This window comes from Primulina huaijiensis, chromosome 1, assembly GCF_012295235.1.
Source record: "Primulina huaijiensis isolate GDHJ02 chromosome 1, ASM1229523v2, whole genome shotgun sequence".
NCBI lineage: Eukaryota > Viridiplantae > Streptophyta > Magnoliopsida > Lamiales > Gesneriaceae > Primulina > Primulina huaijiensis.
The window spans coordinates 2989357-3058014 of NC_133306.1; the positions used below are offsets into that span (position 1 = coordinate 2989357).

The following is a 68658-nucleotide window of genomic DNA, read 5'->3' on the forward strand; positions in this document are numbered from 1 at the left end:
TATCGAAAGATCTTTTTCTGGTGAAAAGTATTCTGTTGAAGTATAAAAAAAAAAAACGAGAGTTATTACTAAACAAGGAATAATAATTCATATATAATTGTATTTTTTTTAAAGATGTGGCTTCACATGATTGGGTGATTAAAAATTAAGCTTTAATTAGATACAACTTTTTGGTGATCTTTTACTTTATTTTTATTTTTTTGGCAAATCTTTAAAAAGAGTCAACCTAAATCATGTAAATGAAAATTACCCACTTTTCCTTGTTGGAGTCGAATTATGTGTGGAATGGTCCAAGCTTAGGCCAAATATTCTCACCTTTTTCCTATCCTAACCTTTCTAAACAATTTTTTTTTTTTTTTGTTTGGGGTGAAGTATTTATATCATGTAAGACATTGTCAGATATTTATATCCATATTTACAAAGAAAAATAATGAATGAGTCCATATTTACAAAGAAAAATAATATTTTTTTCATGAATCGGTCGGGTTGGATACTTGTCTCACAAAATTAACTCGTGGGACAGTCTCAGAAGAGTTTTTGTGTTATATAAAATAATTTTTTATCTTGCATCTATTATACATAATAAATTAGGATGTATATATATACACACACATGTGCACAAGGACACTGATATGTATAAATGTCATCGATGAATTTACGAGCCAACCCCAAGAAAACTATATAAAAAAAAAAACTCCACGTCGAAAAACCTTCTGACGCCCTACTAACGTTATTTGTTCTTTTAAGTGTGTAGATTCTTCCGCTTGATCTCCAACGTGCCCGAGAAGAAATCCAGCAACACCTTAGGATGACATAGCCTTAAAAGGGCGATGTTCAAACGAGGAAAAGCTTACGGTGGATACCTAGGCACCCAGAGACAAGAAAGGACGTAGTAATCGACGAAATGTTTCGGAGAGTTGAAAATAAGCATAGATCTAGAGACTCTCTAATAGGGCAACCTTTCGAACTGCTGCTGAATCCATGGACAATGCGAACTGAACTTGTGAGGCAACTTATCAATTAATTAAAACTCAATCTCATTTTATGTACACCGTATAAAATACGATTGAAGAATTTTTTTCGAATTTAGGGACAATGAAACAAATCAAATATAATTTATTGAAGGAGCAGCTTAAATTTGGAATATATTTATTGATTTGAGCACATTATAATAAATAGTGGTAGATTGAAATAATAAATTTGGAGTATTTATTAATTATAAGTACGAGTGCGGGTGTAATATTAAATGGTAGATTAAATTTCACAAATTCAATAATAATGATAATAATAATAATAATTAATAAATAGTTGGAAGCAACTGTCCCAGTAGAATAGGGTTGGGGGTCCACCATGCAGATTTCAGTGCCAACAAGAAAAACAAACAAATTGTGCAATGGGAAAATGCAATAACGATAGATGCTAATCGCCATCGGTACTAGCATGAATAAGTAGCTAAAATATAGTCATTTTTATATTTTTTTTTTTACCATATAATATAATCAAATAGTTTAAATAATCGGATGATTACCATTATTATAATTTATAAACAATGTCAATTCCATGGATTTTTGGTATGTGAGTGAACCTTTCAAATCAATTAATGTGTCAAGAAGACTTTCATACCCTTATCGAAGTTTGAAAAATAATGAGAGTTGAAAATCAAGTGAGATATTACATGAGCAATAAGTTGGATATATATATATTCCATCATATATATTATTAAGCAAGGAAGATTGCATCGGAAAAGGGATAGGTAGAATACTTATTTTATGTTATATTTGAAATATTTTTCTTTTATGATATAGTCAAATGTTAATCTTTAGATCATCAACATATATGTTAATTTTCATAAAATGTGCGAGACTCGCATGATGTAGTGATGTTGAAATTGAGAGAGAAACACTCCTGATGTATCATAGCTTAACATGCAAAATAAGATAGAGTACTTTACATTTCATATAAACTTGTTAATGATTATAAAAGGAAAAGCTTTAATTTTGGTTGTATATATTTGTTTATTTATGATCTTGGTTTTATATAGTATCAAATAGTTTTGTATTTTTTAATTTTGGCAAGTTAATGCTTTTCACCGAGAATGGTGATGTCGGCACAATGCATCATCGCCACATTAGTGACACATCAACGACACGTCAGAAAATGACTAATTTTTTTAAAAAAAATCAAGATAACATAATAAAATTGAATTTTAGCAATATAATAATCAAATTCACAAAAATATAACATTATAGGACACAAAATTGGAATTTTTCCATCATCAAAATCGCATGTTTAATATTTGAAAAAAAAATAAACTTGTGAATATTTGAAGTGTTTTAATTAGGTGAATATGGAAAAAAAATGTTATATATAAGCTACGATATATTATTATGATTTTCATTATTTATTTATATTATAAAGCATGAGAGTATCATGAGTAATAACTTTTGGTATTTTGGTGTCATATTTTCTTAAGTACAAAAAATACCACTATCACATTAAAAAAACTCAATTTTATTAATAAAAATATAAAAAAATGATTTTCACTAAATTTGTAATTTATCTATAAATAACATAAAGGCTCTCTAGCTCGCGCCTCTGCCGGGGTGCAAATCAAGGGCCTGATTTGGACTGGAAAAAGCTTGACTTGTGTGCAAGTGTACGAGCGCACACTAGAAAACGCTTGACTTGTGCGCAAGAGAACCTATTTGCGTCGAATATCGGACCAATCAAAGAAAAAATCGCATAGCTAGGCTATGCCCCCTTTTCCTATTTTTAAAATTTTTCCGAAAAAGACCTTTCACATGCCTGACTGCCCTACTGTTGGTGCTTCATATGGCTGCCTATTGATGGCAACCTTTGGCGTTTCATATTGATGCAACCAACTTATATAAATAGAAGATGTGCCAAGCTCGAAAACACACCATAAACGTCCACTTTGTCCCACGTGCTAGCTGCTTTGTGGTTCTGCATGATCTGCTGGTAAAGTTCAGATATTAATTTTGTTCGTCAGTGTGGTGATTTGTGCTACATTACTACAGGTCTGTCCGTTGTGTCTTAGAAAACAGTCGCATGACTCAATCTTCGAAGAACATACCGGAGAGAACGAATCTGTCTTAAAAAAAACTATACTTGTTACAGGTCTCGGTTTGATTTACTTTTCTTGTTGTTCTTACTCCATGAATGAATAATAATACTAAATGAAATCAAAAGTTCCCTTAAAATTATTAATCAAATCTTACTCCAAATCTCAGGGGAGACAAGTTTCATGATCACTCTAAACTCTAGGATAAAAGTAGGATTATATATATACCTCTTTAATCAACCTTAGCCACTTTACCTAGCGAACAAACACTGGTTAATTAAAAAAATCGCATTTAGAAGTACTCTAAAATTGAATTTTGACAGGGGCCAAAACGTAATTCTTTTTTTCTTAATTAATATACCTTTCGATGATGCTATGCTTATCCCAAATACACAAAAATAATTAAATAAAAGAGCAGCAGTACTACTACACTTGGTACCATTAAAGGAAGAAAATAGTGTGGAAAATGAATAAAAAGAGAGGAACTAAAGCACTTTGATTGGACCATATCATGTCTCCTCCATTTACCCATGATTTGATTACCCACTTGATCATGAAATTCTTGCTCATCTTCTACTTGTTTGCAAGAAATAATTCTTGAGCCCAAATCAAGTGTATCGATATGATGCCAAATGCTCTAGTTGGAGGTCAGGGATCGTCTTCGTCCACGTCGTCGTCAGCATCAGTTTCAGCTTCAGCGTCAGCTTCGGCGCCTACCGATCATCAGCCGCCTCAGCTGAGCCGATACGAGTCTCAGAAACGTCGTGATTGGAACACCTTCGGGCAGTACCTGAGAAACCTTCGTCCCCCCTTGGCCCTGTCCCAGTGCAACTACAATCATGTCCTTGATTTCATGAGATACCTCGATCAGTTCGGGAAGACTAAGGTTCACACACAAGGGTGCATGTTTTTCGGGCAGCCCGATCCTGCGGGGCCCTGTACTTGTCCCCTCAAGCAGGCCTGGGGAAGCCTCGACGCTCTCATTGGTAGGCTACGCGCCGCCTATGAGGAGAACGGCGGCGCGTCGGAGACAAACCCTTTTGCGAATGGGGCTATACGTATTTATCTTAGGGAACTGAGGGATTCTCAAGCAAAGGCAAGAGGGATACCCTACAAGAAGAAGAAAAAGAAGAGGAAAGTTAGTGAAGGAATGAGCTCAAATTTTCATCAGATTTAATCGTCTTGAACATTTGAACATTATCACGACTAATTTCCGTGGTAAGTTTATTTAATTACGATACATATAATATAAATTAAACTGCTTAATTAATCTTTAATTTCGATCATACGTATAACATGTAATTTTCCGACCTTGCAGATTAATGATATATGCAGTATGTATGTATGTATGTATATATACTCTCCGATCAATTATTTATTTATCTTTTAATACATAAAATAATATGCTTATCAATCTCGATAATTGAATGGAGGCATCTCGTGTAGAGCCCTAGATGATTCTATTTCATCAAGAATTAACCCTGACCCAAGTTTTCTTGAACCCTAATCTGCATAGACCTTTTTCTTCTTCACAGTGATCATATATACCGCACCATTGTTTCAAAAGACGAAAACGATACAGGGACTATAACGGATCAAGAAACACACGCTCCCCCTGTCTAGTTCAACAATATATATACGGTGAACACTCACTGTGGATATTTATGTGAGCATCGGTTGAAGTGACATCCAACTATTGGAAGTTCACGACCTTATCACAGTTGTGCTTACAAAGATGTCCACATTGAGTGTTCATTATATCAAATCAAATATATTAAATATATAAATAAATCTCTGNGATTATAGTGACTCGAGCAGATGCAATCGCCCCATAAAATTTGTATATCTTCGAATTTTATTCATAATTGAAAAATAAATCTTTTGTACATGTATATATCTTGATTTAGCAGCAACAGCATTCATATCTGGTACATTATCTTAATTTTTCTCATTTATTGAATATTTTCTATCATTTTCAATAAGGATTAGTATAGTAATTGATGTCTTTTTCTTACCAAAAGCAACGTTATTTGTCATTTGGTCTCTTCTCTACAAGATCAGGATCAGATTTTGTGACGATTCCATTAGTGTGGACATGTTTATAAATTTTAAGTTGTTTATCTACAAATCAAGTATTTCTCTGCATTTCTCCGTATAGAATTAATTTTCATCTTTTATAATTACTTATTAGTGTTTGTATAAATAAATCATTTTGAAATTAAATTAGTTAGAACTTATAATTTCATATTTGGGAGTGAAGCTAGGTTATTTGTCTAGTTGTCGGCCGATTTGATTAGTACAAATGTTCTATTTCTGAAGAATTTTTGTTTTTATTCTTCACGTGTATTTATTTGTATCGAGTAGGGTTGTGAATGAAAATTTTAAAATAACATTAAAATAAATATTATATTTCATCATATTTCAGCACAAACAAACTCGTGTTTTAGAGTTAAATAATTTTGTGAAAGATGTCTAGATTTTATATTAATATTGAGAACTTTTAAAATGATATTTCATCGTTTAAAAAAAATAATTAGAATATTTATTTAAGTAGGATAATATTAGTAACATTTCTTATTTATAGTGTTTGATGATAATTTTTTGAACTAGTATTTACACGATCATTTAAACTTGGACAAGGTTTAAACATTTTTTTTTATAATTAAAGTTGAGTAATATAGAGATAGTTATATATATTAGTGAATTTACCATAATAAAATTTTTTTTTTCGGATTTCAAATTGTGCATAAAATTATGAAGAATTCCTGATAACTTATCTTTGTCCACCAAAAATAACAACCCCGTGACCTCAAAATTCAAACCCTTACACCCACAATTATGTCGGATATATAAAAAAATGTTTAACAAACTTTTAAGCTCCACAATTATGTGAGGGACATTGTTCTCAATTTTTATATATTAGAGGAGTGAACCAAATTGAAGATCTATCTCATAAAATCGATATATGATACCGTCTCACAAGAGTTTTTGTGTTAGTTGAAATGTTGAATAGCTGGATAACACACGCACATACAATATATATTAAAATATTAACATTTTATTTAAAAAAACACAAAAATTCATATGAGACGGTCTTACAAATCAATTTTATGAGATGATTCATCAATCCGACCCAACTCATGAAAAAAATATTATTTTTTATTCAAGAGTATTATTTTTTACTTATGTATGAGTCGTGTCACGATATCTCATGGATATAGAACCGTGAAATCGTCTCATATACACAGACGTATATTCTAGTTGTTTGGATAAATTCACCGTAATTTTAAGCGCTTTCATTACACATTATAATGGGTTTTAAATATATTTAATATCGATGTAATTTTTTAAACTTAAATTTCAAATTCTCAACCCTAATCAAATCGTTAGAATCAAATTCTCTCATTCAAACAAGATAAAAGAAAAAAAGATTAATAGAAAGAATCGAATCAAGAGGAAGAAAAGAAAAAAGAAGGGAACTAGAAATTAAACAGTATTTCCCTTGAGCAATAATAATAATAAAAAATTTAAATAAGCAAGGATGAAATTTGATAGTGGATTGTAAAATGAAAGATCATGGAGACCCCATTTGGAATTTTAGCTTTATGGATTCTGAAAACTTTTATTGCAATAATGATGGCATTTAGTATATTTGGAAATTTATTGTATATCTCTTTTTGCATCTTTCCCGGCCAAGACATCAATTGACACAAGCCAAAATGTTACATCTGTATTTATTTAATTAATTAATTATATTTTTAAAAAGCTAATCATTACTATTGCCTGCAATTTTTATAAAATATTAAATACTCGAATTTATGATTGGTACCAGACAAAAGACTGTTTGAGAGAAATTATTGATCTGAATATGACATTTCATCCTGTGATGGAAACTTAGATTAGAGTCGAGCCACAGTTTAAAAAAACCTAAGTCTAATTATTATATACTTTCAATTTCAAACTTGGTAATTATAATTGTCTAATAGACTATTATTTTTGAGTAGTTCTTTTATGAGACAGTCTCACGAATCTTTATCTGTGAGACGAATCCACCCTATCGATATTCACAATAAAAGATAATACTCGTAGCATAAAAAATAATATTTTTTTATGAATGACCCAAATAAGAGATTTATCTCACAAAATACGATCCGTGAGACCGTCTCACAAAAATTTTTGCCATTATTTTTAGCTGACCACGCTACATATTATTAGAAATGATATCATTTTGACAAGTTAGTCTATTTTCCATGGGGAAAAATTATTCTCGTATTCATGTGAAATCTTTATATTTTAACGAAAATTGAAATCATTTGTTGACGATTCAATAACTAAAAATTCAGTATATCATAGAGATAGAAACACTCGAAAAATCCATTTTTGATATTGATATGTGAGTTTTCCTAGCTTTTGCAAGATCAATGATCAAGCAAAATTTAATGTCAACCTAGTCACTCTTTTTGTCCGATTCTTGAATGTGCTATTATCTTTTGCCCAAAAGCAACCGGCACTTGTAATCCAAGAAAAGCGAGGCGCACGAAATTGTAAGAGTAGGGGTTGTTTTTCATATTGGTAGAGCTTAAGTGGATTATCTCATGAAAATGGAGATAACCCCACATACATGCACCATTCGGATAAAATAAATTCAGCTCTGGTATAAACATTTTTCAAACGTCGATGGGTAGGCGTAGTCGTGATTTTTAATAGAAGAAATGGGTATCTTTTAAAATTATGTTTCCGGAGATGAACGAAATTAAATATGCTGAATTTCACTAGTGGTTATCATTTGCATTGGAAGGACTGAAACCATATCCCTCTGCAAAATAAATATGGATATCAAGGCTTACAATTACTAAGAGTAGGGGGAAAATGACCAAATGAACACCTTTGCTACATGGCAAAAATTAAACTATCTGCATCATGAATCGAGTTGAGTTCGTCACCTCGTACCTGGGAATGGACAGCCTGTACATACAACAAAACTCCACCTTGCGCGACAAATAATATCCATTCTCAAGCTACCAAATTGGGTTCCCCAAATGCATGGCTCTCGACTTGGGCATCGAAGTTCAAACTTTTTGCAACATCGAAGAAATGAGCCACTGCTTCCTCGGGGGTACCAACAAGAACACCGTGGCCAAGATTGAGAATATGGCCCCTCGTCCCTGCACACTTTACAACCCTGACATGCCATACAAATCTTATCAGCTTTGCATGGAGGCAAAGAAGTTCAATAAAATCGAGCTCAATTTGTTGCATAAACACCCTTCAGTCAATACAGATGCTGATGCATTTTTAGGCTGGGTTAAATGTCTCGGTAATGCTAAGGATGGGGGTTGATATATGAAAACATTCAACTTTAAAAAAACTTCTTATCGAGTTAGGCCTTTTAAAGAGCTTTTAAAACAAAACTAGAAGCATTTTTATGTTTGAGTTTGTGAGTTAAAAAAAAAACTACTTCTAATTTTAAAATAGCGCTTAAGCTGAAGCAGTCAAAATTACATTTTTTTGGCCGCAAGATTTCAGTTTTTACAGTCGATATTCCGATCCCAAAAGGTCGAACCAAACATCAACATTCAATCAGAAAGTGATTTTACAATAATAAAGTTTTTTTAAAAATGAATGCCAAATCAGCTGATGTTCTTTTGACAAACCTTTCAATTTCATCAGTCAAGGCAGGAAGAGGAGAAAATAGGTAGGCCGGGTCAACATTTCCTTGTATACTGACATCACTTCCTAGTCGTCTCCTTCCATCAGACATGTCTATGGTCCAGTCAAGCCCAATCACATCAACTCCAGTATTTTTCATTCGTTCAAGAAGCCCGCCATTTCCATTGATATAGAGCACAAGTGGGGTTTGTGGGCAGTTTTTCTTTACTATGCTTACGATCTGCACAAATAGAGGTATTCAGAAAGGGGATGGGGAAGAAATTTGATGCATGCATCAAAAGCTGAAATGTGATCACACTAAACAAAAGAGACACCAGAAAAATGGCAGAGAGCTGAACTATTTTTAAGGAAGAGGTATACTACATCTTCAAAAAGTTTTGAAAAACCTTTTTTAACTTGTCTTGTTTTAACCTATGGCAGTAGATGAAGTAAATGTTACCAGATAAGAATCTACATAGTTTTACAGTTCTGTACAAATCTGATAACATTTATTAAAATGAATAATAGGTATAAAAAACTTCAAAATGGGACAATAAGACAAGAATTCCAGCAATGCTGAGCCCTAAAACCGGGCAATTCTCAAACTCAGAAATACATTAATATGAAGCTCAAGAAGATGAATCATTAGTCTCTTCGGAATCCAACGTTCATGATATAAAAAGAAACAAAGAGAAAATAAAGAAAAAACATGGAAAAGACACGAAAAAGAAGTCACCTCATCAATATAAGGTTTAGACCATTTTTCCCACATATCAGGAGGCAGTTGGCCGCCCCAAGAATCAAATATTTGTATGCAATGAGCTCCAGACTTCACTTGGAATATGATATATTCGGTTATTGCCTTTGCCAAATGAGATAGAAGAGCTCTTAGCAAATGTGGTGCCGTATGGCACATACTCTTTATAGTTGTATATGTGCGAGTTGTCCCCCCTTCTACTATATAAGTAGCAATTGTCCAGGGAGCTCCAACAAAACCCAAAACTGCAGCTTGTTCCCCCACCTAGAATCCAAAATAATAACCATAGCGAGAATGATACTAACACGTAAAATTAACTTTTCAAAAAGAAATAGGATCCATATTCTTTAGAACTAGTAAGAAGCTGCCAGCATAAACTAACAAGTAAATGGAGGATGATCACTATCACACCTGTTTACGCAGTATCCTAAGAGATTCTCCGACAAATTGTAGTTTCTCCAAGTCAATTGGGTGTAATGCTTTCAAACCCTCTTCAGAGCGAATGGGACTGTGTATTACTGGACCCCGGATCTCTTCTATATCAAATGGAACTCCAAATGCTGGTAGAGGAGTAAGTATGTCGGAGAAAATAATAACTCCATCAGGCCGGAAAGCTTCCCAAGGCTGCAAAGAAATTTGCACAATGAGATCAGTTGTCTCCGATCTCTCTCTGAAGGATGGGTATTTCTCTGCTAGCTTTCTATAAACAGCCATATACCTTCCTGCTTGACGCATCATCCATGCAGGAGGTCGACTAACTAGATCTCCTCTTGCAGCCTTGACCAAAAGAGGATCTGCACTCCGTATGGAAAAATTTAAAGTAAGACCAGTGATTCCATGTATTACAACATTGAAAACAGAGGCAAGTTCAAAATAATGCTGACCCATAAACAAACTCGATCCCAAAAAAAACGATTCAGGCAGCTACTCAGCTACCATTTCCCATAAAAAACAGGTGCACAAGCAAGTACAAAAATTAGTCACAGAAAAATAAAGACCACCTGAAGAGGATGGATAAAAAAATATTATGCCACCACTCAAAAATCTTAAATATGAGATCATTCAAACATTCTCAAATCTCAATTCGATGAGATGGCAAACTAGTTTCAGGCTATCAGTGTCATTGCACCTCATTCGTTCTTAGCAACGTCGGTATTTTGAAAGGTGGGAAAGTTCCATCATTCACACTCAACAAAAATGCACGAGTTCATTCCAAAACGGTAAAAACATCACCTTGCAATGAATATGTAAGTAATTTGAGTACAAATTTATCGCAATTACTCGGGCATATGCATACAACCAGATCATAAATAGCCAAACCATATATCTGTATTTCTGGGGATCAAATTCTCAGCCTTTAGAAACAATTCACATTTGTGTATTCCATCTCAATTCTCAAACAATAAAACGGTGACATAATAATTCAGAGTCAGTCGACAAAAAATTATGCTCCGACAAACAAAGAAGGTCCGGAAAACCAAAAAGGTGTTGCAAATTGGAAGACATAAATGACTCGGGCTAAATGATAATTAAGACACCTGACGAAGTAACGGATGCACGAGGGGAATTGAGTTTATGGGGTTGCTTGGCCTTCTTGTGGGAGAACACAACTGCACTGGCATTGTTACTGGGAACCAAATTCAAATCCGTAAACAAGGTCGACGATTTCCAGCTCAGAGCCAGGTTGCAATAATTGCAGTGGGCACTGCACAATCACAAACAAACTCGTAAATTGGCCGAATTTTACCGATCGAAAATGAACCAAATCTTTTGCTAGAGAGAGAGAGAGAGAGAGAGAGAGAGAGAGAGAGGTTGCCTGCTTAAAGTGGAGAAGCCCATGAAAATCGGTGATTCCTTGTTTCTCACTGAGTTTGTTTTTCCTTATCGCTTCCCTCTCTCCGTGAAGCAACGAGTACTGTTTATTTTGATCCTCACGTTTGACCCCATCATCAAAAGTTACCCTCGGATTTTTTTTATTGTTTTATTTTTATTTTCTTTATAATTATCATTGACAATTAGTTTTTGGTTTAATTTCAGCGATCCAACAATTTTGAGAGATGGGATGAATGTTTTGGATTTGGATCATATTGTGTTGTGTATTTTTTTGCACAAGATGATCATATGATGATTCTCACAAAATGTCAGATAAATTTGAAAAATTTTCAGACGAAACGAGATGATCAGCACGATCATCTCATATAAAAACAGCACATCATTAAGTTGTTTTAGTCACAACTGAAGATCTAAATCCAAATCCGAATGTTTTACATCATAAGATAAAGGATGAAATAATAAATAAAAACCAAATAATATTTCATGAAATAGTGTTTTAAAGAAGTGTTATAAATTTTTTTGTTTAAACGGAAAAGTGAAAAACTTTTAAATCTTAAGCGTTTTAAATTGAATTTTTGTGTATAAAAAAACTAATAAAAAATATTGTAAAAAGAATATATATAATTCATCCCAGAATCCAGTTTGTTAGTGTAATCCGAATACAGTTCGAGGATGCAACTTCAAACCCCAATGTTCGCTCAGACCTTAAACCCTCCTCTTCCCCCCTTTCACCTCTCTCGCGGTAGAATTATCAACCCTTTTTTCGAAACTATAGCCCCGATTCGATCGTACCCCAAGACCCCCAAACGCCATATAGTCTGCTCCCTGACGCCTAACCGACGATTTCACGGCCTAAATGCCAGTGTTCGGCCGGACTTCCGCTCATTTGCTGGTCGGAGCAAAGGGAAGCAAGGAGGCTCCTCTTCAGGTCGTATAGAGGGAAACGCGGAGCTTCGTAGAGAAGCCAAACGCAATGCACGCCGGAGAAGCAAGAAGCTGGCGGAGAACCTATTCTACAGGTTGAATAATCCCCACAAGAATTACCCTGATAATTTTTCGGAAGAGGAGCTACAAATGATTGGTCTAGGATATGATAGAATGGTGAGGTTTATGGAAAAGGATGACCCAAATTTGAAGCACCCGTATGACTGGTATAAATATGGTCAATTCGGACCCTACTCTTGGCGTGGGGTGGTATTAGGCGACCCAATTCGTGGTAGATTTTCGGATGAACGTGTGTGCATGATTGGCGAGGTTAGGGATCAAGAGGAGTGGGAAAAGATTGAGCAATATGATATGGCCGTTGATTTTCAGAAAAGTTTGGATGCTATGGACAAGAACAAGAGATTTAGGTATTATTGGGTTTTTGTAAGGCATCCAAAATGGACGATCTCGGATTTGCCTTGGCAGCAATGGACATTGGTCTGTGAAGTGGTGCTTGAAGCCGGGGATCAGAGATTGGATAAGTGGACTTTGATGGGGAGGCTTGGGAACAATGCGAGGACCATGATCACTCAATGTGCAGCCTGGATGAGACCGGACATAATATATGTGAAAAGGCCAGTATACCAGTGTAGGTTTGAGCCTCAAGAAGAATTTTTCGGGGCATTACAACCGCTGCTTGATCCAGAAACTGAGGAGGATTTCATGTTCGAGCTGGAGAATGATGATGGAACGATGGAGCTGTGTACGTACTTTGGTGGTTTGTGCAAGATGGTGAAGGTGAACCCCAAGGCTTTCGTGGATGATGTGGTGAATGCATATCAGAAGTTGAGTGATGAGAAGAAGTCAAAATGTTTGGAATTTTTGTTGAGCAATCACCCTGTGTTGTTGTTACATCCATATACCAAGGAGTGGAAGGCAAAGTTGGAGGAACTTGAGTTGGGGTGTGATGCACCTGACGAAACTGATGATCGTGGTGGCAACCTTGGTGAGAATGATTTCGTAGTGGATTGGATTGAGGATGATGATCGTGATGGAGATGAAGTGAGTGAGGATGAAGAGGAGCCAGATGATTTAATTCTAGACACGGAAGGAGATGGAGATGAGGAGGTATTGGGATTCCAGGAGGATGAGGATACTGGTCCAGAAGAGGATGCCTCGTATTGGGACGAGGAGTTTAAGAAGGCCATGCGTAGCAATGAGGGTATGGAAAAACTTGTAAAGAGAAGTATAGAGACTTCTAACAAGTTTTATGAACAGCAACTGAAGGCAATTGAGCAACGGAAGGAGAAGGTGGAAACCGTTGGGGACGGAGATGAAATAGAAATGAGAGGAAAGAGGGCTAAGGTCAGCCCCGAAGAATGGAAGCGTCTTGGCTATGGTCCATACAGAAGGAGGATCAAGAAGAGTAAGATTCCACCTAGCTTGTTCCTACGTGCAGCAGTTCGGCCATTCACTTACAGGAATCTTGTAAAGGAGATTGTTTTGACGAGGCATGCTATTGTGGAAGGTGATATTGCAACGAGGAAATGAACCCTTCCTTGCTGTGTTGGCACATTTTGATAGATTGTGAGCAAGCTACTCGGATTTGATCAGGATTTAGTTGATCTCAAGGAATTCTCACAGGTAACAAAGTGGAGCCTGTACAAATCAAGTTCTAATGGCTAATGTTGGATGATCTACTCAAACTCAAGTCGTATTTATTTATTTAAGTTAGTGTAGAATTCCTTTTCGCGACTTGAAATATTTGGTTGATGTCTGAAAATAATGAAAATAATTGCAGGGAAGTGCAAAGTGATGATGAAGCATAGTAAATTCTAGTTATATAATCATTAATCACTTATTTGGAGTCTAATTGTGAACCATTTTGAAACTGCTGAAGCTGGAAGTGAAAAACGGAATCTTGGATTCATGGGTTTATTCTGTATTTTTCTGAGGTATTCATTTTGGTACTGCTTTTAGAATCAATGTCCTGAGTTTGTGGATCACAGCTAATTTGATGCTAACGAAGAATTTTTACTGTCTAATTAATGTTTATCTTATGCCAAGTGTTTCAGATATTATTGCTGTGATTTCTGCTGTGGTATGCAACTTTATATTCATTTTTACTGTCAATTGGGCTAGTTTGTGTGACATTCTTCTTTTTCCTAAGTTGCAACTTTGTCGACACGATACTTTCTGAATCGTTTTAACAATCCAATATGATGCTGCATCAATCTTATTTTGTTGTTCATAATTATATCCCTTCTGTCGCGAACACAGGGATAAATAAGGCCGATTGGAGCAGCAGCACCTCGTCGGATGCCCGGGAAGCATGATGAAGACTGAAATTATTTTCTTCTGTTAAAATTAGTCTGTGTGTTGTTGAAAGTTAATCATCTGCATTTGAACTTTCACCTTTCCTATAATTTGTGGTATATAATCAAGTCGTCTGATTTTTCTCCCACAGTGCTGGCAGCTGTGTCCCTGCATTTCATTTCCTGTGAAAATTCTATATATATGATACCTCTCGATTTTCTGCCTATTTTGAAGACGCTAATGGACTGGAATACTTTTTTTCCTTAGCACTTCTGCAATATCATTCCATTGTTTGGCTAGAAAAAAATAAAAAAATTCTATACATATTACAAATACACTAATAAACCAAGGAATAGATTCTAAATATTCCATTGTTTGGTTACAAGAAAAGGCACCATTTGCTGATCATCTGTTCCAAAATGAAGAGCGTTCTTTTCAAGTACTTCGGTATTGTTATAGCATGATCGAGATATACACTCCAAATTATCTTAAACATACCTCTATCTGTCTAGCTAGCTAATCCTTATAATAATAAAATAATAGACCCCTTTAGTAATTATCAGAATAAATAATTGATCTACAATAGAAAAATAAATAAATTACTCAATTATTATATAACAAAATATATATTTATAAATCTATATACGGTATATCACATATATATAATTGTTGTGAAAAAGTAAAAATTTACGGTAAAAAGTAAAAATCTCAAACTCTCAAAATTATCACACTACACACTTTATAATATTTTTCTCTCAACTCAACTGTGTTTTTCTTCACAAATGATAGATCTATTTATAGAATTTTTTTTACAAATAATCCAAAAATAAATTACATCATTATCTTCATCATCACACACAAATTTCAATATTCAACACCTAATTTTACCTAATTTTCAACATTCAAATATTCAATATTAAAATATTAATTTTCAACAATAATATAATATTTAGCTTATGATATTCTTCTATACGCAGTCATGGTATATGTGTCAAATTGGACTAATTTATATATTAATGAGAGCAGCGGCAATTTACGGAAGACGCGTATAAAATTATCGAAAACGTGTCCATGCAACCCATGCTTCCAACACATACGTTCTCATTTTAAAATCAGATTACAATTTTTTTTCGCAAATCTTGTAATTTGTGAAAGTTTATTGTATTTTAGATTTTTCGTTTATCATATTTTTTTTGAAATAATTAAATTTATCGGATATTGTTCATTTGACATTAATATTATTTTACATGACTCAAATAATAAAGATAAAATTTATATTGCACACATTAAAATATACATAAAAAATAAAAGTAAAAGACAAAATTTTTCCTTCCATTATTAAGTTAAGAGTCGTTATTAAGTATTAAAAGTCGTATTGCTTTATTTTTCCCAATCTTTTTATCATATTAATTTGAATAATATAAATTTTATTTTATCTACATATGCCACATAAAATAAAATAAGTACTAAATAAACGAATTCAATTGATTTAGTAATTTTCGGAAAAAAAACTAAAAGAAAAAAAATTATAAGTTACGAAACCAAAATTTAACAAATTACAATACTAAAATCCAAAACAAACTAATTTATATTACTAAAATTACATTTTTTTTTCCTTATTTTAACATATTTCATGCATTAAAGCTATATGAGACCTAACGAATATTTTTTCCCTTGAAAAAACACACCATAATTAATTCACTTAAGAATAAGTTTTATTAAACGATCTCATATATATATGTTTATAAAAAAACATCAACCCATTTATATTTAAAATAAAAACTTTTAACATACAATATAATATTTTCTTATATATCAAGTCGGATCAACGATCTATCTTATAAAATTGACTCATAAGATCATTCACGTAGATATATGTGATCATGCAATGAGCAGTAATATTCTCTCTTCGAGAACTTTTCTAGAACAATTTTTTCTCTATTTAAAAAGAGCATTGCACCATTACATGATAAGTAAGATTAAGATATTAAGTTAAATAATGTTATTGCCTCATATATGACCGACGATCTTGTTCTAATCCCCACCCACGAATCCCAAAGTGGAGTTCGGCGGCGGCAATAAAGAACTCCGCCGCCTGCTTCGGCGTCAGCAGCTCCACCACGTTCTTGATAGTTTTCAGCCGTAGCTCATCCGCTTTTACCAAGATTCCGGCCAGCTTTTCAAGTTTCCGGTCAATGTCGTCGTACGTTCCGGCCAAATAATTCGCACCCTCCTAAACAATTGAAGAATAACTAGTTTAGAAACTGAGACTAAAAGAAACTACACATATAACGAAAAAATTCTACATGAACACAATCGGAAGATGGGGCAAAAAGGTTTGAAATTTTTAAGATAGCAACAACAATTGCATTTCGACATCCAAGATTAAAACTCGAATCATTTGTACTTCAAAAAAAAGTAGAGATTACATTAGAACTATTTTGCATGATAAAGACTGAAACTCATGAGTTTAATGAATTAATATCTTGCATGCCTGCCACTCGGAGAGCTCGTCAGTTATATTTTTCTCTTCTTGCACAGTCTCACATTGAAGCTCACTGACACGGCGGAATTGTCCTGGAGAAAGATCACCTAGGTCACCGGTACCGCGGCCACGGAGAATATCCAGCACATGGGACTCAAAAAGAATGCTAGACTCGGAGTAGATGAGGTGGAATGCGGTGGTGGGCCGCCACCCACCTATCCAATGGAGCGACCTCTCTAGGACGGAGATCCACGGAGCAGAAAAGAGCGATAAAACGTCGTTCTTGGCGGATGATGACTTGACTCGGTAGTATTCTTCGTAGTGAAACATTAATTTTTGAACCAGATTCCGTAGCTGGTGATGGTATTCCTCTGCGGTGAGCGTCGGCGGCGCTTGGCGAAGCTGCAGCTGTAGCTGCCAAAGCTGCTCGATCCATGTGTTGTAGAAGCCGTGGAAACTCATCGTGCTCGACTATAGCCACCGGTTTGTTCGTCAGATATATAGAGTCGGGAGTGGTCGTGGCGGCGGGAGGGGTGAATCTAAACGGATGGAGAGGGCTAAGTTTGGTGACTCAGTGGCGCGTGCCTTATACCTGGAAGAAAGCCATTTGCCATTTCCTGCTTCCTTGGCAACTCAGCAATATATTTTTGACCTTCTCATTTTACAATTATATGTATGTTGTTTTTTTTATTACAATCGAGGCGGTCTCTTGTTTAACGTGAATTCGAACCTCTTCTAAAAGGTGGGATATATAGATTTTTATTTATTTAAAAAAAATATTCATCATATTTTTCAATTATTTTGTAAGAGATAAAAAATAAATATGTCATTGATTTTGAGTTTGAATTTAATATAAAAGAATTATTTAAAAAATCTGAAGATAAAAAAAAGAATCAGATATTTTGATAATAAAAAAAAAAACAGTGGACGCTAGAGCACCAAGACTGTTGTCAATTACAAAAATGGAAACATTTTGGTCATATTTATGTTGTTTTGTTTTATTTTTTATTTTATTTTCAAAGTTGAATTGTGTAATATATAGTTAATGTTGGTAATCTTAAGATATCACGTATGTAAATCTATAGTTTTAATAAAATTAGGTTAAAATGGATCCTTAGGGGAATCGAAAACATATTATTTATATTTTACTCCAAACACAAAACAACAATTGTTTAATACATTTTTCAATATTACATTTTACCAAAAAAATTCAAGCATTTTGTTTATTTATTTTACTTTACATCATTTCTTATGTCTCTATCATATATACGGCAAAAACTTGTATGAGACGGTCTCACGGATCGTATTTTGTGAGACGAATATCTTATTTGGGTCATCCATGAAAAAATATTACTTTTTATGCTAAGAGTATTACTTTTTATTGTGAATATCGATAAGGTTGACCCGTCTCATAAATAAAGATTCGTGAGACTATCTCACAAAAGACTTACTCCATATATAAATATGAATATTGTTTCACGTGCTTATACTATCATTTTTTTTTTTTGCGTTTCTTCAATTTTTGTAATCAGTTCATGGGGTATGAGTATTTTTGTAATTTGTTGTGGAACGTGATAATATCGACATTGAACAATATTATATAGTAATTAATAATTGACCAAGACAATATTATGATAAATGTTGATAGATGTAATATTCTAGCGTTTACAAACCAGCCCCTTCCCTTCTCTTCCGCCATTGCACTTGAATTCCTCTAAAGCCAGTTTCCATTAGAACGGGAGACTTACGAAATCTTGATACGGCACAGTTGGGGTCAAAAATATTAGAGGTCTTGTACTTGTGAGTTCCTCCCATTACAGGCATTACTGCACTGAGTTTGATTTTGCTTTCATAAGTGCTGCTATGTGTCTGTCCCAGGACACCATCGACTACGTCACTAAGGTTGTAGAACTTGAAGGAAACTTCCAAATGTGCAAAACAATCATCATCATTTATGTCATAGCCATGCACTTTAGATTCTTGAGATGTAATTGGGACAACATGTGTTGTAATTCTTAGCTTATCGACTGCTTCAATAACAACGCCATTTGTGTCGGACGTACGAGAGATGGAGAGTTCGTTCATCGTGTTATTGGAATCCCATTTGGAATCTGCGACTGTTGGGAGAGAGACTGGCTTGTCATCAACGGATATGACGAGATGGTCGACCTTTTGGTCCCATGTCGATGTTTTCTGCGCAGCTACGAGAATTTTATGGCTATCGAACATCACGCCAATGGATTGTACCCAAGTGAAGTCTCTCTTTAAGTTAGGATTCCTTTTGCCGATGAAATGAGCATTGATGTGAAGATTGGAATCAGAGACTAAGCAGAAATCTTCATCTTTCCGGCCATGGAAATAGAAAGTGATGCCATCTCCACCAATGAACCGGGGATCTTCGCATACGGCACTAGGTACATTGCAGTCTACGTTTGTTAAAGCACAACAAATTTAAATGGATGACTTATGATCACAAAATCTAAACACACAAATATAATTAGTCAAACGTTCTTGAATTATAAATTTTGCTATCATTTGAGCACAGTACAAAAACAATTTGTAAGAAAAAAAACATATACAGGTTGCTACTGGTGACTTACTGCACACAGGCCTGCAAAGAGCACAGTCCATCAAGCAAGTTCGAGGACATGCTAATGGACAAAGCAAGGGGAGGCGACACAGCGGAAAAAGTGGAGATCGGCATTTGACCAATCGGGGTAAGACGCCCGCTGTTGCATAAGCCCACACACATACAATCAGTATCAATCGACCCCAGAAACCTACTTTCATTTTCTTGACAAATGAACGATCTTCCATTGCACTTGTTAACAAAGAAGATGTTTACTAATACATGTATGATCAGCAATACAACATTGGACACCTTGCCTATCCTCTTTTATAGACGAGAGGGACTTTCGTTTAAACCGTTCAGTCAACGCTTGTTCTAGTGTTTTACTTGTGAGATTTGAAGTGCAGGCATGCATCATTCGTTTCTGATCATAACTCCGATTATTGCTTTTCTTCGTGTCTCCCTCAATTTCTTATTGAAATTTGAGGTATAATTCATGCGTACAGAGTTCAGGAATGCACATCCCTTAGGTACTAATTATAATTAATCTTCTCCGACAAACATAATCCATGCGCATGACAAGCATGAATATTTTTGTTGAAACTGCAACAGACGCATGAATTATAAATAAAACCTGTGTAGCGTGCAGCTCATGTTCACGTCCGTATCTAGAAAAAATTAGTTACTAAATGGAACTAATCCCACATTTTCAGATTATGACAATCATTAACAAGACATAATTAAGACTTACAACATGTGTGTTGAAATCCCATGTCGTGTTCAATAGTATGCACGAATCATGCTAATTGTATTCCTTGATTTTTGTTGATTTCTCAAGAAACTACTGATGATGATTGATAAACTCATGACCTAAATTCCTTAAAATAATTTATTTAAACCAACGTTAAATGAACTGAAACCATACTGACCCTAATTTCACACTCTTCTTGGGTTTTAATTCTCTCTTGATTTTTTGTCCTTACGATGATTATCTGAACGTCTAAGATAGTTATTTAAAAATAAAATGTAAAAGCAACTTTATGACAGTATTTGGAAAAATAAATTTATAAACTTTCTTAAAATTATCCAAATAACTCCAATGATAGTCCGATATATATTCAAATTATTGATCTGTTCTATTTCATCGACAATATTTATTAATTTTTTCACTAGATTTGTTCATTTTCCTATATAGATAGAAAAGTTTATATAAGTTGCTAGAATATTTTATAAATTATAAATAACGGGTTATTAATCATATTTGTATATATTCCTAATTTATTAAAAGTATTCTACCATTTTACTTATTGAATTCATTATTGATTATTGTTAATTTTTTATTATGACATTTGGATGCAGTGAGCTGCGTAGAGTTTTTCGCTTTAACGTTGGTTCGAATCTACACCTTCCTTTTCGAGGGGTAGAGAATTGTGTCACTGAAAGTAATGTATGTAAAACAATCATTAATAAGTAACGAACTTTCTGTTTACTACAAAAACTAGTATCATGAACTTTAAAACTCCCAAAATACACATTTTTCTTATAAAATTCTTACAAAATAAAAACGAGCAAGGACATATAACTCATCTTACACCAAGTTTAAGTCCAAGACCTAATTGTAACAAACATCTCCCTCAACTCAACAAAAAACCAATTACTCTCGAATAAAATGAAGAAGATGATTATATAATTACCGATAAAAAGTTATTGAAAGTTCAGTTTAACTCATTGTCGGTAAGGAACCAAGGAACTTCAGTCTGTTGAGCAATTAGACGCTACTATCAGGGAGGAGGGAGGACTTGAAAAATCTGCCAGGGGGACGATTTAAGGTTATGGGAGTGATTGCACATGTTTGCCAGTGAAACATGAAATACAGATAAAAAACTAGAACTGAAAATTCAATTATATTTATTGATCGTCTCCCTCTTAAATCAAGAAAGGTTCGGCTTTTCCGGAAAGAAAATCCCAGCAATATATTACATAACAAAGCGGTCCACAGTAGATCACCGTTCTAAGCATATACAAATCCAACACTATTGGTGTGATAGGTTGTAGTGATGAGCGCATGTCTGGTGATTCAGCCTTATCATGCATTTGATTCGGTTTTCTTAGCCAACTTCAAATTTTTATGCTGGAACTATATCCTACTTTTGTTTAGTTATTCAACCCACCCACACAGTGAGTTGATTCATGAGTATACAGACCAGAGTAAAAAGTTTAACATCCCTAGATTGTCTCACCCACCTTCTTTTCTTCTTGACACTCCCTTCTTCCCCTTACTTAAACAATCAAAATAAGGAAAAATGAAGACATAGTGGCAAGGGTCAAGAAAATATGCAGAAGATGGTGGCTATGTATGATAGAAAATACGGCAAAGTCGGGACTGGTATCTGGTCGAACATTTCAAGAAGCCCTACTATTCGTCGAAGGGTTATTAAGATACGGCACAAGTTGCCGGTGAGCATGATGACCGGCAGGTTATGGTATTCGTTGAATGGTATGAAGAAGAGTTGGAAAAAACAGGAGAAAGTGGGTGGGAACTGGAAAGCATGTAGTTAGATTTGGTATCGATGATGGATTGCTGGATAATTTACTGTACAATTAACTGAAACACAAATTTAGATAAGAAAGAATCGTTATTGCTAGTAATCTCAAAGTTTAACCTTTCACTCATACACAATGAGTAGATGAAATACCATCCATATGACATTGAATTCATGACAGAAATGTGATCGAATCATCCTATATTCGGAAGCATAAAACGAACATTATTGCTCAATCCATAAACCATAAAGTATCAAAGCTGCTTGTAAGACAAAGAACCCAATTGCATAAATTAACACCCTAGTTCAACATCCCTATGGTCTGTAGCAAAGCAAAAAACGAAAACAAAATCATCATTATTCAGCGACTTCTTGTACCACATTAGACGGATTCTGCAGAGGCGATCCACCGTTAACATTTTGCTGCTTCTGAATCATTGACTTTCTTTCTAGATCTTTCCATTTGTTAATCCCCACAGTGCACAGAACTTCAAACCCAAAAAAACAAATAGAACTCTTAGATTAACACAAAATTGAAGCAGAAAAATGAATTTTCCAGAGATTATTGTCCGCATACCTCCAGCTCCGACGAAGTAGAGCAGTCGAACTAGCTTCGGGCCGACCTCTTCGCCGATCGGTACAGGTATCATCTCTTAACTCGGACTCACGCAAGTTTGGTGACGAAACGGGCTTTGAGTTTATATTTGGGCCGGTGGGTTGCTGGAAGTTCCATTTATATACACACTAGTTCGAATATGCGAGTGTTTTTTATTACTAGTTAGTCTGTATACGAGATACGTGTGTACAGTTTTTTTATCATTATCGATGACTAAACTGAAATTTGACGAATTATGTTGGGACTAAATTGATATTTGAATTGTTGAAATAAAAAAATTAAAATAAAATTTTGTGTTGAAATTTTTTAAAAAAATAACAAAAAACAAAAGTGTAATATTAATATCATATAATGGTAAAGTTGGAAGAAAAAGTTGGTGTCCTTTCTAGGTGGTTATTATACTGTTCCCAACTTTAATAAAATAGAATAAATTATTATTGTAATGTTTTTCAAATCTATTATTAGTAATAATAAATCTATTATTAGTAATTATTATTATTGTATAGGCTGGAGGTTTTCGCCATTATTTGACTACAAGCAAAGATTTATGTTTTTGCACTACAAGCAAGCAAGATATAGCTCGAATGTTTTCATTTCGTTATTTGTCGTTCAATATTGTAGTTCTTGAAAGAGTAATAAAGTAATGTAAACTTTTAAAATACAAAAAGCTGAACAACAGAAATCAACGAACGATGTCGTGAGAAAATACAGTAAATAAAACTGAAACAATAAAGCAAATTGAGTCATGTATGATGTACAGTGTCTTTAAAACAGATATGTCCTCTTCAATATGTGTTTCGAGGATTAAGTTGGACAACTGATTCTCAAGATACAACGAGAAAACCAACAATAACTTAGCACGAATGTACTACGCCGGTGAACTGAAGTATCTTAACTTTATCATGAACTATAGCAGAGTAGTAGGAGGCATGGAAAAGAAAAGAGTCAAAAGTAATGTGTGAGATGTGGTTGAAAGACTCGATGTTGTATTTATATATGTGTACTTGGGTTCCATATGGGCAGTCATAGATTGGCCACGAGAAAGGCCAAAAGTTGCTTAACTGGAACATTAACAATCAAGCAAATGGAAGGTCACATTCGGAAAGATCTGAAGTGAATTTTCGAAAATAAAAATTCAGGAAAATAATAAAAGCCAAGTGAACCTTTGGGTAATTTTCAATTTGAATTTGGGTGTCGGTGTGATCATATTTAGGTGAGCTGACTACAATATAAAATATCTAAATATTTAAGCTTCAAATCCGGTTTGAACAATTTCAAAACAAATCAAATCTACACCAACTAGCATTTGGTATCAATATTTGACTTGTTTATATAAATTGATATTTTTTTAAAAGTTAAATTTACATTTTTTATTTCACCCAAAAAAACTTACATGTTTTATTACCTTAAAGTATATAAATAGAAAATATTAAGTCTCACTGACTTGGCATCTTCTCATTGGCTGTACCACTTTTCCTTGACCAATGAAAAGCTTTCTTTCCTTGAAACTCTATTTCTTTCTTCCTCTGGCCAGGTTCTAGCATATTTCCATTACTGAAACCCCAAATGAAATTGCTCGACATATTCATCTTTGAATAAAGTAATAAGCAGAATTAGACATGGGCAGAGAGGAAAATTCGAAGTTGAATATCGCAATCATCCACCCTGATCTTGGAATAGGTGAATTTATTCCTTGCATCCGGCATTGATAAATTATAAATTTTAAATTTTTATGTTCTTGTACACTTTTTCTGTTTCTTTTACTTTTAGTGTTCAAGATTTTTGACCTTGTGGAATTGATCTATACATATTTATTGGAACTTTTATGGGCTTATGTGTCTTCGATGTTGTGAGCAAAAATTTCGATTTTTAAGAGATTAATTGCCGCGAGAGAGATTAATTTTCGGTGTTATATTGTTAGGACCGTGTAGCATTTAGCGTACATTTGAGAGCGAGATTTATTTTTTGGTGTTTGGGATAATGATTAAGGCTTTGAAATCTCTGGCGCTTGGTATCGAAAACCTTTTTTCTGTGTGCTGAAGTATAGAAACAAAGTATTGTGCAATACATTTAAAAAAAACACGCACACAAAAATTATTGTCTTGATGGATAGTTTCAAGAAAGCCTTTTTTTTAAATGAAACCTTGTTCAGGGAATGCATGAAAAGTGAGGGTGGACCTAGTTGGTATGAGAACGGCAGTTGTTCATTTAGATAATTTCTTTTGTAAAAAGGTTACCAAGTTTCAAGATTTATTAAAAGCAAGTGCTATTCGTGAGGTAAGAAGTCGTTGTTGTATGGTTTGGTGTGCATTTTTTTGAGGATGAAGCTCTAATATCACAGTTTCATTCCTGTTTGGATGATAACTATCCTCATACTTTATTTCAATAAGAATGTGCCACGTGTATTCGGTGAATTTGTAGGTATAACTACAGCTTTGACACTGCGTTCTTAAGATCTATACATATCTATATTTTTGGATTCTAATGTAGTTTATTTATATTTTTGCATCTTTTACACATGAATTTTTGCTGAAGGAATTAATATGGAATAATGGTACAAATGACTTCTATGTTTTGCGTTGATCCCATGATGATATTCCATGAATTTAAGGCTTTAAGCAAATATTGAATTTCTCAAAATGGGCAATATATCATACTATCTTGCTGAATTTTAATTCTCTGTGCTTCACATACCTAGGTGGAGCAGAAAGATTAGTTGTCGATGCTGCTGTTGAACTCACATCTTATGGGCACAATGTTCATATTTTTACCTCACACCATGACAAAAATCGATGTTTTGAGGAGACAGTTTCTGGTGTGCTACAACTTGATTTTCCTTTCCCTTTTCCCTTTATCTCTCTTTCACTTGAAATTTTTATTCCTTTTCTAGGTAGTTCGTAACTAGATTTTTAATAGATAATAAGCATTCTGATCATGGACATTTAAAATTGAACAGGCATCTTTCCAGTAACTGTGTATGGTGCTTTCCTACCGCGCCATATCTTCTATCGTCTTCATGCAGTATGCGCATACTTGCGGTGTATTTTTGTCGCTCTATGTGTGTTTTTCATGTATCCTACGTTCGACATCATCCTTGTGGATCAGGTCTCCGTTGTCGTTCCATTGATGAAGCTAAAGAAGGAATCAAAGGTTTCAAATATTTAAAACAACATTTGAATTGGATTTATCTATGCTCGATTAAAGCTATCTATTTATGGAATTTTTGTTATCTAGGTTGTATTTTATTGCCATTTTCCAGATTTATTGCTGGCTCAACACACGACCATTCTTAGAAGAATATATCGGAAACCTATAGATTATTTAGAAGAAATAACAACAGGTTGCGTCCAACATTGGGTTTCTACTTTAAATATTTTATGCTTCCTTTTGTGCAAACTTTGAATTTTCTTGAACTGTCTATCGATTGTAGGCATGGCGGATTTAATTCTCGTCAACAGCAAATTTACCGCATCTACCTTTGCAAAAACTTTCAAGATTCTCAATGCGAGTGGAATCATACCTGCTGTGCTCTATCCTGCTGTAAACGTGGATCAGTTTGATGAAGTCAATACTACCAAGTAACATACATGATTCTAATTCTCGGTATCTTCTAGTTCTAGGATAAAACACGCCGTTTCCCATAACAAATTTTAGTTATGTTCGTTTTTACCGTATTTATGCTCTTTGTATTCAAATGATGTCTATCAACAAAATGACAGGGAAAAAAAAAAGAAACAATAGATGAATACATGTCTCAGGGCAAGGTGGTCTTATTATACTACACACTGTTTTAGGTTGACTTTTCTATCCATCAATCGGTTTGAAAGGAAAAAGAATATAGACCTGGCTATATCCGCTTTTGCAAGGCTCTGCAATAATGAGTCCGATGTCCTTCAAGGTGGCAACAATGAAGGATTTACGTTGACTATTGCAGGTAATTTAGTTTCAAAGTAGTCAACAACAAAATTGACCATATGCATATGTTTCGGTTTATGTGTTTACTGCTACATTTGGAAGTTAGTTTTGACAGGTTATATCAGACCTGGATGATGTTTTTGATGACTGTATTGACAAGGATTGCCATTTTTAGAGGTCATAGCACAATGAAACACCAAATTAAATGTCTTTCTTTCAGTAACACTTTGTATTTACCTATCTATTGCAATTGCAACAAGTTGCATTGCGTGTTATTTTCTAAAGACGACAAAATTCCTGTTGAAGAAATGTTTTAATCTAGTTTGTTAGCGTGAAAATGTGAAAAGTTGTTTTGTCATTCCATTTGATATCTAAACGTCAATAATTCCCCTTTAAGAGTGCTCCTTTAGGCAGTTATATCTTTGAGTTTCTTTCTTGGCAAATGTTCTCCTCCCCCCTACTCTCTCCTTTTAAGTTGTGCCGTTCTTCTTCTTTTTTGCTTGGGGCAGCCTGATGCAACTATATTGAATGACAGGTGGGTTTGATAAACGCCTCAGAGAGAATGTTGAGTACCTAGAAGATTTGAAAAACTTGGCAGAAAGCAAAGGTGTGCTGGATCGAGTTAATTTCGTCACATCTTGTCCTACGTCTGAGAGAAACACCCTTCTTTCCCAATGCCTGTGCGTTCTTTACACGCCAAAGGTCTGTTACTCTCATAAATATTCACCATCTCAACTGAATCAATCCAGCATTGTCTGATATCATATAGACTTTTTGTAGGACGAACATTTTGGAATCGTTCCATTAGAAGCAATGGCAGCCCATAAGCCTGTAATAGCTTGTAACAGTGGGGGTCCAGTAGAGACAATCAAGAACGGTGTGACAGGCTTCCTCTGTGACCCTACCCCCCAAGAATTCTCTTTGGCCATGGCAAATTTTATTCAGAATCCTCAGATGTCAGAAACAATGGGGAAAGAAGCTCGAAAGCACGTGGTGCAGTCGTTCTCTACAAAGATTTTCGGCCAACATCTGAATGCATATCTAGTCGACACAGCCCGGAGAAAGAGTGAATAGGCTACAGTGCACCGAAGTTGATGATCTTCAGGAGTCAACAGCGTCTTTGATAGTTATTGAAACATATCTTTTCCTCATGAGAGTTGCTGCTTAAGGTAGATAATAGCACATTTTTATTCTCTTTTGGACGAGAAGAGTTTTTGGAATACATCTTGCCATCTTGGAGAAATATTTTAGGAAAATAAATTGCAAGTTTGATTTTGTCATGTGAAATAAAATGATAAGTCTAGAAGTCAAATCATATCCTTAATTTTTGCACAAAACTGTATAAAAATTTAAATATATTATCTTTCAATTATAATTTATTGTGTTAACTCCAAAATTTTTGGAAAATTGTCCGAGTATTTATATATATACAAGTCTCAAGAATTTAATACATGAAACATTTAATACATCTTTAACATAAAAAAATTAACCGTTGGAATGTGAAATTTAAAATACACTATCAGACATGAAAATTATAATATATTATCGAGTGATATATAGGCAGTACAACACATAACGATGTTTCTGAATTCTGATATAATCTTAAGATGAAGAATTGAAGATAATTCAAATATAAAAATTAACTTAATAATTATCCAATTACATATAATTTAATTCAATGTAGACATCTAACATAATATAACAATGAAATTAGTTTGGAAGTGACGAGAAGTTTAGTTTGAAGTCAAACTCATATTAGAATACGTATAAAATAAGATAAATATGTTTGGAGATATGAAAACGAATATTCTCGTTTGCTTTCATATTTCTACAAAATCCAATCATTTTCTTCATTCACAATCAAATAAAACAATAAATTATTATCATGATACGATTTTGAAGCTAACACAATAATATTTTATGTTGAGTACATAACAATAATTATTATAGACTGTTCAAATTATTATCCGTACCATATCATACGTATTTTTAGTTACCTTGTTGAATATTATTAATTTTCAAAATACTCTATAATTTTTTTTTAAAATTTTGAAGATCATCACATTTTATATAAATATTTAATGCACGTTTATACTATGCTAATTAATAGAAATACTGACACACATTAAAGAAAATTTATGAGTTTTTAATATTCTATACACAATTTAAGAATATTTTAAATTATTTCTACCTATTTTCAGCTTGATTATTTAGTAGGATTAAATAATGAGTTTTCTGTTTTTTTATTTTTTTTAAAAAACTGAGAATATTATAGAGGAGCCGAGCAGTCACCATGCATTCAATCAAACTATTTGCCACCGCCAAGAATCCCCTAATCTAGTAGTGGAAGATGCTGCAAAACTCAAAAAAATCTCGAATTAGAATCTCACTTACATAAGTTGTTTGATTAGACAAGAATCTCACAAATTTTCAAATAAGTAGGTCACAACGATCTCACGAATCTTTATCTGTGAGACGGGTCAACCCTATCGATATTCACAATAAAAAATAATACTTTTAGCATAAAAAATAATACTTTTTCATGGATGACCCAAATAAGAGATCCGTCTCACAAAATACGACTCGTGAGACAGTCTCACACAAGTTTTTGTCTTTTCAAATATAAACAAATGAAGAAAAATCCATATCTACCACCAACAAGTACAAAAAAATCTAGAATCAACACAAAGTCAGACATATAACGTCGATGTTAGGTTATGATACACACTTATTAAGAGGTAAGATTTAATTCTTCTATGTCTGTTTTCTCATTTTGAACATGTTTAACGTGGTTTATTTGATCGACGTGATTGCATATTACTATGTTTTATTCTGAGTTTATCCAGAACACACCAAAAAATAACAGCCATGGATTCCTAATATTTTTTTAAAAAAATATACACCTTTATTTGACTCGATAACAAATTGGCGGAGTCAACTACCAAGCTAGGCCGCTACATTTAATTTATTTTCATAGATTTATATTAAAATTTTAGTTTTATCTTTGATTCATCTCTTGAAAACCATTGGAATTAACCTATTATCCTATCCAATCTCACAAGTTTGCATCATATATAGTATTTTACTGCAACTTGAGCTTCTCCATCCCTTTAAAAATACAAGCTTTGTATACACGTAGCCTAGCTAGGCATGTATTTATTTATATATATGTACAAAATTTTCAAACTCCCAGTTTAGTAAGAAAAGTAGAAACGACCAAAAACAAAAGCAAGCAGGCATGGATGAAGAAGGAATTAGGGGTTTGGAAATTGCAGCAGACAAATACAGATCTTTCTTGCATGATGAAGCACAGAAAACCACAGAGTGGAGGCATGGCGGCCCTCCCATATATGATACTGTGAACAAGCTATTCGAAGAGGGCCGGACTAAGGTAGTATTATGCATACACATATTGAACTACTACTACTTACCTACACTCATGTTTGATTCAAAAACATATTATTTTGGTTTCGTTTTCCACAAAAATTTAAGATGAGACATGTTTTTTGGTTACTTTTGTTTCATTTAGGAATGGGCAAAAGGATCTTTAGAAGAGGTGGTTCAGAATGCTATCAAGTCGTGGGAGATGGAGCTGTCCCACAAAACAAGAATCGGAGACTTCAAGACTATAAACCCACACAAATTCAAGCTCATCGTTAATGGTAAATTTCATCCATCATCATCATCATCATCATCATCATCATCATCATCATCATCATCCATGGAGATAAGAACCATGAAATAAAGTTAAGATTTCGTGTTGCTGGATGAATAAGTTAGTATCTTTAATTTCAGGCTGACTCATCTGCGTTTGCATTAATTTCTTTGCTGACTTTTTGGGGAACTTACTAAATATGACATGACACTTCGTTCAACATGTGTATTGCATACATGTACAAAAAAAATAGCGTGTACAAATTTTTTTATATATAGATACTATTGTTATAAAAATAATTAAAAAATCGAATGTTAATTTATATGATTTTTAATAAGTTTGTTCAAAAAATTAAATAAATTTAATTTTTTTTAAAACATTAAATGTTTACAAAATAAATCTTGAATTTAAATATTAATTAAAGTAAAAAAAGGGTATTTGAGGTATGTTAAAAATGGTCTCTATCCCTTTAAAAGTAATATTTTACCATACTACGTACGAACAAATATGTCTTTTGAAAATAAGTTTGGTCTATTTGTGTTTTGAGAAAATTATTACAAAAATAAATTTAACAAAACAAAATTCTCAAATTTAACTTTTATTTTATGAATATTTTAATAGGATATAAAAGAATTTACATTTGAGATAGATAAAAAAATGTTTTTTTTAAATATTTGAGACGGAAAAAAATAGTATAATTTAAGCTAAATTGAAATTTTTGGGCCGAAATATATTCACGTTCATGTTTATGAAATTTCAACTCTATAAATTGAGCTCGGTTCCGCCCCTGGTGTCTGGCGGGTCCGCCCTTCAATTTATCCTTGTTTGTTATAGTCGACAATATTTTCCAAAGAAAATGTGATTACAGCAGTTATCTATCAGTGTTAATTAACTTTGTTTCATGTAAGAAAATAGGGAGAGAGGGCCTATCTGCCGAAGAAGCACTTAAGCTGGGTAGCTACAATGCTTTGTTGAAGAGTTCAATGCCGGAAGAATTCAAGTACTACAAAGCAGATGAGGAGAGCTTCGAGTCGTCCCACGACATTTTCCGGACAGCGCTTCCCCGTGGTTTCGCCTGGGAAGTGATCGCTGTGTACTCGGGGCCACCGGTAATCACTTTCAAGTTCAGGCATTGGGGTTACTTCGAAGGCCCATTCAAAGGGAATGCTCCAACTGGTGAACTGGTCCAGTTTTTTGGAGTCGGGATACTCAAAGTAAGTTTCTACCCGCACATGATCACTTATTCGAACCCGAGCTCGATTCAAAAACTCCCAAAGCAATCAACTTTGAACTCGAACTCAGCTCACATGGGGATCATGAAATCTGATGTCTTTCGTGCATTGAATATTTACAGGTCGACCAGTCTCTCAGGGCAGAAGATGTAGAGATTTACTACGACCCGGCAGAGCTTTTTGCGGGGCTACTAAATGGATCAGTTCCAGGATCCAACACAGAACATGAAGAAACAGATTCATCTGCTGCTATGCATAAATGTCCCTTACACAAATAGATCCGCCCAGAGCACGTCTCTTCCTTACTGAAACTTTATCAAGCTGAATAATTTGCATCTGGTTTGCTTCTCTGGTATTAGTGTGAACTTCATGGCGAAAATCTACAACGATGACTAAATATGTCGTTCCGATGTTTATAATCTATTTCTTGAATGTGTTTTTCAAATGGATCATGAAGCAGTGAATCTATTGAGATCGAAAGTCGCCTCATAAATTATTATTTCACACATCCTTGATCCATGACAAGTATCAGCTAAAATTTAATTACCAAAATAGGGTACTGAAAAAACGGAAAGTTACTATTTGTACAAACAATCTATAAGAATCACCAAATTTCGGAGCACGAAATGGCACACGAGATCTAGAGAGGGGTTGGTTTTAGTCCATAAACTTCCCTATTCAGAAAAAACAAACATAAATTAAAGGACAACCATGGATCGTTTTTCCCAATGAATAATTAATTGTTGCTCTTTTTTTTTGGAGGGAAAAAAAGACGATCCAGTAACCTCCAGCGTGATATTTGATGCTATGAGCAAATAATCAAGCCTTGCAGCATCTAACACAGCATGGTTTATCAACCCCAAGCTCACGATCAACAAAGATACACATGACATTGAATGATAGTCTTGCTGATCTTGAATCCTGGAAAAACTGTGAAACCAACTCGTGGACCAGTTTCCAGAAGGCCATCAGGCAACAAGAAAACCTCGTCGTTCAAGCTTTCCATGTATACTTCAGAAAAACGACATCCCTTTTTGGCTTGAAAGATCGAGACCTTGGGATCAAAAGATAACGCCAGGTAATGTAGGAGCCAGATGTGTTTCACCATTTCACTGAACGCTGATAAGAAAGGCGATTCTGGTACTTTACCAGAATTAACCAAATTTCCCTGATCCATATCACTAAAAAGATGCTCTTCCATCTTCGGATTTATGAGTTTCAAGTATTTTATGCGGAAAAATGTCGCAAAATTTGATCTAGGCTTCCAAGCTAAGAAATCTACCAGTTTCACAGACCTCATCTCCATAAATCTGTCAAGATGTCGGGTGGGGCAATCTTTATGCTCAAGCAAGGACTCTGGGGTGCAAAAATCTAGGTAGTTGAAACCATCAAACATTTCTCTACATACAAAGGACTCAAATGCAAAACTTTTATGACTCGGTGTCCAAAAGGAAATTCCCGGTTCAACTAAACTAGCTGCAGTATCCAAATCCCAGCTTGCAGATTCCATCTCATTAATTAACAAACGAGTAAATGCTTGGACATATTTTAAAGCTTGCCGAGAATAAGAGATAAAATGGCTAGGATTTAAGCTAGATGGTGGAATACTTTTGGGTATCACTGACTGTTCAACTGAGATTAGTCTCTTCTCTAGCAACTTGTTATTCTTATTGGCTTCAGCCAATTTGTGTTTGAGAAAGGTTAGCTCGGAGTCTTTAGATTTAAGCTGAGACTTCAACTTCTTGCTTGAAATTTCGAAAGTTTTCAGCCGACTTGTCTGCTCCTGAATCTCAGTTAATGGCAAATTGATATCTGGGGACATCTTGTTTAACTGCTTCTTCGAGTAAGATTGCTTCAATTGAGACAAATTATTTAGCTCTGATACAACTGTTTGATCTGCAGATTGAATCCCATCAGCATCATAAGGATACTGAGCAAATTGTAACTGAGCATATGCAGCTTTGACGGAAGATATGCCAGCAAATAGCTTCGCAAGAAAAGCTTCTTTAACTACCCTGTCCTTCAGTTCCTCAAGTTCATAATTGAAGGATGTTATTAGGGAACTTTTCATCTGGTCTTTCTCTAACTTTCCATGGTATTTAGTATTGTGAATTTCATCATCAGGAGCTATTCCTGTCACAGCTCGAACGTGTAAAGCCTTGGTTAAAGTGTGTGACATCTGATTCTCGCTTGGGGCAACTGCAGAACGTTTAACTGAATCCATCTGAATCAAGAAATGGCGAATGACTAACTCTTCCCGAACAAAACATACAAAATGGCTTTAACATTTAAGTTAATATAACCCATGATGAAAGAGAGTGCACAGATTTAACGGGCCATTAAGAAATAAAATGATTACCACTATTAAGATGCATATTATCGTGTTTCAACAAAATAGAAAGGATGTAAACTAAAAGTCTTAACGCGGACAACTTAAAGAAAATGGAAATTCTTTTGCTTTTACCTTCAATGTAGACAAAGCAGAAAGACAAACAGAAGTTCATGGGAGGAAAAAAAACACACATAAAATTAACAATCAAAGCAAATGGCAAACTGAAATGAGATCAGACGTTTGATATCTGATTGCTCAGCGTTCACTTACCATGAAAGATCATGCATTTTTGTACAAGCGCTTTGCTAATATACAAAACTACAGCAAGCCTTTATCCCACTAAGTGAGTCGGCTACATGGACTTCTAACCCATTGTCCTGTATCTCCTACTACAACTTTATCTATATTTAAATAAATTTTATCCTGTTTTATTGTTACTAACAAAGTCTTCTTGGGCCTCCCTCTTAGTTGGTTAATGTCTCTATCAATTTGTCATCGTTTCAGATCGCATATGTACTGGTACCGGTGTGGTACAAAGACAACCGCAATTAACACCCAAAATGGCCACAGCTTAAAATTTGACCACCTAGCAGTTGTCCCTTGGCATCTCCAATCAAAAATGCATAAAGCACAGGTGTAAACCGAACCAGTTCATGACAGCGGTGGGCGTATAAAAAAAATGAGAGCGCACATCCCACAATAACAGTAGATAAAGAACGACGAGCCATGACTTGAAAATGGTGTGAGAACCACAGGTCTCAACATGTCATTTTGGGGGTAAAATAGGTCCCATGGGCAAAATTCAATCGAAAAATGGAATATAAATATTTAGCAACTTCAATTATTTAAGAGGACGAACGATGATCGCCGTCTCTCGGTCCACCCTAGCCCTTTGCATCAACTAAATGCAAGCACAACTGCCAAATTAGTCTAGTTCAAAGCCGATAAAGAACAAGGGCATAATTGGACAAAACAAGGTAACAAACATCGATAATTGACCAGCACAATCAGGTCTTAACATATTTCATTGGATTCCAAGGGCAGAATGTTCAAAGCCCACGGGAGTGGGAGCACACCGAGCATGAACGATCCCAGGAACAACCTCCTATTACATCTGCACAACATTTTTAGAACTGCAAGTTTTATTTCTCCCAGAAACAAATGTCAGGTTTGCTATTGTAGCTCTCCCAATCATTTTTTACCATTTGATCATGTGGACAACGAATACTTTACACGAGACCCACGCCACATTTAAGGAATCTCGGTGTAGGCTGTAGCGAAGAAAAAACCCCTAAGCTCAGGGCAGTAAAAAGTTACTTCAAATGCAGTAGACTATAATACAAGGAGAAAATAAGTGTTTGATAAGCATTTATCTCATGTCAGAGATCACCCCCCACAGAAAGAAAATCTGAAGGGGCCCCCAGTGATTATCATTTCGAAGACACAGGCCACTATTCTTGACCTGCACTGAAAAGACACGAAATGTATAACTCCATCCACGCCGCACAGAGATCCGACGGACATAAACCAAATCGCCAGAAGTATCTTCCAGAAATATATTTAACATTGCAAATCTCTTGACCCCACATTCACTATTCACTCCTCGAATCATGCGATAATGAACAGCATTTGATTGGAATAATATATTAAATTTCTAATCTTTCACCCTCCAGAAAACCCTCTGAGAATCGAGACGATAAGATGACGATTACCGTTCACAGCAGCCTGAATCCAAAGTAAGAAGCCATCTTCATCCACTAATTGCTATTATAACCTGAACCCCAGTAAGCTTAGTCCAGTATTGACAATATCATCTACACTCGCATATACTAATATACAGAGAGTAAGAATGTGTGATGTGTGTTTATGACTTTATGTATCGTACCCGAATACTCTAAATAGAAGAACAAATAAAGTTAGAATCTTCACGGGGTATTACATAAATTTCAACTAAGCCAAAGAGAAAGGGACTCTGTTTGAACCTCAGAATGCAAACAAGAACCCAAAACCCCCAAGTCTTGTCTATGTAAAATCAATTATAGTATTTTACCATTTCATGGTGTGAGGTTTTGATTAAATAATGTAATAATGGTACGACATGGGAAATAAAGAAAATCCAAAATAGGATGCAACCGCTTAACGGGAAGTTTCCTAACAATGACTTCTTAAAATTCTATAATACTTCCAAGTTAAAGAATTAACTCCTCGTTTGGGATCAGTGAGTAAAAAGTCAGGTAACAAAAGAACAAGAAGTCTACGTACCTTTCTTATGGTTCAGATTTTTCAACTGTGACGAACTTTCTTGATAGTTTTGAAGAGAGAACAGCAACTATTTAGTTCAGAAATGGCCCCGTCGAGTCAGATTGAATGTGCTTTGGTCCTTGCAAGTTTCAAGGAAAAAATGGTGTTGTTTTCTTGATAGAGTACCTATTTATGAATTATCAGACATGATTAATCTTGAGCCAAAAAAATTCTGTTGCGACTTGTGAGAGGAGGGAAGAAGAAAACAAGACAAAATGAGAAACCCAAGAAGAATTTGATAAGTGCCAACTCTTCAATGATTTTGGGACACTAGAAAATAGAGTAATTGTTTGAGGGTGATTCAGTAAGTTCGCTAATGCTGTCTGAAAAGATATAAGATCTCTTAAATTAGAATCTTGTCTACTTGAGTGAATCTTTGATATTAAAGAATTTGGAGTGCCTAAATAAACAGTGTTCCAGTTTTGAGAAAGCGTTTATATATTTTTTGTTGAAAAAAATTGAGAAAGAGTCTAAAATACATTAAGCAACCTGAAATATTAATAGACTAATATAACTCTTTTTTTTAAAAAAAAACCCCTAAATCTACCCTGCTGATGACATTAGCGTTAACTAACTAGGTTGAACTCAACTGAAAATCTCTATGGGGCGATCGACCACCTGTGATTTCGGGCAGAAAGATGCAAGAACACAGTGATGATTTTGCTCAAAAGAATCATCAGCAATTGCCATTGCAGATCGCCTATCAAGCTCCCACACCCTCTAAATTACCTCGAGCACCTTCCGCAAAACTATGCCCTTCTCTTCTCCTCTTCGAAATTTTCCAATTCCAACTCGCCCTTTTTTCTTTCTTCAATTTCATGGGGGGCCTTCACGCTTTCGACTCAGTATGTGTCCACAAAATCGGGAAATCTCTTGGAAAGGAGCCTGGAAAGTGACAAAGCATCGCGGGTTTTCTTTAAAGAAAAGATTGAATTTTTAGAATTTGAGGATGAAAAGGACTGTGAAAAAACCTCTGAAATGAATGAGGAACTGGGAAATTTGGAGGAAGAAGTGGGGAGTTTGTATAAGGGAAGACATGAAAACGAGGCTAGTGTGAATTCTGCAGCTAAAAGAAACTTGTGGGCATTGTTTCATGATAAGAAGATGAAAATATGCTCGGGGAACAAGGATCAGATTGTTCATAAGGAGCTATCTTCTGATATGCAAATGTTCGCACACCATTTGTATAGGGAAGGATACTTCAATGGCGCGAATTTAATGCCAGAAAATAAGTTTGATTCCACTTGTTTTCGGATCGGTTTTGCCCGTGAGTTCTTGAAGTTTGTGGCTGTAGAGTTTGGAAAAGATCACCAGGAGATTGCCAAGTAAGGACCAAGGATACCTACTTTTACGTTCGATCAAGGCTTCTTACTCAAAGTTGTCAGACTAAATTCTTTTCTATCCCAATTTTTAATAGTTCTCATGGCGCTTTAATTAAGAATTGAACTTGGTGGTCCAATGCTATTAACTGGTGGATGTTTATAGAGAGATTTAATAGTTTTTTTTATCACGTATTATAGACGAGGAACCATAAAATCCGGGTAAGTTTGGTGGGGTAAATCGGAAGGATTAGCCCAGAGATTTTTTTAAATCTTGAATCTCAAAGTTCATTGTTTGCTACTGTAAGATAGATCATTGTATGCAATATGCCAATAGCCGAATGCATTTTTAGGTCGACAAATGGTCCGTCTGTGGTTTCTCGCTTCATTACTACGACCTATCACAACGATTAATTTTCTTTTCCTGTTGTTTGCGTAGAAAGATATAATTCAAGGAATTGAGTTTCTTTGCTGACAAGTCTAGCTCCTTGAAAAAAAGATGTGTCATTATTTTCTTGCAGGATAGCATATTCGTAGTAAATTATTGTAATGCATACTGAATTCGTATGCCAGATGGTTGTCTGCAGGTGATCTGAAAACGATAGCCCTTTTCGGGTGCCCGTCCTTTGGGTATAATAGCATTAATGCAGCCAAGAATTTGCGCAGATTCTTCGAAATTGAAGAACATGGGGCGAGTCTCCTTGAATGCTTTAACAGTTGCCTTTTTGCTTATGATGTGTACCATAAAAAGCTTACCAGCACAAGGTGTTCGTTTCAGGTTTGCCAAAAGTGCAGAATGAGACAATGGTGCAAGCGAGCTGATAAAAGAGCTTGGAATGATGCTACCAAGTTAAGTTTGTCTGACGTGATCAGGGTCCTTGTTTTGTATGCAATGGCATCAGTACCTCAGCAGCTGGTGATTTCAAAGGAAATTAAGGATTCTGTTAGTCGATTACTGAAGGAGATCATAAATCTCAGTAAAACTGTGACCCGGAGCTTTCCCAGAACCTCATTGTAGGTAATTCAGTTGATTCTACTAATCTATTATGTTTGATGTACAGATCGACTTTAAGCTTCTTCAATTCTATCCATAACTTATTCCTGAGCTATTTCTGTTGCAACATAATAGTGATGAAAATTGGAAGTTTAATATTCTCAAACGATTTTTAAAAAAATTAATTTCGTCATGAAAAGGTTGTATGTCAGAGTGATCATTGTATAACAAGAAATCATAAAAGAGCTTTGCTCAAGTCAGTTTGGCTTAGTTCCATTTTAATTACGATATAACGTGAAGAAAAACACAAGAATTCAGATTCCCATCTGTTTTTATCTCGGCCATAGAATCCAAATCCACAGTGCCCAAGTCCTAATATCTATGTTTCAAATGTATTATTAATACATTTGTATCGACCCAAAAACTCTTACTAATCAATATTACAACTTAATCAAAAATTAATGTCGTATGATGTCAAGTACAACACAAGTAACATGACATGAAAAAATGGAAAGATTTCTCGTTTATATGACCCCGTAATTTGCCTCGCCAACCAATCATGCGACCGAAAAATATGAATCTCAAAATTCAGAAATAAGCTTAGCAGAAGAATGATCTTTGCTATCAAAATCTTTACTAGACAGTGAGTTTGTGGAATCAATCCATGGCCCGTCCATTGAAACACCTCTCTGTTCTCTACCATCCACAGATATAGTTGACGCCCTCGTCTGGCTATCCTGCGACAATATCTCTAATGCTTTGAATCTGATCTCCGAATCCATCGGTCCACGCTTCACTAATGGTGCTTGAACCGGGATTTGGCCTTCGAGCATGCTCACCACGGAGGACATGGTTGGTCTCAGCGTTGGAGAAGGGTTGGCACACAAAAGTGACAAGTTTAACATCCTCAGTGCTTCTTCTTTGGAGTAGTTTGATTCGAGACTTGGGTCCACTAGTTCTAAGAGATTCCCTTGCTCTTGTTGGACATAAGCCTAACATTTGAACAAATAGATACATGAAAGAGAGAAATAAAAGGATTGTTGTTCATTTTGAACTTTGAAGGTGATCTTGCGTTATTGATGTAGAACCAAATGATTGTCGTTGAGATATAACTCTAAGTTAAAGTTTTTCAAATGTCATATTATCGGATGCTTAACTAATACCTATCCATTTATGAGATAAGCAGAGCCGCTAACTCTTGTTCCTTCATCTACTGGTAGAGGTGACCTAGTCTCTTTAAAATGTAATTGTGTTACTTTTCTTATTTGTCGGTACGGAAACCATACGAAACTTACAAGACCTATATTTCGATTGTTGGCACGAAAACCTACAAGATCAATTGTACTAACTCAGTTTCAGCTGACATAAGAATAAGAAATTGAACAAATGAACGAATCTTACCCAATCTAGAAGATACACAAACTCCTCTTTTGGCCTGTAATTAGTGTTGCTCTTGCCACTGACAATTTCTAGTGCAACTATCCCAAAACTGTAGACATCTGCTTTGTCTGTCAAATAGCCTCTCATTGCATACTCAGGAGCCATATAACCTCTGAAAACATAACAAAAAAAAGTTGCGACTCTTCATCTGATACAAAGATAATTAGAAATCCATGAGTTAAAGTTTTCATGTCGCAGGATCCAATGGCATAGCTAATTTTTCTTCGAAATATTCACAAGAATCCCAGCTTTCCTCGTAATTTGAAATTTTAATGCTCGCGTTTTACATACAAGAAGTAACACCAACCACAAAAACTAATACATATCTTTAGAAGAATTGTAAATCAAGAAAAGAATGAAGGGAAATGACATACACTGTTCCAGCAATTCTTGTGCTGATATGTGTGTTCTCTTCTTCATCGAGCTTAGCCAAACCAAAGTCAGAAATCTTAGCATTTAGATCCTTATCCAGAAGAACATTTGTAGCCTTAATATCTCTATGGACGATTTTCAGCCTTGATTCTTCGTGAAGATATGCTAGACCTTTAGCTATTCCTATGCATATCTTTTGTCTAGTGGTCCAGTTCAGGTTTAATCGTTGCTTCTCACTACCTAAATGAGGAAACCAGGAGTAATAAGCCCAGCATGAGAAAAATTGTGGCAGATTTTAGAACCGTCAAGGAAGGAAGAATATTTACCAAAAAGTGCTCGAGCAAGACAGTTGTTTTCAAGGTACTCATATATTAGTAGCAGTTGGTTTCCTTCTATGCAGCACCCAAAGAGCCTGACAAGGTTGGGGTGTTGAAGAGCTGAAATCATTCCTATTTCATTCACAAACTCCCGGTTTCCTTGCTTCGACTTGGAGGAGAGCTGCTTAACTGCGATGACCGTACCATCGGACAGTACGCCCTAAAATAGACAGAACGATTTCATAAAAACTTACATGCCATATTGCCTGAAAATCTAACAGGAAAATAAGCTCTATGCTTTACCATAATCATAGGTTCCATAAATTTGTTTAAATAAACTTCAGGAATAAATAGAGCTTTGGATTAAGGGAGTGAGAGAAGGTAGAAGTTTATGCCAACATACTTTGTATACAGGACCAAATCCTCCTTCACCTATCTTGTTAGCATTATCAAAATTGTTTGTAGCAGCTTTTATCTGCCTGAGTGAAAAATATCCCGTCTGTAGATCGAGTGCTCTAAGTTCTGTACCGAGAAGATTATATTAAATTTTATCAGTCATCAAGGTCTAAGTTTCTTTCACAACTAATCAAACAAAAAAACATTGAAACCAATTTGAAATACGATAAATTCGCAGAAGCTGGAAAATTTTACCCTTTTCTTGAGCATCTTTTCCTCCCAAACACCCTTTCTTCCAGAGAACAAATAAAACCAACAACACAGCAGCACAAGAGGAAACGACAATCCCAATAATAGCTCCCACTGAAAGGCCTGTACTGACATCAAAATCTGCACAAAAAAAAATGGCTTGTCATGAGGCAGTCGAGAAGAATGTCAATTCGGGAAGCAAATGATTATGGATAAGATCTTACTTGGTGTCACTGCAATGGCAGATACTAAGGGTCCATATACACCTCTGTCGGGGATGGCAGTGGTTCCCTTCCCAGTCCAGTACAAGTGGATCTCTAGAGTACTACCGTTAACCAGGGCATTGAAATCCCTGTATATTCCTTTTCTAACACCATTAGCTTCTTTTGCAATATCAAAGTCAGTCAAAACCACTTTCCCCTGCAAAGGAATTGCGGTTGATAAACAATGATAATCAAAGATCAATATATCTAATACAGATAAAGTGCTCTAATTGTCTTCTCTGCTAATTATACACGACATGCTCATCGTAGCTCGAGTAACAAGAGAAGAAATAAAATTATAGCATCAAGTGTCTACTGCCGTACCAAAATCTACAGCTCATGGTAATAGTAGTACAAGCGCCACATTTCTACCAATGTGTCATGCAGGCAAACACGCAGGTTAAGTGGGATCAATTGATGCAACCCAACAACCCTCATTTGAATGTTCGTACTAATTGAGATTGAACGCATTAGTTTAGCTTTGACATTAATTTTAGGATTGAGCAGTTACTATTTTACCGAAGCATTTAACTAATGGTAACAATATGACAAAAACTGTTAAACCTTACAAGCACCAGACATCGCATTTCTGTTACTATGCAATATAATTAGCTAGCACAGAAGTGACGAAAGTTGGTATTATCAATCCAAAAATGTAAAGAAGAATCATATGTTAAGTATCCTTCATTGATCCACTTACTTGGATAGCTACATCAAATACCCTTCTTCCGAGGCTGCTAAATGTGTTGTCATCAGAATACATTATTTCAGCAAAATGAAGACGCACTTTGTAGCTACCTTGGCGCAAGCATAGTCCATAAAATTTGAGTGAAGAAGGTGAAAGACGAGCTGTCTGGTAAAATTCGGCATCTGTAGCTGCCATGGGAGAATAATTTGCTGCAATAAAACCAGCACGATCATTATTCATGTACACCCCTGTGCTGCTGTAAGCCCATCTGTCATTGGATTCAAAGTGTGAAGGGCCATTAGGGCTCGTGTTCTCGTCATATTCATCGCCTTGATAGCTGGTCCTTTCTCCTCCACAATTTATGAATAATGAATTACCTGCAGGTTTAGACAAGGGTGATTACGCATGTTTATAGCCACATATTAATCAAAGATCTCAAGTAGAAGAAGACGTTACGATTGGCGTTTCTAGAGCAAGGGAGGTCCGGCCTCAAACACCAAGATATTCTGTCAAAATAGAATTGCCGAGATAAGGAAAATTTAAACAAAAAATCTAAACTAAATGTCACTTGAAGGTGGATAGAGAACTCACGTTTCGCTTCCTGAATTCGAATGACTTGCAACTAAGTTCCTGTGAGAGTGCAAGTATTGAAGTAGCAATCATCAAAAGATTCAACTTAATGGATTAACTTAGAGAAATTTCACATCATTTTTATCATCAATATCATATCCCATAAAAAGCATCTATAGAGAAAAACTTACACATTGGAGAACTGGCAGCCACCTGAACGTGCTTGTGTGAAGTTGTTGTATGATACATCCCTGCAATAAGTTAGGACACATTGGTCATAAATACATTGGGTTAGTTCATTTTTTCCTTCTTTTTATTTCTTGAGGTGTAAAAGCAAGTGCGTACATATGATAGTCTAAAAAGCATCACATGATAAACAGAACTCAAGATATTGCCCGATTTAGTTAACAAGGAAGCGGGAGGGCAATAATAATTTCATGGTAATAAATAATGGTACACTAGCATCAAATCTAATAATATCATAGTCAAAGCAGGAATAGATGCTTACATATTCTGTTTGCTGTCCAAAATCCAACCATGTATCTCTCCAGTGAGCGAGTTATGACCCAAAAACCTATGAACATAATTAAAATCTTAATTTGTTGATGAAACTATGAATGAAATTTTTAACATAGTTTATCAAGAAAAGAGATTCAAGAGAACCATGCACGCTAATCCATATTTAATGAACACGATACTTACAGGTTAACCAGATTTCTAAGCCCACCGAGTCCATTCGGTACTTGACCATTTAACATGTTGAAAGTCAGATCTCTGCAAAGAAATATACCAAATATAACCCTAGTAAAGTATCTCCAGAAAAGAAGACAAACATCACAGGATAATCTTTTTAAAAAACATTAAAGAATACACGGTGCTACATTTCGACAGTTCTTGTGCCAGTTCCACACGGAAACATAAGAGAAAATATGTGACTTACAATGTTTTTAGATTACTCAAGTTTGCCAAGTATTCTGGAATAGGACCAGTAATCGAGCAATTTCTTAATATCCTGCGTCAAGTGATTTTAGAACATTACTACATCCACAGAAGATTCTCTTTACATGGACATAGGACACTACATTTCTTGAAAAAATAAAAGAATAAGATACTTACAATTCCGACATGGGTTGTATGTCTTGCAAATTGGGGAAAGTCATGCTCATTCCCTTAATATCAGTTATCCTCCTGACAAAAGGAATAGCAGAAGCAGAAACTTATGTGAGCACAGACAAATTATACGAAAGTGTACAGGTTTTTGGTAAATGACTATTGTAACTTACAACTCCTTCAAGTTTTTCAATTGAGATATTGTAGCAGGTATAGGACCCTCCATTCCCGTACCTTGCAAATCTCTACAAGAAATAAATATGACTTGTAATTAACATATGATAACAAATGTTACTGTTCACGATAATTAAGGAAAAAAGACAATCAGTGGTATAACTCAGATAGATTCTCACAGTCTTTCAAGTTTGGTCCAGTTTCCTATAAAATCAGGTATCTTTCCAGATAAACTGCTCCCATCGATCCTACTGAAAACCATGTAACGAAAGTTTCAGATACAAGTAGTTTTGAAGAAATGTTTGGTGCAATCCTAGCTGACGTCGTGATGGATCATGGAAAAACAGAAATCTAAAATTTGAGGATCATGTCCACGAAGTGTCTGGCTTCGAATAAAAGATGAAACGCGTGTTCTTATGGTTTCTATGCAAATGGCCATATAACTGCATAATTCAATGCCTCATAGCCAATGTCTAGTGGCTGAATCCAGTGCACTTCAAAATCATGACTTACAAATTTGTCAAGTTCCTAAGATTTGCATATGTTTCTGGTATAGTGCCCGTGAAGTTGTTTGCAGAAAACAAGCTGCAATAGAAATTTTCAACATAAGATACCAATTTATATTCAAAACAAGCATAGGATTCAAGAAAGATGCAAAAAGAATAAAAAGCAGACCCAAGACATGACGGATTAAATAACAAAATCAATCTTAATTATGACAAAAACTTTTACATTCTCTTCAAATTGCTTAAATTTCCTAGGTTTATGGGAAGATTTCCTCCAAGCAGATTGTCCTCCAAAACCCTGGAGTGAAGGTAAACAATATGCAATCAAATACAAATCTATTTTCTTTTTACTTAAACTACTATGCCAAACTATTCATAACTTATAACTTACAGTTCTTCAAGTGAGGTAATGTTGCCAATTTCCTCCGGAATTGAACCACTTATGCGGTTTCCAAGAATCGACCTATAATTATGGATAGATACTTTAAACCAATAGGTATTGTACAATCTACTCTCTAGGCTAACAATGTTTCTTGCTCCAGCCATTTCCAGAATCTTGTATTGTGAATCTTTTAGGATTTTGCAACGAAAGGAACAGAAGAGCTTTAGTCTATGAATTTATGCCCAATAAATCTTTAGACAAATTCATCAACACCAATGGATCACTAGGTACAACTTGCCTATTGGATTGGGAAACATTGTATAAGATTGTGGTTGGTGTTGCTTATGGTTTAGAATATCTTCACAAAGGTTGTTAACACGAGGATTGTTCATTTTGACGTCGAGCCTCAAAATATTCTAAAATCTCTGATTTTGGGCTTGCTAAACTATGCAAAAAGAAGCAGAGTATTTTATCTATGGATGGGACGAGAGGGACCATTGGATACATTGCTCCCGAAGTATTCACCAAGAATTTTGGAGGAGTTTCTGACAAATCTGACATTTACAGCTATGGAATGATGGTTCTGGAAATGGCTGGAGCAAGAACATTGTTGGCCTTGGATCAGCTTCCACTATTTTGTGTTTTTTTTTCTTTTCTGCAAGGAGGAGCAGATGGAACTTACAATATAGTTAAACGAAGTTGCCCAAAACTAGTTGGAATTGTTCCATTGATGTAATTTCGAGTGAGATCTCTGGGACGATAAAGAAGTGAAATATAAGTCTTCTTTCACAATGCATTTGCATTACAGCAATGGAATTACCTGAAAATAGAAGTTTTTCCTTACATTTCTCGGAGATAAGTTAGATTTGCAAATTCCGCTGGCAAAGTTCCGGTCAAGTTGAGACCCTTCAACTGGCTGTACTTGCAAAACAAAATTTTGATTTAAAATTCAAGTAATGAGAATTTTGTCAGAGGATTCCAGAACTTGAAATTCAGGTATGCATGCTACACGATTATCTAATGACATCGAGGATTATTTTAATTATATATTTATGATTGCGCTTTGATTCAACAGACATGCAATCTGCAAACCTTGAGCTCTAGAATGCCTGAGGCCCTGAGTCATTTTCACGACAACATTCATTAGCTCATGGACTCAACATCACTTCTTAACAGAAAAAGCTGACCTATTATCTGATATGTTATAACATTATGCAAATGTCGATCAGTATGAAATCAAAAGCTTACATGTTAGTGACATGGCACGTACTGTTACTATCGAAAGAACAGTCACAAGCCACACCGCTGTATTGTTCCCCAGTCACAAATGTCACGTTGAATCCATTACTAGCCTCAGTACAAGAGCTTCGACTAACATTCCAGTACGTGTTTTGTAGTTTTGAAGATATTGTTCGAAGAATTTGCACTGTAAACAACAGAGAGTTAAAAATTTAGCCACAAAGTCATGAATTAATGAATGAACATGTCAAACAAAACTTATTTGTAAAAGTATACTTGCACGTGAATAAACAACTGGAAATTATCATCTAATGAAATGGCATCTTGGAGATCGCAAAAGGAGGCAAAAACTGGAAATTATCATCTAATTTTCTCTTGGCTTGCCTGAGTCTAAACTTTTTCATACCAATAATATAATAAATAATCCCTTTTGGCTAAAATTTCTGTGTGTACAATCTTTTCATTCTTATGATGCTCTGAAATTCAGAAAAACAAGAAACGCCTCCATTATAATATAAACTAGCTGTGTACGTACACCAGTCATACACAATCTCCTTAAAAAAAAAAAAACACACACACACACACGCGCACATACAAATTTCGTGAATCAATTAAAGTCCTAAGAAACAATTAACACCCCGTTTCATCCGTCAGGAACAGTACTAGCACTCTAAATTGAAATAAGTAACAAAGTCATGCACAGCTTCGCTAAAAGATTATTTCTGTTAGTAATTTAAACAGCGTACCTTCATCTTCGAGCAGAAGTTGAGCAACAGATGTAAAAGCAAACGATGCACAAAAACTGACAAAAAGGATTTTCAAGAAATCTGCCCTCTTGCAGACCCTTTTTCTAAGGAAAAAACCCATAAAAGGAAGTATCAAATGAGATATGTTCAGACACTGGAAATTCTGTCTTCGACCACCTTAAATTGCCTATTATGTGCATGTATATGTATTTCCGCTTGTATATTTATAAATTCCTGCTTCCAAACGTGCTTTCTGATCATATGCAAGCAAACCCGCATCAAACTGAATATAGAATAATGAAGAATAGGCAGTTAAAATTGAAGGCTGGCGGGAGAATATAATATTGAATGAAGCAGTTGAAAAGTCGATAACGATCTTTGTGAGAGAAGAAGATACGGTGTTTGAAGGGGTAGAAATTCAATTGCGAGCGCTACAAATAGCAATCATTAAAAAATATCGGAGGAAAGGATTAAAAAACAATCAAACAAACAAATAAATTTAGTAAAGAATGTCTGACATACAGATAATTTTTTAGTCTGAAATTCAAATTTGAATATTTTCAAGAAAAAAAAAATTTTGATATAATATGTTAGACACAATAATTATTCATACTAGTTACTATACACACGCGATGCGTGTCTACAATATTTTTTATTATTATCGATGGATTAAAGTGAAATTTGACAAATTATGGAGAGACTAAATTGATATTTGAATTGTTGAAATAAAAATAAATAAAAATAAAAGTGTGTTGAAATTAAAAAACAAAAAACAAAAATGTAACATTAATATCATATAAGGGTAAAATTGGAAACAAAAATTTGGTGTCCTCTATAGGTAGTTATTATAATGTCCTCATACTTAATATAATAGTATAGATTAGTATAGCAACAGAAGAGTGACATTTGAGATGTTTGGATTGTTGTACGGTTTAAAACATTAAAGTTAAACGAGTACAACTATCAGTTCAACATTTCGTATCAAACTCAATTTCTCGTGTCCTAATCACATGGACGGAAAGAATTACAATAATTTAGAGAGAGACTATTGGGATGTAATAAATATTTGAACTGTTGTACTGTTCAAAAAACTGACGTTAGATCATGGCAACCGGTTATAAATTTTGATAAAAGATTCATACACTCGTTTTGTATAATAATTTCTTTATAATTAAATTAGAGTTTAAAAAAATGTCATGGGAGTCATAAAGTATTGGATTTTATATTTTAATAATAATATGAAAAGTATTACTCCAACCAAAGACGGATCAATATTTATATTCAGACGTAAATCTCTTCTCTTATCCAATCGTTGGCATACACCTATTACTTAATTATTGATAATTCCACGAATTTCTCTAAGTTCCCATTTAGATTTCTACAACAAAAATATTGTCAAGGAAATGAAAGCGGTCAGAAATTCCATGTTATTTAATTTGGATTGATTTTTTTTTTATAATTAAATAATAGATCAAATCTTAAATTTATATTTTTTATATTTCGATATTAATAAAAAAAATAGAATAAATTTCAAATTAAACTTGAACAAAAATATAATTGAATATCCATTATATTTTGACATAAATCGTCGCTAATTAATGTTTTTTTTGGTAAAAAAATTAGTTTTATAATTTAATAAAAAAATTTACTTTTATAATTATTTGTACATATTTTTAAATAATCTCCTCAACTCATTTAAATCAATGAATTTCAAATTCGTAAATAATCTATGAAACAGTTAAATCTTGCGATAAAATAAGCTAACAAAATTCATGATCTTAACCAACACTCAGAAATTTACCAAGAATGACCTCAAATCGAAATTAAAATCGCCTAACAAAGAGAAATTTATAACAGATGTGAAGCGGTGCGAGAAAAATGGACCGAATAGGTGGATATTTATAGAGAATTTGCGACGGTTTTCTCATAGCGACGGTTTAAGCAAAATCATCGCTAATTATAGCGACGGTTTTAATCCCATCAAATTGCATATGATTAAATCCAGGCATTGTAGACATTGCCTGATTTCTATCCCCCCAGAACATAAATTACAGATGTCTATTAGTTAGATATGTTGTCGATAGGGAATTATCAGGAAAAAAAAAATATACTTCATTTTTGCATTGAATATAGATTTCTGTTTGATAAAAGACGACCGGGGCTGCCTGAATAGAGTTTTCAAGAAACTTGTTGGGTGCAATAATTGTCCCTTGCTTAGTGGAGCGATTGAACCGTGGTGCTTAAGCTGTTGTGCGGTTTAAAAGATTTGAGTTGCACCATTACCACCAGCTATAGCTTTTGGTAAAGCGGTAAGCACTCGACCCTACAAAACTACTCGAGTTTTAGCAAAAGTCGCTCTCCGGGGTCAAATCGATTGGAAAATTTTGTCGTCGCTAACACCTAATTTTTTGGTAGTGTATGAACTATTTGTAATAATTAGTCACACATGCATAAATGTTGTATTCTTTTCCTTTTTAAATCTATATATTTTCAATAATGATATTTAAAAAAAATCATAATCTTCAATTAATGAAAATTATATTCATCCTTTTTATAAAATATAAATATTGAATAGTAAAAATACATCATATATATATATATATATAGAGAGAGAGAGAGAGAGTTGAATGAGATTTTTTATTTTTTATATGACATTGATATATCGTAACGAAGACCTGAAAAATCTGATTCTATAAGGTTTTCAAGGTTGAAAATTCCCTAACAGAAGTCATAAAAATTATTAAGAAAACTCAATGGATACATGTGAATCGATATCAATTGGATAATGACGTGGTTCTTTGATTCCCTGTCCAAATCAACTCAAAATGTAAGAATTTATCTCCGTCAATAAAGAAATGAATATATGCAAGGAAAACATCAAAAAATGAAGCACGCAAGTGGGCTCTGAATTATGAAGCACGTCGAGTTTGACTGCACAGTACGCATGCATGCACGCATACAGTACCGATGAGGTGTCACTCACCCATTGAATGCGTAATTTTTTTATATTTCATCACATCCAATAGGTGAGTGACACCTCATCGGTGCTCGCATAGGTGTGCATGGTAGGTGTGCAGGATATCAAAACTATATATATATATACACACACANTGGTTTTACTACCCAATTTTATTATTTTTCCCAAAATACCCCTTATCCTTTATTTTAATTAAATTGATTTTTCTTTTTAAATTAAAGGCTCATCATGCTTCCGTAAGATAAATTAAATCTTTTACCTCTTTGACCAGAATGCCACCGGGTTATATCCACCGTATTTTACGAACTGCTCCTCACAGTCCAACCACACGATCGCAACCGATGGTTACAGACGCAGATTCCTTCAGCAGCACTTAGCACAACCTTAATTCGTTTCCTATCTTAAGGTGTATAGTAAAAGATAAAATTTTGAAAATAATACATGTGAGGGGCTAAGAGCTAAGATCTCTTTATTCAAACACAAACATCTTTTATGACATTGAAACCTCCTGTAGAGGAGGAGGAACTTGCTTAGCTACTTATAGTAGCCGAAACTTGAAAACACATAAACTAGAAAGAGAAAATATTACAATTGGTTTTGAAAGAAATGAGGAAAATGTTCGATGATCTTCACTTCCTTCTTTCTTCCTTATTTATAGAAGGCTTCTTCGGATGTGAAACACGGACTTCAAATCTTGATAAGCCTTTACAGCTTGCATATGGACCCTTGAGTGGTTGAGTGGTCCTACTTTTCTTGAAATATTATTTTCTAGATTATTAATCTAGACATTAACTTTTCGTCATCTTTTATCTCTCCCAGGTACCAGCCGAGATGTGCTTGGAGGATATCAGCTGAAATCTCGTTTTCCTTTTCTTTATACATCTTTATAATTTTTCTGAGAGCTGCAGCCTCACTCCTCTTATACTTGATTCTTCTTTTTAAAACTTTCAGATATACCCGATACATCTTCAAGTTTTACTTCTGGTGTGTTTAACTGGTCTTATTTATCCCTTTTTATAGTTAAAATTTCGGGACCAGTTTTCTTGTTCTCTTTATTGGATTCCTTTTTTAAATAAAGTATCCAATGTTCTTTCGTCTTGTACCACTCATTATTAGTGGTTTTTATGTCATTTTCCACCGATTATTGGTGGTCCTGTTTTCTCCACTCACATGGTGGTCCTCTTTTTGTTAGTGGGTTTAGTCACATCTCCCTTTTAATTTTGTCGAGGAATCTTCGGCTTTTTGTGTCCTCGAGGAAAATGTGAATGTGGTCCTTCCCCACTTGTCCTTGCTTCGGTAAAATGTTTCCGATCAGATCTCGGTTTGAAACCTTTACCGAATTCCGGTTCTTTCTGATTCTGGCATTCAAGGCAGATGTTTTCTGACCATCTTCCTATGTGTGCCATATTACAGAACTTTCGGCGAGTCTCTTTACTTGCCGGCATCTTGCTGTTCCATAGAAGATTTCTTTTCTTTTCGAATAGATCTTCTGCAAAGCTTGTAGTTTTTCCTGTCATAGTGTTTAACAGGAATGATCCATTTAAAGAATTTTGGTAAAACTTAAATGGAAACTTGACTTTGTCCATCTCTGTGAGACAGACCCAGATACCCCATGCTCTCCTGGTAGACATATCATCTTCATTAAATGAAGAGACTAAGGGGGTTTCATTTGTAGGAGGATCCTTTATAAATTTTTGAGAATTCATGTCTGGCCTCCTTAGCTTGATAAAATGAAAGGCTTCGTGTGAGCCTTTTCCTGCTGGTTCTGGTGCTGCACTGAAAAAGTATAGCTCCAAAACATCTCCTCTGGACAAATGATCATTATTTGCCCAAGTCTCATGAACAGCTTCCTGAATCCATTTTGGTAATGCTGATATCTCCGGGAAGCTGGGCGAAGTAGTATAAACTGAGGCAAGAGCCCCAAATTCATACCAGGCTTTGACCTCCTTTGGATATGAATTTTGTTTCATCCATACCCTAGGATATTTTCCTGCAATATCAACTCGAACCATAGCTGGGTTGATGCCAATTCTTGTGTTTAATTTCTCCCAATTCTGTTGGTAAACCTGAAATGGAGAAATTACATTTTCATTAGTACCAACCTTAGTTTTGCCTTTGTCAGTACGAGGCCTAAGGTTGATCTCTCCCTCTTCAATCCCCGAGGTGAAGGGTTGACTTGAGGACTCGAGATAAGGATCTGGAGTCTCAATTTTTGTTTTAGCCGACTCATCTATAGATGATCCCGACTTAACACTTGTGCAAGGGGTATTTGAATCCCCCGCTACAGGTATAGAGTCCTGTACTCGAAAACTCTCCATTTGGGAAACCAATGGTTTCTCAATGCCTTGGAGGATAGGCCTTTGCATTACAGACCATAACTGAGTATATGCCTGTAAACATCCTGTAATTCGATCAGAGACAATTCTCTTATCGGCTTGTTGTAGCCTTCCCGCAACTTCTGCGTTTACGGCCAACTTGTTGAACTCGGTTTGAAGCATTTCAAGGTGTTCCCTCAAATGCCTCTGCATCTTGATAATAGCATCAATGTCAATGCTGTCCATCTCTTGTTAAAAAATCTGCAAGAATATTTTCATGAGATTTAATTATCATAATATCAAAAATATAATTTTGACATAATGCCTGCCATCTTAATAATCTGGCCTTCTCAGGTTTAGATTCAATTCTATTCCTTAAGAACGCTTTCACCTGTGTGTTATCAACTTTCAAAGTGAATTTCTTTGCAAGTAAAAATAATGGCCATTTTTCAAAAGCTCTTTTTACTGCATAAAATTCCTTTTCGTTGATATGCCATCTTATGGCTTCTGCATCTGAGAATAAACCGCTACAATATCTGCATGGTTGTTCTCCCTCTGGTGTGAGCTTAGTAAGAACTGCTGCCCACCAATGATCACTGGCATCGGTATACAATACCAGATTATCCTCATCTTGAGGAATAGCCATTTTTGGAAGATTCTTACAAATCTCCTTTAATTGGCATAGTCCTTTTGTGTGTTCATCTGTCCATATAAATCTAGCATCTTTTTTCAATAATGGACTAAAGACTTTCCTGTGTTTTGCTAGGTTTTTAATAAACATCCCAGCAAAATTAACAACTCCTAAAAAACTTTGAAGTTGCTTCTTGTCGTTGAGTCTTTCTGGAAAATTCTGCACTTTTTCCACTATGTGTTCTTGCAGAATAATTCCTGATTCATCGATTTCAATTCCGAGGAATTCAATCTTCCTTGTTGCAATGACTGCTTTCTTTTCAGATAAGACCAGTCCTTCTTTTTTACAGACATTGGAGAAAATCTCCAAATGCTTAACATGTTCATTCATATCTTTAGATGCTATTAAAACATCATCAATATAAACAAACATAAACTTAAAATAATCTTTAAAAAGATTATCCATTTTTCTTTGAAATATCTGGGGTGAATTAGCCAATCCCATTGGTAATACTTCCCAAATATAATGTCCCTGAGGTGTAGAGAAAGCTGTGAATTTCTTACTTTCTTCTTGCATCCTAATCTGGTAAAATCCAGACTTACAGTCGAACTTAGAGAATATCTTGGCGTTGCGTATGCAACTTATTAGATGTTCTCTACTAGGTATAAAATACCCATCAAACTCCAGAATCTTATTAATTTCTTGATAATTAATAACTAATCTGGGTTTTCCTCGTTTTATCTCACCATGATTCCTTACCAGAAAACCTGGACTACTATATGGTGACATTCCTGCTTTGATTAATCCAAGGTCCAAATGTTCCTTGATTATAATCTGCATATCCCTTTGGTCAATGATATTCATTGGGATAGGCTTGCAGCGGACAAATTCATACTCTTTGCCTTCCTTAATTTTAAGGCAAGCTTTGAGTTGATTTCTGTCCCACCATGCCAAGGGATCTTCATTATAATTTTCCTTGATCCTCTTCTTGACATCTTCCAGGGATACCTTAGATTCAAACTCTACTTCATTTTTATGTAGAGCTATCTTAAGGCATTCTATCTCTTCTGGTTGGAGTTCTTTATCTGCTCTTAACTGGAGCATTGTTTCTCCAAACCTTCTAGAATCTTTCATTTTTGGGTTCAGAAGTTGTCCTGAATCACCACGCTTGCTGCGAAACTGGATTGGCAATTTTCTGTAAAATGCCTCTCTTAGTCTCTGGACTATGATTTTGTGGTTACAAGGAGTTGTAAACACTAATTTTCTTGTCTCATTTTCTTGAGTATAGGATTTGAACATTTGTAGGAAATTGTTTCCTAGTAAAATGTCAGCTCCTGTATCATGAAAATAAATTGGTGGTGTCTTCACCTTATACCAAGGTGTTTGCCCAGCACCGCCAATCATTATTTCAGTCATCTTAATCCCTTTACATAAGATTAAGATTCTTCTGGAAAAATCTCTTCCAGCAATCTTTGGTAATTCTTCTTCCAAACTTGTTGGAAAAACTCCTCGTTTTGCTGTACAAATACCAGCACCTGAATCAATATAAGCAGCAAAATATTCTGCCTTATATTGTTCATATAACATTCCGACTGGAACGTATATGGAGAATGGACTTGTGGTCATTGGATTTTCCACATCTTATCTTCTGCCATAAACTCCATTCCATACTCTAGACGTTTCCAAGGTTTATGTTCCTCAAGAAACTCTAGTCCAAGAATCAGTTGATCTGATTCTTTTCCTGGACTTCCTGTGATATGAACTTCCAATTCTCCAACTTGGATCATTCCTTGGTAAGTTCCTATCATAGGTTGTTCTAAATAGTAGATGGTATTACAAGGAAATTGATTCCTTTGTTTCGTAATATCAAATACTATTTCGACTTCCTTCCACCCTTCTGGGCATCTAAGCTTTCCTATTGTTGAAAAACTTTTTAGCTCATGTTGGATTTCTTGAACAGGGGTTTTTCCCCATCTGTAGCTTGTAATCCTATCTCCTTGAAAAGATAGTCTTCTTGATTCCAATCTAAGACTTTGATTCCTTTGTAGAATCGGTTTGTCTTGTATTTGGATATCTGTTTCCTGTATTACCGGAAACTCAACTCGTTCTGGATAAATTGCCTGAGCAACTTTTCCAAATATTTCTGGTATCTCAATAAACTCATTTCTAATAAACAACTCTGAATGATGTGTATTAGATAAAGCATATGAGATTTGATAGGTAATAGAATATGGTCTATTACCTTCCTTCATTAGCCTTTTCTCCTTGAAATTTTGATGTAATGTCAAGGCTCGGCTAAAATCTCGATCTGCCAGGTTGTAAGCTATCCGTGGATAGATAACTCCTACAATCTTTCCTGCACAGAGATTTCCTGAGATAGTTCCCAGTACTGAATCTTGAAGGTTCCCCATTCTTTTATCGCATATAGCAATATCAATGGGTGAATCAATACCTTCTTTGAAAGTAGCTTTTATCATAATTTGGATTGCTCCAATATGAATCCAGGACATAGTCCTTGCTACTTCGATCTTGAGTTTTTGTAATTCCTCCTTTATTTCTTCAGAAGGAATTAATTGCATCTCCATTCTATTTCCCGTAAGTTCCATTGGGATTGCCATTTCCCTTCTGGAGACTTTATAGATTAGATGATGCTTTCTGTTTCTTAGGCCAAGATTTCCTAAGAACTTTTCTACCTGTCCTGCAGAGAATCCTTGGTATCTCTGTAGACTAGGATTTTCTTTCATGATTCTTTGAACCATGTTATTAGATATTGTTGTCTGGCTAAAGAACCCAGACAAATCCTCATGTGTTTCGTGTCGAAACACCTCGTTTTCAGTCAGATTCCGATTCAGTTCCATCGGATTCTCCCTGACTTAAAACTTCTTCTTCTTCATATATACTCTCATCTGAGGCAATGTCCTCAAATCGGTATACCTGAATAAGATCTTGGTAATAAACTGCTTCTTCAATATCCGGAGTTGGATCGAAGCGTTTAATACCTCTTTTTTCATTTTCTGGACAGTTAGTCGAGATATGTCCTCTTGCTCCACATGTCCAGCAATTACAGTCCTTAAAACTCTCATTAGCTCGTGTATGAGCCCTTCTGAAAGTTTTCTTTGTAGGTGTTCTTCCTGTGCTCCGAGATGTACTCGATGCCTGGGAGGATATCCTACTTCTTGATGGTCCGCTTCTTTGTCCAGATTTATAAGATCTGGCTTTTTGTCTAGACCATATTGTTCTTGGTTTCCAAGAACTCCTTCCCCCTCTAGCATAAGGATGAGTCCTAAAACTTTTCCTTTTATGCTTTTGTGGTTTACTTCCAATAATTGTTGGAAGATCATTTTCTTTACAACACAAAGGCGTACGTTTATTAATACCCCTTAATCGTTTGTAATTCTTTTGTAATGCTGCCAAATGGCACCATTCCGCCAATTTTCCTTTAAGGAAAGAAGCTCTTCGTGCCAATGTATCTGGATTTCCAGGTACATATTCCCTTATGAGCATTTCTCTCCAGGGACTGGGCATTTTTGCGAAGAAAAGCTGCATAGCTGTATCTTCTTCGACTCCTGAATTCCATCTATATTTGGTGAATAACATAATGTATTCATCTACTAAACAGATGTCATGTAATTCAAGACTATACAGAGCTTGAGTATATTTCTTCCTCTTCTCTGTGTCTTGACTATTAAAATAGTCTACCCCTATAAATTGTGCTTTAAATAGGGTAGCCATTCTTCCGGCTATCTCGCTTAGAGATTCTCCGGCTAGGACCGACTCTTTAGTTTCCACCGAAGTCATGTCCCAAGCAATTTTCACTGATCCCATAAGACTCATTTCTAGGAGTTTAATGAATCCTTCTCTGTTGAGATCAAGTGTTCCTGCTGCAATTCTCATAGCAGATGTCCAATCATCTATGAGTTCTTCTCTGTTTTTGAAATCTAATACATCAAGGTTAAGCATAACCCCGTAAGGATGTATAGGATCTAAAACAGTTTTCCCATAGGGGGTTTGGTGCAAGGGAATTTGATTTCTCCTTGTCCTTGTTCCCGCAGGGTGTGAACCTCCACCAGTATGGAAATCAGTTTGAGATTCTCTCATGTGTATATTTTGAGATCCCACACTTTCCCTTGGTGGTTCCTGTGAAGATGACCAAGTTATAGCAGGTGTTTCACCTCCTGCTGTGTTCATCTTTAGATCTACAACTTTGAGATTTGCGAAAGATTCTGCAAGCTCTTGTAGATCCTCTAGACCAATCCTTTCTAAAGTTGTCATCAGATTAATTTCTTTTCTGAGACAGACTTAATTAGATTGATCATCTTTTCTTCTTCAGTCAAAGGTTTTGACACCACTCTGGCCTTTCCTTGTTGATGTAACAAAGGTTCAGTACCAAATGATGGTGGTAACCATCCTCCTGAAGATCTTTTACTAGAACTTGGTTGTTGTTCTAGTTTCTGAATTCTTGTTTGAATATCCTTTAATATTCCAAGAATTTCTTCCTGGTTTTCAAGGATCTTTTCAACTCGTTGCGGTACAAAATATAGCATATTGCCATAGTTTTGTACTGTTTTTTGAATTTCTCTAAGATCTAAAGAGAGCTTAGAAGAATCTGGTATAATTTCCATAAACTTATTAGATTGAATCATAAGTTTACCTGAGGGTTCTGATGCTTCCCTTTCTGTTTCTGATATCTAACAGTAGTTAGATTCCCTTGTTTATATTCCAAAATATTGGAATAATTCTTGTAAATTATTTTTCTCGAACAAAAGTTCGGATTCATAATTTTCGAAATTCTCCTCCTCAAACATTTCGTTTCTTTGTAATAAATTTTGTGTTTGAAATAAATTAACCTTAAGCTCTGATACCATTTTGTGAAGCGCGAGGATCAATTAAAATAAAATTAGGTAATAAGGGTACTCTTGGTATTTTTTCAAAAATATTCTCTCTCCAGATACTAAAACACAAACCTAATCATTTTAGGTACTGATTGCAAATTTACCCTTAATAATATAGAAATACTAAGATTTGAAAATTAATTAGATCTTGTCATTTTCTTAGCTTGCGTAATGTTTTGATAAAATTCATGTTATAAACTTTTATACAATAATTTCATACCATTCACATTAGATAACAAGACTGTATCTTATGTGATCTATATCTATACACATTATGAAATTCCAAAATGGTTTCTATATAGAATAATAAATTTTTAAACTTTCACTTATATAGTAATTAATAACTAACTCAGTATGAGTCTCACATATAGTCAACTCTGTTCATATTTACAATTATAAATATTATTTTTTGTATAAAAAATAATATTTTTATGAGTGATCAAATAAGATATTCGTCTTACAATATTGACTCATAAGACCATCTCACAAAAAATTTTATGTTATGTGACGGAAAATCAACCATTGGGTTCTAAGATATATACACAATATGTGATATTTTTAGATAGTTGCTATCCTATTCTCTTTTTTTCTCTCGAGATTAAAGTCTTCTCCAAAAAAATCGGCACAACACAAATTAATCTACATAAGATTAAATTTACATGTAGGATAAGATGTTCCAAATTTACTGAACTTTACTGAAATATCACACTTGGAAGGCTTGGATCGGACCTTTGAAATCTGACAGCACAAACAAGAACGTTAGAAGGGGGTCGGAAGGTTGTTCCGACGTAGTCCCTCCGACGCTCAAGTTAGATAATAGAAAATAGAGATAATACTATGTGTATAGCGTGAGTGAGTATATGAATCCATAAACAATGAATGACACTTGGTATTTATAGAAGAAGAATAAAGTCCTGATTTAGTAGGTCTAGATTATCATAATCTTGAGCAAAATTAGATTAAACCTTCATAGGTTTTACGTATGGGAGCTTTACTACTATGGGCTACCTGTTAACGTCTAAGTGAGAGCTCTTATAGGTATGAGTGCGCCTAAATTCTGGATCCTATGGGAGCTCGGCCGAAATATTCTCAATCAATATAATACCAATATACGGGAAGTCAACCATCTGAGCTCTGATTAACGAGATTACGTTCATCCGAGAGGTCGGCTGAGATGATCTCCCGAATGACCTCTCTCAAGCTTCGTGTGAATGAGGTGACCTTTCGGACGGGCTATGTCATAAAAATGACTTTCCGGGACTTTCTAAATATCGGACCCAAATCCATCTGGGCTATCGAGAGTTGGCCGAACCGACCTCCGAGAGTATCAATTACATACATGTATGTTTTTTCCCTTGTGTAAGCATAACTCTGTGCATAAATTGCAAAAAAGGAGAAGAAAATGAAACAAAGTTCAGATACTCACATGACACTTAGCAAATATTAGTCATAACTCTACTCCAAACATAATTGAAATCAAAGATCCAATTAAGACTAACGTTTCCAAGCCGAACGAGTAGTGCAAATTGTTACACCGACTGATGCAAATTACTTTATAAACAACCAATCAAAAATCTGCTGAGTGGTTTGGAGTTTGATTGATAAACAAATATGTATGTTTTTTTATACATGAGTAAAAACAAAATAATTGCGTTAGAGAGGGTAAAAACGTTGTTAAATATCCTGAATCAATAACTTTTAAATTGTAAGTACAATTATCTATACTATTAAATTAAGCAAAACCTCCTTATAATAACTGAATTTGGTGTGATTTATGACGTAGTTTGATTTTTATGAAAATAATTCTGTCAATATATTCAAATAATTATCAACATATTGTCTCCTATAAATGAATATACTCCTTCGTTATATTCAAATGTTCACACATATATTTTAATATAACATATTTAATATATATTTATTATAATCATATTATTATGATACACTGATCCTGGTCTACGTATGCCTATGGTTGAGGCAGAGCTCTCGGCTATCCATTTTGGTTTGATGCTTGCTGTGAGAGGTAACTTTTCTGATGTTTGGGTCTTCTCGGACTCCTGTAATGCTGTTAAAGAGGTAATGTCGAAGTCTGAGGCTCGAAACCATCAAGGACTGTTAGTCTTGAACATATTGGATATTTTAACTTTTGGTAGATTTAAAAAGTTAAATCATGTTAGTAGAAATGCAAACAAGTTAGCGCACTGTTTGGCGCATTTTGTTTTATCTCATCCTTCTCGTTCATGTTGGATGGATGGTTTTTACCCATCGTGGTTGATGGATGTAGCTACTGTTGATTTAATTAATGCATAATATCTGATTTCAACTCAAAAAAAAAATAATAACTAAAATATTTAAAAATAATAAAAAAAATTATACAAACGACAATGCAAGCATAAAAACATAGTTTTAAATTATGGATATACTTTTTTTTTTAATTGTGAATTGTACCGTGACGTCGATATGGATATGACGGCGATCGATGAGAGCCAAGTCAAATAATTTTTTCTTTTTTGGTTTTTTAAAAAAGAAAGATAAAAGTTGGCCCACTCTTTATATTTTGAAAATTCATAAATAATTTATTTGAATTGTTCATTATTACATTAATTATCGTACGAATACAATTGAATGGAGACATATAGATTTTTAAATTTGAGGGGATGACATTTTAATATAATAGCGAATAATACAATTTATTTATTTTTATCAACAATTTGATAACAAATGAATTTACTCGAGCTTCTTGTTTTAACTTTTAAGATTTGCTGATGTCTAAACTTTATGCTCTACTTTTGCTGACATCTACTCTTTGCACAACCCATTTTTTTTTAGCATAAAGTTCACAAGAAGTGTCATCTCCCTTCAGTGGTGCAATAATAAAACGAAAAATAATTTTTTTTTTCTTTGCCTATTCATTTGTCGAATTTCGGGTTTTGATTCATTAAATTTTTAAAGTTTAATTTTAATATATTAACTTTTAATTTTCGAATATTTTCGTCCAGTTGTTGACATAGTATCTGACAAACGTCACAATTTTTCGATGCGACATCATCATTTTTGAGTTCTATATCAACTAAGTAGATCAAAATATTGAAAATAAAAAATTAATGTACAAAATCAAACTTTAAACTTAGTACACTAAAATTCAAAATTGAACAATCTAGTATACCAAAAAAAATATTTCCCATAACAATTAATATTTTTTTGGTAAAAAAATTTACCCATAAAAGTCGACGCTGATCAGGTAAACTATATTAAACAAATCCGATACGACGGATTCACAGTTGAGATGGTAAAGACAAAAGAGATCGAACCAGAATTTTTGATAGAAACTCACCCTGTTCAACCATTAAAACTAGATCAGAGAGACGAAGATTTCTTGGTCTAATGTAAATAGAATGCACGCAATTAATTTCCATCCACTCCCTTCACATCCCCAACCACTTTGAAAAGTCCATGTTGGTTGCTATGTTTCTCAAGTTTTTTTTTCCTGACAAGTTGAAAGGCCGCATGTGCTAAATGTCTTGTTTGTGTATAAATATATAATTGTATATTTTTTAATTTCAGAAAGATTTTAATAAATTAATTAAGCTATATGTTCGATCAATTTAAAACTTGAACAACTAGTCTACAAATATCATATAAACGGAAAATGACATTTATGTATGAGTATTTTGAATTTTTGAGTGAAAAAAGAGTGTCGAATTTCATATATTTGATTTGAATTAGAGTACGGTAAATGAAAATTTTCTGGGCTTGGTTGGCTTCTAGTAGCCCTCTCTTTCCGAGTGAAGCTTTTACCGTGTGCATTCGGAGTAAGCAAGAACAAAACGACAAAGTCTTTGGTTGTCCCAAATCTACACACGGTTTTGCTCATTAATTTCAGATTGCTGCGTTTTCAGCTCAGCAACATATGGGATAAAAATCCAATCTTTCTTGGTTCTGGAGTTTCGATTTTCTCTGTGTCTGTGTTTAGTGTGTACAGTTATATAGCGTCGGATCAATTATTGGTTTCACATCAAGCATGCTGATTCGACGGTTTCTTGCATTCATTTGTATATTTGTTCTAGCCTCGGAAGCAGCCGTTTTGCCAGCTGATGAAGGTTCTTACTTTATAATTTATGGGTTTAATGTGCCCGTGGATTTAGAAACTTTGAGGAGCTTATGCAGAAAAAGGAAAAGAAAATTGAAAATCTGAGCTTGGATATTTGAGCTTTGAAAAATTATCTATTTTGGGTGTGCACCGAGCTGCCTTCTTTCTTGTTTTGATTTTCGACATTCCGTAAAAAGAAAATGCGTGTATGCGTTTGTTTTTGCAGTGGAGTCTCTGAAGCTTATAGCAAGGACTTTGGGGAAGACAAATTGGAACTTTGAGGTTGATCCATGCAGCGGTGAATCAGGTTGGAGGACATCAAATCCGATTAGTGGGAGCGAGAATGCAGTCAACTGCAGCTGCACCTATGAGAATAACTCCGTTTGCCATGTTGTTAGCATGTCAGTATACTTTTGCAGCACTCATATATGTACAGTATAAATATCCCAACTTAAGCTGGGAAGATTCTTCGCAAAAACGGGTTTAAGGTGTTTTGGTATTGATGGAGTTGGAATTAATAAGCACTCTGCTTGAAAATTTGGTTAAAAAGCACTTCCGTGAAAAAGTCACCATCATAAACTTTGTTTGTTGAATGTTTTCTGGGTTGAAACCATGACTTCTGACTGAATGATGGTGTATTTAGAGGGATATGGGGATTGAGTCTTAAGAAAGGAGATGTTTATGAGTATATGATAGCATGTGTGTGAATGATTTGATCCCTTCCTCCTGTTTTAATGTAATGGAGTTCTCTTGCAGTGTTTTGAAATCACAAAACCTTGATGGAAGGCTCCCTCCAGAGCTTGTGAGACTCCCTTTCCTCCAAGAAATGTAAGTTTGAAGCACATTTTCATGCACACGTCCCAACAACTAATTTAACCGTCAATGCCTTAGAAGTTTCCAATTACTTTTATTGCAGCGACCTGAGTCGTAACTACCTCAATGGTAGTATTCCTCGAGAATGGGGTTCCACGAAACTCGTACACATGTATGTATATCATTATATAAACTTTTTTTTTCCCTGGTACGAATTTAGTTGAAGCAATAGTTTTAGGTTGCCCTCTTCCTGCTAAGCACATAATCTTGATTTACTGCAGTTCTCTCCTTGGAAACCGTTTGACGGGTCCGATACCAGAAGAACTTGCCAACATCAGCACGCTTACGGATTTGTAAACCTTTTTTGTTACCCGCTTGAATTTTATCACTTTTTTTTAGTTTCCAAGTCGTTTCTTGATTTGAAGTATCTGCTGCTTAAATATTTTCCTACCTGTTTAATAACTCTGCAGAGTTTTGGAAGCCAATCAGTTTTCTGGAGCTATACCCCCACAGTTTGGGAATTTGAGTCGCATAGACAGATTGTAAGACCCTTAGATCAGTAAAATTATGAAATTTGGTTTTGTCCCCTCACATTCTTTTTCAGTTCAGGTGTGGTCTATATGTTTTATTTCTCCTTTTTGGCTTAGTTTGATGATTGATAGCCTGCTGTTATTATTATTATTTTGAAGGCTACTTTCATCTAACAATTTAACCGGCGAATTACCAAATACTCTGGCAAATTTGACCACATTGACAGATTTGTAAGTTTTTTCCCTGTTTTATTCAATTTCAATTAGTCGTGTTCTCCTCCTTGATAGCAATTCTGAACTTCATATTAATGCAGCCGTATTAGTGATAACAACTTCAGAGGAAGCATACCCGATTTCATAGAAAAGTGGATTAACATTGATAAAATGTAAGGCTTGATTGACTCTCGTTTATGTGTTCTTCCTGTATATAAGTTAATATTTACTTTCAATTTGATAATGGCAGAGCGATACAGGCTAGTGGTCTATCTGGACCGATACCTTCCGGTATTTCTTTGCTTACCAAGTTAACTGACTTGTGAGTATAACATATGATCATTTTATTGATCCTATGCATGTACTATTGTTGAAATTACGATAACATCGATTTTTTGCATCCTGAATATGCAGGAGAATTAGTGACTTGAACGGGGATGAATCGACAATTCCACATCTTAATAACGCAATAGCGCTCGACACGCTGTTAGTGTTATGCTTATACATTGCTCTCCAGCCAAAATATATCTTTGCTTGTGTGTGACTCATTGAATCTTGTGATGCAGAATTTTGAGGAGTTGCAACATCGTGGGTGAATTGCCGATATATCTAGGGGACTTGAAAGCCCTGAAAGTCTTGTCAGTAGAATTCTTTCTTTCTTCTTGATGTTTCTGTTTCCTTGATTTCTCTCCTGAAATTATTGATAGTTCTAACTTGTAGCACATCAGCTTGAAATTCACAATTTGCACTTCTTATGCAGAGACTTGAGTTTCAACAAGTTAAGTGGACCAATTCCTGATAGCTTTTTTGGTCTGGCAGAAACGGATTATGTGTAAGAGTTTTTAGTGCCTAACTTTCTTCTGTTATTTATTTATAAACGAACTGCTGTCTGCTGTCTGCTGTAATAGAGTTAACTCACATATCTGACTTTGAGATGATTTGCCTTTGTAGTTTTAGTGATTGACTCAATAGTTATAATAAATTCCAGGGATCTTCACTTAGCTTAGTTTCTTCTTAGCTGATCTGCTAACCTCGCGAGGTTTATTGGTGTGATTTCATCGTATCAAATTCGATCCCAACTTCCTACATAATTAACAAATTTTCTTTCCGGAAATTAGAATAGAAATAATCCTACTTTACCATGAAAAAATTGCTAAAGTATTTCATAGATAGCTTGAGATTTTCTTATGTGTTTGTTTGTTTTGCCAGCTATCTTACTGGGAATTCTTTAAATGGGCCATTGCCGCCTTGGATGCTGAGAACTGGGGATAGCATGTATGTTTTGTTTTCTTGTTAACCAGGAGTAGACTAACTTACCCCTCGCCCCCTAAATGATTTTTTTTTTAATTTTCTTGTTTATGTTTTCATAAAGGTAAATTCCCTCCTAAATCGATCAAACCACCCTCCTTCATCTGGTCTCATCTCCCTTCCCCAAATTATTAGTCTTCCCTGTTGTTAACTTGCCGTTTTCGTTGTTTCCATTTATGTATGATGTTGTATCCTCGTCCCTTCTTTATATTATTTTTGTCAATGGACGTAACCACACACTGTAGTTTATGTGATCATTTTTAGTTAATACATACATGTATTTTATCCAAGTTAAATTTGGTAAAGTTAGGAGTTTTTACATTTTCAAGTTCGTTATTGGTCCCGGTCCTCTTTTTTGAAAGGTAGGTTTAGTGGGATAAAAAGCCTGTCTGAATGCTCGAACAGTTTAACATTTGTTCAATTTGTATGCAGTGACCTATCTTACAACAATCTAACATCTGAAAGTTCAGCTTCAAGTTGTCAGCCACGTGGTGCCCTGTGAGATTCTGATCACTTGACTTACCATTTCACTATCTTTGAATTCCCACATTTCATTGACATTTAACCAAATTTACAGGAATTTGTTTGCAAGCTCGAAGGGGAATACCTCGTGAGTTTTCTGGGGATAGTTAAATTCTTTGTCCTTATTCTTATTATTCAAATGGATTTATCTGATTTGCTGTAGCATGGACTAATCAAAATCAAACATCTTTCGTCCCTACCATCACACAAAACTTAATGAACACTCAGCACTTGTCCCCCTTTCGTCCCAAAATTTGAGTATTTTATTTAATCCATTGCATTCCAGGTCGAGCATGCTTTTTGGACAAAAATTTGAATTAGGGGTTCAGAACTGAGTTTAAAACACTCAACTTAGGCAAGTAGGGTGGACACACGCAGCACATATTAGGTTTCCCATTAGTTTTTAATGTGCTTGTGATTGCAAGGACAAGAGATGTTAGAATTTGATGAGTAAGAGACGAACACGAAAGAGAGATCGTAACTGTTTTAGTGAAAAACAATAGGAACTAAAAATATTCTTATCCTGTATTACACGAATCATTTTTCTCTGTATCATGATGCTGAATTGTGGTGAACGTCGCTTTGTCTTTCCAGCGGTATTGTTTCCTGTTTAAGAAGCGACAATTGTGAATTAAGTAAGTTTTTATGTAAATTCTTTTTTAACATCACCAACATTCGAGTATCCTTTTTATACTTTTAAAGTTTTTCTCTCTCAGAATATCGCTCTATGCGCATTAACTGTGGCGGAAGACAAGTGGATGATGATAATGGTGCTACTTATGAAGATGATTCGAATGGTGGTGGACCTTCAAGTTTGTATCGAAGTACAAACTGGGTGAGTAGCAGTACTGGCCATTTCTTGGATGATCAAATCTCTACCGACTCATACATCTCACAAAATGCCTCGAGCATTTCTGGGAATAATTCACAGCTGTATATGAACGCACGGATTTCCCCTCTGTCATTGACTTATTATGGTTTTTGTCTGATAAACGGAAACTACACAGTAGACCTTCACTTTGCAGAAATCCAGATAACTGATGACAGAACATACAGTAGCCTGGGAAGGCGTATCTTTGATGTCTATATTCAGGTACCTGAGTACATATTCATCAAATTTTACATATTCTGCAACTGCTTGTAGTTGCCAGGTTCTTATTTTGGTCAAATTGTTACAGGGAAATAGGGTGTTGAAAGATTTCAACATTGAAGATGAAGCAGGAGGAGCTAACAAGGGAATCAAAAGAAATTTCACTGCAATCGTAATGGATAACACCTTGGACATCCGATTCCATTGGGCTGGAAAAGGGACAACTGCTCTTCCTCGTAGAGGAGTATACGGTCCTCTCATTTCTGCGATTTCTGTTAATCCTGGTTAGTTGTGTATTATTTCTCTGATTCTCGTGATTTGGACAGTAACAGAATTTGTTTGCTTTGTCAACATGACTTCCAAATCATGGAGACTACTTCATATCGTAGAAATCAAAATGCAACAATTGTTGTAACTCTAACTTCATAGCAATATATCCTCCACTTTCACACAATCATTCGCCGTTGGATATGGGAAGCGGAAAACAATGTCGAGGAGTAACAATTGTCCTTTTTTTATCATGTGTGGTTGTCTGCATGATATTGTGATAAAAAAAAACAGTGTTTAGACATATGTAAAATTTAAATACTGAGTTACACAATTACAATCATTTATAGTTTTCTGTACCTAATTTGTTTTTTGTTTTTGAATTTTTATCACCTTTAAATATTAGTTTACTTTCTCCATATATTCAGATTTTGAACCACCGAAAGGAAATAGCATCTCGGCAGGAGCTATAGTTGGGATAGTTATCGCAGTTCTTTTTATGGCCTCGCTAATTTTTGGTATTCTTTGGTGGAAGGACTGCTTTGTGCGGAAAGACACTTTGGAATATGGTATTGAAATTACCGATTCATACCTACCTCTTTGCCTAGTTTTCTAAGTTTTGGTTTTCGAGTCCATGAATACATTGCAAATGCATCATTTCATGCATGTGGTACAAATTAACAACAACGATACAACACGAGACTTTATCCCATTAAGTGAGGTCGGCTATATGGATCCTCCTATGCCATTGTGCTTTATCAATATTAGCCTATCCATTGTTGTATGTAGTACAAATTAATGGTTGTCTAAATTTGTTTTTGTCTTACAAACTCATTTTGTAGAACTAAGGGGTGTAGACTTGAACACTGGGTCATTTACCCTACGGCAAATTAGAGCTGCCACAAATAATTTTGACCCTGCTAATAAGATTGGAGAAGGTGGTTTTGGTCCTGTATATAAGGTAGCATAAAATAGAATTTTTTCCAAGTTTGTTCTCCTTAAATTGCCATCATTACCTTCTCATTCAGTTTGGTATCTGTTTTTCTGAAGGGTTCTCTTTCAGATGGTACCATCATAGCTGTGAAGCAACTTTCTTCCAAATCGAAGCAAGGGAATCGCGAGTTTGTGAATGAAATAGGCATGATTTCTGCTCTTCAACATCCTCATCTGGTAAAGCTATATGGATGTTGTATCGAAGGCAACCAATTGTTGCTTGTTTATGAATTCATGGAAAATAACAGCCTTGCTCGTGCATTATTCGGTATGTTTGATTGGTTGCTTGACACTTTTTTTCCCAAATCCGTGTCACAATTCTTGAATGCGTATCCATATACTGAGCATGATGTTTGTAGGTCGAGAAGAACATCAGTTGCACTTAGATTGGCCAACAAGGCACAGGATCTGCATTGGTATAGCACGAGGTTTGGCTTATCTCCACGAAGAGTCGAGATTGAAAATCGTCCATCGTGACATAAAGGCTACCAATGTGCTTCTTGATAAAAATCTAAACCCAAAAATATCTGATTTTGGTCTTGCCAAGCTTGATGAAGACGACAACACGCATATAAGCACCCGCATTGCTGGAACTTTGTAAGTATTGTAAAACTCTGCTGCTTTTTGTGTTTGGGAAAGTAATATTTGGCACCTCTCTGTACTACACATATATGGGAAGCAGTAGTTACGATCACCGCTTCTTACATTTTATAATTCATATTCAGTGGATATATGGCGCCTGAATATGCTATGCGAGGCTATTTGACTGACAAAGCAGACGTATACAGCTTCGGAATCGTTCTTTTAGAAATTGTCAGCGGAAGGAGCAACACTAGCCTCAGGCCAAAGGAGGAGTCCTTCTACCTTCTTGATTGGGTATATCTGATACGATATGATGCATCTTTATTTGTTCCTTTATTATTGTCTCTCTTTGTCGCCTCCTATGTACACGTAGGATCAAATTTCACGTTAAATATGCTGAAATATAAGAGTTTGTCTGCCACCTTTTTTTTCAAATATACTTCTCCATACGGCCACCCTGT

The 68658-nt window shown here is 35.0% G+C and overlaps 11 protein-coding genes and 1 long non-coding RNA gene across 16 annotated transcripts in view; 6 read left to right on the plus strand and 6 right to left on the minus strand.

Annotated features, from left to right (window-relative positions):
- Positions 1-3492: 3492 nt before the first annotated feature.
- On the plus strand, positions 3493-4806 carry LOC140977120 (protein LIGHT-DEPENDENT SHORT HYPOCOTYLS 10-like). Its single transcript, XM_073441706.1, has 2 exons — positions 3493-4300; positions 4618-4806. Exon 1 carries the CDS (start codon positions 3705-3707, stop codon positions 4257-4259), a length of 555 nt encoding a protein of 184 aa, XP_073297807.1. The 5' UTR covers positions 3493-3704; the 3' UTR covers positions 4260-4300; positions 4618-4806.
- A 3020-nt stretch (positions 4807-7826) lies between these two features.
- Positions 7827-11442, minus strand: LOC140977065 (uroporphyrinogen decarboxylase 1, chloroplastic). Its single transcript, XM_073441606.1, has 6 exons — positions 11305-11442; positions 11027-11193; positions 9900-10282; positions 9468-9752; positions 8737-8972; positions 7827-8264 (listed from the first exon to the last, which is right to left on the minus strand). The coding sequence occupies exons 1-6, from the start codon at positions 11325-11327 to the stop codon at positions 8096-8098; spliced, it is 1263 nt and encodes a 420-aa protein (XP_073297707.1). The 5' UTR covers positions 11328-11442; the 3' UTR covers positions 7827-8095.
- Positions 11443-11951: 509 nt separating this feature from the next.
- Positions 11952-14816, plus strand: LOC140977026 (uncharacterized). Its single transcript, XM_073441551.1, has 2 exons — positions 11952-13889; positions 14526-14816. The coding sequence occupies exon 1, from the start codon at positions 11994-11996 to the stop codon at positions 13794-13796; it is 1803 nt and encodes a 600-aa protein (XP_073297652.1). The 5' UTR covers positions 11952-11993; the 3' UTR covers positions 13797-13889; positions 14526-14816.
- Positions 14817-16434: 1618 nt separating this feature from the next.
- On the minus strand, positions 16435-17673 carry LOC140977111 (protein DOG1-like 3). Its single transcript, XM_073441695.1, has 2 exons — positions 17056-17673; positions 16435-16794 (listed from the first exon to the last, which is right to left on the minus strand). Exons 1-2 carry the CDS (start codon positions 17506-17508, stop codon positions 16564-16566), a joined length of 684 nt encoding a protein of 227 aa, XP_073297796.1. The 5' UTR covers positions 17509-17673; the 3' UTR covers positions 16435-16563.
- A 960-nt stretch (positions 17674-18633) lies between these two features.
- LOC140977097 (uncharacterized) lies at positions 18634-20399 on the minus strand. Its single transcript, XM_073441668.1, has 2 exons — positions 19647-20399; positions 18634-19472 (listed from the first exon to the last, which is right to left on the minus strand). Exons 1-2 carry the CDS (start codon positions 19861-19863, stop codon positions 18712-18714), a joined length of 978 nt encoding a protein of 325 aa, XP_073297769.1. The 5' UTR covers positions 19864-20399; the 3' UTR covers positions 18634-18711.
- Positions 20400-22258: 1859 nt separating this feature from the next.
- Positions 22259-22897, minus strand: LOC140977135 (uncharacterized). The gene is made up of 2 exons (XR_012175366.1): positions 22736-22897; positions 22259-22646 (listed from the first exon to the last, which is right to left on the minus strand). It is a non-coding gene; the product is annotated as an uncharacterized lncRNA (long non-coding RNA).
- Positions 22898-24285: 1388 nt separating this feature from the next.
- Positions 24286-28006, plus strand: LOC140977073 (uncharacterized). The gene is made up of 8 exons (XM_073441620.1): positions 24286-24454; positions 25473-25589; positions 25731-25924; positions 26009-26114; positions 26205-26352; positions 26569-26708; positions 27225-27391; positions 27470-28006. The coding sequence occupies exons 1-8, from the start codon at positions 24394-24396 to the stop codon at positions 27761-27763; spliced, it is 1227 nt and encodes a 408-aa protein (XP_073297721.1). The 5' UTR covers positions 24286-24393; the 3' UTR covers positions 27764-28006.
- Positions 28007-29738: 1732 nt separating this feature from the next.
- LOC140977103 (pathogen-related protein) lies at positions 29739-32069 on the plus strand. The gene is made up of 4 exons (XM_073441682.1): positions 29739-30080; positions 30219-30351; positions 31260-31558; positions 31699-32069. The coding sequence occupies exons 1-4, from the start codon at positions 29928-29930 to the stop codon at positions 31852-31854; spliced, it is 741 nt and encodes a 246-aa protein (XP_073297783.1). The 5' UTR covers positions 29739-29927; the 3' UTR covers positions 31855-32069.
- Positions 32070-32395: 326 nt separating this feature from the next.
- On the minus strand, positions 32396-36346 carry LOC140977035 (protein GRAVITROPIC IN THE LIGHT 1-like). Of its 5 annotated transcripts, none has more exons than XM_073441579.1 (3): positions 36171-36346; positions 35575-35682; positions 32396-33800 (listed from the first exon to the last, which is right to left on the minus strand). In XM_073441579.1, exon 3 carries the CDS (start codon positions 33798-33800, stop codon positions 32448-32450), a length of 1353 nt encoding a protein of 450 aa, XP_073297680.1. In that variant the 5' UTR covers positions 35575-35682; positions 36171-36346; the 3' UTR covers positions 32396-32447. The 5 variants fall into 5 exon arrangements, with proteins under 5 accessions (XP_073297680.1, XP_073297672.1, XP_073297688.1 ...); XM_073441571.1 differs by having other exon boundaries at positions 35621-35722; positions 36171-36310; XM_073441587.1 differs by having other exon boundaries at positions 35621-35682; positions 36171-36298.
- Positions 36347-36732: 386 nt separating this feature from the next.
- Positions 36733-39423, plus strand: LOC140977088 (uncharacterized). Its single transcript, XM_073441656.1, has 4 exons — positions 36733-37534; positions 38102-38219; positions 38307-38546; positions 39232-39423. Exons 1-3 carry the CDS (start codon positions 36864-36866, stop codon positions 38544-38546), a joined length of 1029 nt encoding a protein of 342 aa, XP_073297757.1. The 5' UTR covers positions 36733-36863; the 3' UTR covers positions 39232-39423.
- LOC140977018 (probable LRR receptor-like serine/threonine-protein kinase At1g53440) lies at positions 38566-47386 on the minus strand. The gene is made up of 25 exons (XM_073441539.1): positions 46975-47386; positions 46238-46415; positions 45834-45905; positions 45672-45740; positions 44999-45070; positions 44834-44905; positions 44615-44686; positions 44281-44352; positions 44101-44172; positions 43934-44005; positions 43758-43829; positions 43520-43591; positions 43326-43391; positions 43009-43068; positions 42839-42877; positions 42704-42753; positions 42260-42624; positions 41521-41716; positions 41303-41437; positions 41055-41173; positions 40661-40871; positions 40337-40574; positions 39924-40074; positions 38809-39514; positions 38566-38768 (listed from the first exon to the last, which is right to left on the minus strand). Exons 1-24 carry the CDS (start codon positions 47093-47095, stop codon positions 39104-39106), a joined length of 3057 nt encoding a protein of 1018 aa, XP_073297640.1. The 5' UTR covers positions 47096-47386; the 3' UTR covers positions 38566-38768; positions 38809-39103.
- A 14034-nt stretch (positions 47387-61420) lies between these two features.
- Positions 61421-68658, plus strand: part of LOC140977142 (probable leucine-rich repeat receptor-like serine/threonine-protein kinase At3g14840) — an 8011-nt gene continuing 773 nt past the window's right edge. Inside the window, exons 1-23 of the mRNA XM_073441737.1 lie at positions 61421-61889; positions 62106-62280; positions 62636-62707; positions 62796-62864; positions 62974-63045; positions 63163-63234; positions 63382-63453; positions 63537-63608; positions 63686-63757; positions 63850-63921; positions 64002-64073; positions 64196-64267; positions 64645-64710; positions 65176-65241; positions 65321-65353; positions 65860-65900; positions 65982-66358; positions 66444-66639; positions 67051-67191; positions 67465-67583; positions 67673-67883; positions 67975-68212; positions 68341-68491. Of these exons, the coding sequence (XP_073297838.1) occupies positions 61811-61889; positions 62106-62280; positions 62636-62707; positions 62796-62864; positions 62974-63045; positions 63163-63234; positions 63382-63453; positions 63537-63608; positions 63686-63757; positions 63850-63921; positions 64002-64073; positions 64196-64267; positions 64645-64710; positions 65176-65241; positions 65321-65353; positions 65860-65900; positions 65982-66358; positions 66444-66639; positions 67051-67191; positions 67465-67583; positions 67673-67883; positions 67975-68212; positions 68341-68491 (2610 nt within the window). The 5' untranslated portion in view covers positions 61421-61810. The remainder of the gene's footprint in view (positions 61890-62105; positions 62281-62635; positions 62708-62795; positions 62865-62973; positions 63046-63162; positions 63235-63381; positions 63454-63536; positions 63609-63685; positions 63758-63849; positions 63922-64001; positions 64074-64195; positions 64268-64644; positions 64711-65175; positions 65242-65320; positions 65354-65859; positions 65901-65981; positions 66359-66443; positions 66640-67050; positions 67192-67464; positions 67584-67672; positions 67884-67974; positions 68213-68340; positions 68492-68658) is intronic.

Coding starts and splice junctions, on each gene's coding strand:
- LOC140977120 (XM_073441706.1), top strand. CDS start 3,705: ATGATGCCAAATGCTCTAGTTGGAGGTCAGGGATCGTCTTCGTCCACG.
- LOC140977065 (XM_073441606.1), bottom strand. CDS start 11,327: ATGGGCTTCTCCACTTTAAGCAG. Junction 10,283..11,026: donor TGCATCCGTTACTTCGTCAG/GTGTCTTAATTA, acceptor TACGGAGTGCAG/ATCCTCTTTTGGTCAAGGCT. Junction 9,753..9,899: donor TTAGGATACTGCGTAAACAG/GTGTGATAGTGA, acceptor TTTGGATTCTAG/GTGGGGGAACAAGCTGCAGT.
- LOC140977026 (XM_073441551.1), top strand. CDS start 11,994: ATGCAACTTCAAACCCCAATGTTCGCTCAGACCTTAAACCCTCCTCTT.
- LOC140977111 (XM_073441695.1), bottom strand. CDS start 17,508: ATGAGTTTCCACGGCTTCTACAACACATGGATCGAGCAGCTTTGGCAG. Junction 16,795..17,055: donor ACGAGCTCTCCGAGTGGCAG/GCATGCAAGATA, acceptor TCAATTGTTTAG/GAGGGTGCGAATTATTTGGC.
- LOC140977097 (XM_073441668.1), bottom strand. CDS start 19,863: ATGGAAGATCGTTCATTTGTCAAGAAAATGAAAGTAGGTTTCTGGGGT. Junction 19,473..19,646: donor TCTTTGCAGGCCTGTGTGCA/GTAAGTCACCAG, acceptor TAACAAACGTAG/ACTGCAATGTACCTAGTGCC.
- LOC140977073 (XM_073441620.1), top strand. CDS start 24,394: ATGGGCAGAGAGGAAAATTCGAAGTTGAATATCGCAATCATCCACCCT. Junction 25,590..25,730: donor TTTTGAGGAGACAGTTTCTG/GTGTGCTACAAC, acceptor AAAATTGAACAG/GCATCTTTCCAGTAACTGTG. Junction 26,353..26,568: donor GATGAAGTCAATACTACCAA/GTAACATACATG, acceptor ACACTGTTTTAG/GTTGACTTTTCTATCCATCA.
- LOC140977103 (XM_073441682.1), top strand. CDS start 29,928: ATGGATGAAGAAGGAATTAGGGGTTTGGAAATTGCAGCAGACAAATAC. Junction 30,081..30,218: donor TCGAAGAGGGCCGGACTAAG/GTAGTATTATGC, acceptor TGTTTCATTTAG/GAATGGGCAAAAGGATCTTT. Junction 31,559..31,698: donor TTGGAGTCGGGATACTCAAA/GTAAGTTTCTAC, acceptor GAATATTTACAG/GTCGACCAGTCTCTCAGGGC.
- LOC140977035 (XM_073441579.1), bottom strand. CDS start 33,800: ATGGATTCAGTTAAACGTTCTGCAGTTGCCCCAAGCGAGAATCAGATG.
- LOC140977088 (XM_073441656.1), top strand. CDS start 36,864: ATGATTTTGCTCAAAAGAATCATCAGCAATTGCCATTGCAGATCGCCT. Junction 37,535..38,101: donor GATCACCAGGAGATTGCCAA/GTAAGGACCAAG, acceptor TTCGTATGCCAG/ATGGTTGTCTGCAGGTGATC. Junction 38,220..38,306: donor TCGAAATTGAAGAACATGGG/GCGAGTCTCCTT, acceptor TGTTCGTTTCAG/GTTTGCCAAAAGTGCAGAAT.
- LOC140977018 (XM_073441539.1), bottom strand. CDS start 47,095: ATGGGTTTTTTCCTTAGAAAAAGGGTCTGCAAGAGGGCAGATTTCTTG. Junction 44,006..44,100: donor TTGAAAAACTTGAAGGAGTT/GTAAGTTACAAT, acceptor TCCTTTTGTCAG/GAGGATAACTGATATTAAGG. Junction 41,174..41,302: donor AAAAGATGCTCAAGAAAAGG/GTAAAATTTTCC, acceptor TTCTCGGTACAG/AACTTAGAGCACTCGATCTA.